General features: G+C 57.8%; 1 protein-coding gene across 1 annotated transcript; it reads right to left on the bottom strand.

Annotated features, from left to right (window-relative positions):
- Positions 1-1,965: 1,965 nt before the first annotated feature.
- Positions 1,966-32,792, bottom strand: VWC2 (von Willebrand factor C domain containing 2). The gene is made up of 4 exons (XM_008150543.3): positions 32,664-32,792; positions 30,677-31,481; positions 15,600-15,729; positions 1,966-2,349 (listed from the first exon to the last, which is right to left on the bottom strand). Exons 2-4 carry the CDS (start codon positions 31,370-31,372, stop codon positions 2,198-2,200), a joined length of 978 nt encoding a protein of 325 aa, XP_008148765.2. The 5' UTR covers positions 31,373-31,481; positions 32,664-32,792; the 3' UTR covers positions 1,966-2,197.
- Between the last annotated feature and the right edge of the window lie 28,156 nt (positions 32,793-60,948).

Raw genomic sequence — 60,948 nt, 5'->3', positions numbered from 1 at the left:
TTTTATTATTTTTTTCTCCTTTTCATTCCACCAGTTAAATGTAAAAATATTCCCTATAAATTGTAGCATACTGCCTTATCAATATCTAATTGTTGGTTCTTCACCATTTTATAAGCTCATCCTTTAAGAATGCAGTCGACATAAAGATATTTTCAATTGAGTAATAGCTGAAAAATACTACCACTACTAGAAATTCATTTAAAAATATACCAAAAATTATTCTGCAGGCAGAAGAAAATAATCTGCAATAAAAAGTGAAAGAAGGAATCAATTAAATCACAAAGATGGGGATATAGCTAAATCAATAGTGGCTATTAGAAAAATAATAGTAAAGACTTGTCAGATTTAAAATACACAGAATTAAAATATATCTAAATAACAGATGTGTAAGAAAGAGGCCAAGGGAGTAAAACTGTACTATGACTTTCACACTGTCTGTAAAAATGATGGAAGCCTCCACATTAGACTTGATGGGGCACCGTGGGTACTGTAGTGATCTATAGGAGCTATTTCTGTGTCTAGAATTCTAAGTTAGCAGTTATTTTTCTTCTTTACGTTGAAAATAACCAACTGTCTCCAGAATTTCGTGGTTCCTTTGGATACCATACCATTACAATCGTTTGTTTGTGAATGGAATTGGTGCTTGTCTGCTGCTGCTGGTGGGGTTTTTATTGCCCTTGTTTCACTGTAGTGCTGCTACTCTGGAACTCTTCACTGCACATGGTTCATCACCTTCAGAGGACTACCAGCCATTACCTGTTCAGTGTTGCTTCTGCTCCATTCTCTTCCTACTCACCTTCTGTAGCTTTAAAAGCTCACCACATTCTTTACTCTCTTGTGCTTCCTTATGCATTTTCTGCATATGCTTCTTGTTGGTGCTCTGTCTTCAAGTTCACCATTTTCTCTTAAACTATGTCTAATATGTTGTTAAACTCATTCAACTGAATCTTTAATCTTAGTCATTATATTGTTCAGTTCCAAATTCTTACTTGGTTCTTTTCCATTTGATTGGCTTGCTAGGTTTCTAAGACACTGATGAGATTTGCATTTTTATCCTGTACCTCCTTGAGCACAGCATTGTTATCTTGCATGGAGTCTGATTATGCCACTCTTTGGAGACCCTGTGTCCCTGTTGTTCTTGGTTTCTGCCCTTTGTGTTCAGCTTGTCTCATAGGCCTGGGTGCCTCCTCAGCTTTGATAATATGCTTTATCTTTGAAATTTTGGGTAATCATAATTTAGGGCCAAAGCTGTGGTCATTCTGGGGAGAAGTGGAGTCCACTGAATGGAGTGCTGGGGTTCCTGTGTCCATTCAGACTTCAGGCATAGACTCAATCAAGAGTTCATTTGCCTTAACTCCACTCCAGTCAGTCAAGGGAACCCCTCTTTTACTGCTTGCTTCAGCTGGATGGAACAATGATGCAAGTTGTCCAGCTCACCCTGCTCCTTGGTCTAGGGGACAATTTAAATTCATGATTAGGAGACAAAGTGATGTCAGTGAATATGAAACATGTATGTTATGTGTCCATCCAGCAGGAGTGCTTCAGGTGAACAGAAACAGTGCCCATTAGTTACCTGACACCTACATTTCCCAAGCGACAGAGCATGGAGGTGACAACAGCAATAAGGTGCAGGACGGGAACATTATATTCTGTGAATCACACTGGGTCTCCTAAGGATAGACACTAGATATGCCTCTGCAATGAAACAGAATGTGGGCAGGACCCCAGGAGAAATCAGCCCCATTATTTCATGACCTGTTCATGGGTACAGCGTTCTGAGGTGTGAAGGAGGGTCAGCCCCCAACAATGTCACGTGATGGGGTCAGAACGGAAAAGGTGCACAGGGTGGACGGTGGACAGCACAGCGTTTTAATCTGTATCTACAGAAAACATCGGTGAGCTCTGACAGAGGGGGTAGAAATACATCGCATAGAGAATACTGAACTGTACTGTACTTGCTCTGAAAATAGCACGTTTATTGAGAGAGGGGCTTCATGCCCAAAGTTCTCGGTGATGTTTTGAAATACATCCATTTCCTTCTCTTGCAGTAATTGTTACCAAGAAAAGCAAAAGTACCAACAATTCCCCATTGTTCCTCATCAAAAGTCTCCTTTTGGGTGGCACTTCCCAGAGTCCTCTAGAATGTTCCATCAGGGAAGTGTTCCAGAAGGAGCCGGCGTTTCCGTGCGGCCGGGGCCTACCGCTGCCGGCACTCGTGGCGGGTGCACATGGCCTGCCGCTCGACCCGCCACGTGCCCTCCTCGTAGGTGCAGTGGCAGACGGTGCACTCGTCCGTCTTCACCTCTCGCCCCGCGGGGATGACGGCGGTTTCTGCAAAGCAGTTGGGACCTGAAACACAGAGACATGTTTGTAGCGTGCGCATGCAGACACACGCGGTGGGTTCAACTAGGCGGCCGGCTTCCCCGTCCCCGTCTCACTCGCTCTCCGTTACGAAGGACAGAGAAGTCCTGAGCCAATGGGAAGCCCCCACGCTCTTCCTGAAGCGTAACCAATGTGACTTAAAAACTGGCCACGTGACGGACAGCTCTGTTATGTTCACTAACAGGTTACTCTTCTGGGGCCTTACTTACCCACAGGCCAAGTCTGCAACCATCTGAGTTAATTAATTCTAAATAATCTTAGAAAAAACATAATTAACGTGACTTTCGGAGAACCAGCCTCATTCTTCAGGCACTTTTCGGAGTGCGAGTGTAACACAGCGAGCTGCTTGAAGCAACCCGTGTCTCGTGCAGCTTCCCCAGCACGTGGGGCGGCTTTTCAGTCGTCAGAGCTGACCAGTCCCCTGGAGGGCTCTTCCCACGTGGCTCCGGTCCGGCCCCAGAGCTCCGAACCACCGCTCTGACTCTGGCTTTGGAAACAAATTCCCGGTGACGCTGATGCCGGTGCTGCTGTGGGACCCCGGCTGAGACCCGCCGTCTGCGCACGCACGCTTCCGCTGCATCCTCCACGGCTGCCCGTGCGGACCGTGGGGATCCTCGACCCACATTCACAGGAGCCCTCAACCCACACAGGCGCCACGTCCACCCTTCAGGTGAGCCACGGGCAGGGAGACGCGACCATCAGAAGGATTCCCGAGGCGCTGAAACAACCAGTTTGATGCTGTGCCCACACTCCTGGCTCAGAGGCCGGCCGCCCTCTAGGACGGAATGCCTGTCGTTGCTGCGGCTGCCATGAGCCCCTGACCCTGCGCAGTGCGCCAGTTCTCACCTCCTTCCTCTGCTTGGAGCGTCTGAGAGCGCGCTCACCACCGAGTGTTTCATCCCGACGTCCGCAGGCATAAAGCACGGGAAGGAGCCTACCCACGGGCTGCGGGACCCTGAGCCCGCCGTGACAGCACTGCTTCCAGCCGCTCTGGCAGAACTCAGCCCAGAGAAGGGGAGGAGGAGGATGTGGGGGGGAGGCGGGTCGAGCAGTGCATGGGGGAGGGGCAGGGAAATGATGGAGGCACCATTGGAAATCGCTACCTATTTCAAAACAACAACCCCTGGCCGGCGTGGCTCAGTGGTTGAGCATTGACCTATGAACCAGGAGGTCACGGTTCGATTCCTGGTCAGAGCACATGCCCGGGTTGCGGGCTTGATCCCCAGTGTGGGGCGTGCAGGGAGGCAGCTGATCAATGATTCTCTCTCATCATTGATGTTTCTTTCTCTCTCTCCCTCTCCCTTCCTCTCTGAAATCAGTAAAAATATATTTTAAAAAAGGGAAGAAAACAACAACAAACGAAGGTTTAAATACGGCCACTGGTGCCAAAAAAGTGACAACTCACCAGGGAAAAAAGTGAGGCCTAGACAGGAGGCTCCGAACACCCAGTTTGTGGTCCGTGTCCCCCACCAACAGGTCAGCCAGGACGGTCACAGCGCAGATCGCCCTCCCTGACTGGGCTTTGACCTTGAAAGGGCCCCCAGGAGGCTGGTGAGCGAGCCGGGAAAGGCCCTGTGTTCCAGCAATTCTCTCATTTGATCGTCACGACCACATGGGGGTGCTGGTCCCACACCCTCCGCTCCAGTTCCTTTGGCGCCACCTCCACGTGTGCAGAGGCGCGCTCCGGGTGGAGAGCTGGGCCCCCGCAGCGCCCCGAGGAGTCAAGGTGGGGACACGAGTCCGAACCTCCGCCCGTCCCAGAACCAACCCGGCAGAGCCGCGGGGCCGCTGGGAGTGCGGACCCGGGTTCGAAGCGGGCGTGGCAGGCCTGGCAGACCCTGAGACGGGAGGGGGCAAAGCCGCTCCAACCTGCAACTAAGAGACTCACTTTCCAGCTAATTAGGCCCCATGTATTCGCACCGAGTAAAACCGCTCACAGGTGACGGCTGAAGGCAGGGTCGGGCTGTCAGAGAGCAGGAGGAGGAAGAGGGTCTTAAAATAGGATAAAGCGTCAAGGCTCGTGAAACAACCCCACAGCTCCTTCCCCGCTCCAGCCCGGCTGCCGGCGAGCTGGCAGGCTTTCCCAGGGGCGCGTTTCCTCGCAGCCCGCGAGCCCGGGCTCTAACCACCGGTTGGTGACCGCTGTTCTAGAACATGATGGCGATTCTAATAGTTTGCATTCAGTTTTCAAAGAAACATTTATCCATCCACGAGCCACGTAAGAAAAGAACTTCCGAGGTTGATGCTACCACCGACCACAGAGCCACGCCCTGTTCACCAGCCTGCCTGGGGGCGGGCCGCGTGCGGGAAGGAGGCAGGAGCCTGGCACAGGCAGCCGGGCGGCCCCGTGGTTTGGGGGGTCCACACCGTGAGAGAGAAATAGCCCAGCATCACTGCATTTAGTCACAGTTTTTGGAAAAGGCAGACATATTTCCAGCAAGTAATCCAAGAATGTCTCCGTGTAATTAAGTCCGATTACGCAAGGCGGTCGGAGACACCTTCACCCGCCCCGGAGCTGCACAGAGCGCTGGTGTTTACACCTCCCTCATGAGGATCGCGGCAGCAATTCCCCACCTGGAGGCCTCCCGTCTCCATGGAACATGTTTAATCAAAACATTTGAAAAGAACTGGGTCATTTTGGTTAAGGTTCTCAACTCACTTCAATAGTTGCCACATGTCATCCTCTGAAAAGCCAATTTCTCATGTCCCACAAAGCAAATGACTGGGACTTCAAAGGCTGAAAATTCCAGTAATTATTGGCTGTATTCTTTAGCAATAAATTGTGCACACATTCTCATGTATTTCAAATGTTGTTCAAGGGAAGAACAAAGGTAGTATGAACCTGTGACCTAAATTCTCTCTGAGAAGAATAAACCTCATATATAAAGAGTGGTGTGGGTTTTTTCTTAGAGTGCATATATACATATATCTTTTGCATATCAAAATCCGGGAAGATTTTGCCAGGCCCAAAAATATTTGTATAAATTCTGTGCACATGTAATCATAGTTTTTAAACAGGGTTTGAATAAAAGCTGTAGATAAAAGCATTACTTGAAGTGTAAAAATATTAATGAAAACCATCAACCCACACATTTATCTCTTAATTTATTCTTCTTCAATCTTTTGTTACCAGTTTGGTTTTATAGACGTGAATACAATTTTTGAGTTATCTGGATAAAATATCCTCCCCAGATTAAGCCTGGTGGCTTGGTGCCGCATTGGATTGGTCTGGGAACAGCATCCCAGACTTTGGTTAAACTCAGAATGAAAACAAACGCCCTAACAAAGCCCCTTTCTCTGCTTCTAGTCATTGTCATCTACAAGTCCCCGTTTAATGTTTTTATTGCTATTAGAGAGAGGGAAGAAGAGAGAGAGAGAGAAACGTCCATTGGGTGCCTCCTGCAGGGGCCCCGACCGGGGTGGAACCCACAGCTTTTTGGTTCATGGGCCGAGTTCCCCTTTCTTCCCCAGGGATGGGTAACCAAGGAGCCGTATTTTCCTCTGAAGCAGGAATGAACTGCAAATGACCTTGGATTTCTTACGTAAGGAATTTGGTCATCACGCCATTGTAAAAGCTTCAGCTTGGTGTTTCTTCGGATTTAAAGACTAATGGTCATTATAACAAATTAAGCGTGGAAAAGGGAATAAAAATATTCAGGCAGTTTGCATCTGTCCTTCGGTGACAATACAGCACTCCATCGCCTGGCTTCTTACATTCTCTGACTGGCTGTCCCTGGTGCAGGAACTCTGCTGACCTTCAGGCTCAGCGACATCGACAGCGACTCTTCCTGGCCCTGGTCCCCACGAGGGACCATCGCACCAGTCCCTGGGGCCCTCGCCAGGCTGAGTCACTGCAGCCTAACGGCCCAACATTACCCTGATTTATGCCTCTCTCTCCATTTCTAGAACCTAAGGGACTTCACTTTGTTTTTCTTTCAAACGAGGCTACATATTTCAAAAGCAAAGCAAACCATCTGTCCATATCCACACATATTCCCAGTCTTTGCATTTGCAATAGGAGGCGTTTCGTGGACCTCAGCTCCATCTGCCTGGTGACCAGAAACCCAGCGTATTTTCTGTTGATGCTTCCGACAGTACAGACATTGACACTTAGTAGGACTAGCGAAGCTGTGGGATACTCAGCCTGCTCCCTAACTATTGCTGGGCACACTGACATAATTGGGTCCCCCTCTCAGCTCTGGATCTGCTTCCGGCATGGGGTTCTTCCTGTGTGATGGACACTTTCTGCCCGGGTTCATTCTCCATATAATTGGGTGACTGTATTCCCACAGAGTCCCTCCTGGAAATGAATTAGCCACTGGGAAGAAAGAATAGAGGACACTGGAACCTCCCAATTAACGCACCAAGTCAACCTTGACGTCTTCCCCAAGGCCCACAAAACCCGTGAAGATTCATTCATCAAATCGGAATTTCAGTTCACGGAGCAGCCTGCTCACGGAATGACCCTGCTCACGGAATGACCCTGCTCACGGAATGACCCTGCTCACGGAATAACCCTGCTCACGGAATGACCCTGCTCACGGAATAACCCTGCTCACGGAATGACCCTGCTCACGGAATAACCCTGCTCACGGAATGACCCTGCTCACAGAATAACCCTGCTCAACCCTGCTCACGGAATGACCCTGCTCACGGAATGACCCTGCTCACGGAATGACCCTGCTCACGGAATAACCCTGCTCACGGAATTACCCTGCTCACGGAATGACCCTGCTCACGGAATGACCCTGCTCACGGAATGACCCTGCTCACGGAATGACCCTGCTCACGGAGCAGAGGGGACGTTTGGGAGAAGAACAAGCCCACCTCATCCCAAACCCTATCCACCAGTGAAGTCCCAGAGGACCACTGCTGATCCCAGCCAACCAACGACTTTACCCAAGATCCAGGCCACATCTGGCCTCTGGCCATGGTGACCCAGAGGTCACTCCTGTTGTAGTAAAACACAGAAATGTTTAAAAATGCTTACAGAATGTCTAAAACCAGTAGGAAGGTTTTACAAGGTTTGAGTTAACTTCCCTGGAAGTGTAAAGTGTAGTATTAAGGCCACGTTCCCCCTGCCCTGAGCGTGTGTGCCCGGAGATAAGGGTGTGAACTTCCGTTACTGACTCAGAGTGACCTGCACTCTCCCCAGAGAACCACATGAGCCCCCCCTGTTGAGATGAACACGTGTGCACTGGCGTGACTCACCGATAGCCGCCTGAACGGCTGCGGGTGCGGAGCAGGCTTTAAGGTTAAATCCCGGCCAGCTACCGGCGCTCGCCGGTCCAGGCAGCCATAAAGGCACGTCCTTTTGTGAATCCGGCGAGTGACGCCGCTCCACGCTCCCCTTCCTGCCAGACGACAGAACGGCTAGTACCTCCTGATCCAGACACGACCGAGCTCTCGGGTGAGGAACGCCGGCCCCCTGCATCCGGACCGGACCGGCCCAGCTGCCGGACCCCAGAGGACAGCACCACCGGGATCCCCTCAAGCCTGTACCCGCAGCATCGGGAACACGTGTGAGTCATACACTGCTGTGTGACCTGCAACGGCATCTGTGTCATGGGGTGCAATTCCTCGGCGGTTAATGAATCCCTTTACGAACCCTTAAAAGTGAAGTTAAAGCTTCTGGTCGTTCCGGTCCTGGGCCCGCCCTCGGTCCTGCTGGCGTAGAGCAGCCTCTTCGCTAGCAGCTACTTAATGTCCACACCTGCGCGGTTAGAGTTCGTCTCACGGGCCGCCTTAGGTAACACCCCGGTCCTCTCCCGGGATCTGCTTGGGTCACCTCCACATTCACCTCCACATTCACCTCCACATTCACCTCCCTGGCCCGGGCCCCACCTCTGACTTCCAGAGCCCAACCACCGACTGGACAACATGGGCCTCCATTGGCTTAGAGAGCGTAACACACCCAAACCTGAACGCCGGACTCGCCCCACCCCATCGCGCTGTGCCGCCCACATTCTTCTCCACAGACACCAAGCCCACTCCCGCAGCGCCCCGCGGAGCTCCTTGGACTTACCTGAGCTCCTTGCGTGCCCCAATGCCGTCCCTCAGCAAATCTCCCGCCCCCCCCACCCGCCAGCATTTCTGTGTCTCTACTCCTGACCCTGGCCACCGGGTGCCCTGGAGTCTGCACATTTCCAGCTCCAGACGTACGGGTCTGTAGTGGCGATTCTGGAAATGTCCTTCCGCGTGAAACTGGGAGAGAGGGATCTCCCTGGCTGGGCCACTCTCTGACCTGCCACCTTCAATCCCGCGGCTGCATGGAGCGCCCAGCGCTGGTCACGTGGCCGAGGGAAGCTTAACGGGCCCTGGGAGCTCATTGTCAAGAAGCTAATACGACTTGAGAAAGACTTGACAGCGTGAATTTTATCTGGAGGTCAAGGACCCCCCCCCCCACACACACACACACACGTGCACACACGCATGCACACACACGCCCTGCTGTGCTCTGGAAAACGCTGACTGCAAAGGCTCCCTCCCTCCTGGGAGGAGACACTCAGGTGCCCTTGCTTCCCCGTGAGCAGGCGCAGACCCTCAGATTCCCCTTTTCCCTCCAGGATTAGTTGAATTGTTGTCAGCACTGGCAACTCAGAAGAACCCATGTTGACTTCTCTCCGGGGCCCTGGACGTTGGGACCCCATCGGCCTAAGACGGCTCAACGCCTGTCCCCGGAACAGGCTGGGCCCAGGAGAAGTGTTCTGTGGTCTCCTATCCCATCACGCCCCCTCCACCCCACTTCCCACCCCAGCTCCCTCTGCCTGTGCGCCCTCCCGTCAGAGGGAGCCCCTGGCCTCGCGGCCGATGCCTGCAGGCCCCCTGGTCACGGTCTCCCGTTTGCCGCCATCCGCCCCGTGATCACCTTTCTGAGCAAGGCTTTCTTGCCGTCTGGGTGCTGTCATTTGTGCTGGACCATCTTGTGGACAGAAGAGGGTGTCAGGGTTTTCGCCGTCGCAGAAGCACGGCCACCCGTCTGCCCACCCACGTCCAGGAGCCGGAGGTCATGCCCTCGGCGTCCGTGTCAGTGGACCGCAGCCTCGTCATTAGGTTTCTGTTGACACTGAGCCAGATCTGCCCCCATATTCTACCACGAGGGCCACGCAGCACAAAGCCCCCCTTTTCCCACGAGAGAGCGAGGTGCTCCACGGCATTTCTCCCCGGCTCTCTGCTGCGGTGAAATGACGGCCACGGAACCACAACGTTCGCCACGTCCCCCTGAAACCCTGCGTCCGGACGGGTGGAGTGCTCCCCCGGAGGCCGGCCACTGGGAAATAAACATGTAAATCCCAACACTCCGGCCAGCAGCGTGGCTGGTGGTAACCAGAGGTCACAGTGAGGTTCGGGGCAGGGCACAGGCCCGCCTGGTGGGTTGTGGCTTACGGGCTGCATCCCCAGGAGGGGGCGTGCAGGAGGCAGCTGATCCAGGATTCTCTCATCCCTGAGGTTTCTCTCTCTCCCTCTCCCTTCCTCTCTGACATCAATGGAAATATTGAAAAAATAATAAAATATCAACATTCCGAAAGCAAAGGGTAACATTTCCACAAAAGAAAATCCGCGCCGAAATACATGGTGACAATTCCAAAGAGCAGTGAGAGTGAAAACACCCCTCACCCTGAAGACGAGCAGCTGTGGGAACAGGGCGGGCAATGCACACAGTCCCGCGGCTGTAAGGACCGCACGCAGCAGCGAGGTCTGAGCAGATTGACCAGAAAGAGCAGTGACCTACCTCCCCAGAGGTAGCTGGCCATCTGCAGGGGGCGGCCAGGGGCTCTGCCTGCGGTGAGCGTGTACATCTCAGGAGATGCTCACTCTGCCAGCGGGAGAGGAGCCAGACACGCGGGGAGCGAGCTCGGCGTGTTGCCGTGTGTTTAACGTGTGAGTCCTTAGAGAGCTGAGGACGCGAGGGCCCGGCTGGGCCCGATCCAGAGGAGACGAGCCTCCGTGAGCGAGGAGTGCATCCCGCTGGCAGCGTGGCGGCCAAGCTGGAGGCAGCCAGAATGCTCGCCAGTGTCAATGGCTGTGGATGTCGAAGCCTGGGCTGCAGAGGGCACAGCCGGGGAGCCGTCTGCACCCCGCCGCCCACCCTGGGGATGCTGGGAAACCTGCCAGCTGCCTGGGCCGTGGCTGAGAGCACCGTGCGTGCCCTCCGGGAGTCAGAGGGCAGACAGGAAGTGCCAGGGATGAGCCGGCCAGGAGCACGGCAGGAGAGGGACGGAAACCCAGAGACACAGAAGGCCGCAGTCAGGCTGCGAATGAGCGGCTCTGACAGCTCAGAAAGCTGGCCACTGGAACAACGCTCAGACCCAACGCTCTCCAGTCCCTCTGGGCTCAGCCCTTAAGCCCTGCCGGAGAGAAAACCCGACCAAACCCCGGAAACGCCTGAAGCCAGCGGGACCTTCACCCCCCTGAGCAGCAGCAGGGCACAGGCCCAGGAGGGACACGCCTCGCACCCAGCAGAACGGCCGTGATGGGGTGCAGGGCAGGCCACCCCCAAGTATGCCACGTTGACATGTTGATTATTTTGAATTAAAGTTACTGGAGAAACAGCTGGTGCTAGAAGGACCGTCTGACGCCCTTTCCACTCCTCCCCGCAGGGAAGTGAGAAACAGGTCTCCCGGGAGCGGGTGCCCCTGGAGCGGGGAGGCCTCCCTGTGGTCGGAAACAGGCGTCTGTGTCAACACACCTGCTGCTTCTTCGTCAATTCGCCAACCCACACAGAAACTCCCTTGTTCTGTTGCATCCTCACCGAAAATAGTTCCTTTGTCTAAAAGGGTAAATGAACCGCCTGCCTCGGTCACTTCTCAGGCCCCGTGCCCCTGGGACACCGCACCTAGGAAATCAGTGTTTGTTTTCCTCCTGGGACGCTGTCTCCTGTCAGTTAGTGCTTAGATGCGCCAGAAGGGCCTAGAAGGGCAGAGAGAAAGCGTCTCCTCCCCCACCGCTGACTGTATCACGACTGACACGCCCAGTGCTGGTGAGGAGAACGCGTCCCCGGGACTCGCACACATGGTTGGAGGGGGTGTGACACGGCACCGACTCTGAAAACTGCCCATTGGCTGTATACACAAACGTGTAACTCAAGACCCAGCCCTAAGAACGGGGAAGTGTATGCGCACGAGAAGGTGGACACAAACCCCTCGTGGCCCTTTATTCCTGATGGGCGCACTCGGCCAGCGGGGAGGGATTGGCAGACGGCGGTGTGTCTGCATCAGACACGACTCGGCCGGAAAAGGGAACGCGAATAGGACAGGCACACACCGTGGTGCCGCGCAGAACGGTCGTGTGGGACAGAGACGCATTTCACAGATGCTTCTCGGCGAGTTCTCACGTGTTCTCTCCCGTGTCATCTATTTCCTTTGACACAGGAGGAAGGTGGGGCCCAGATGTGGCTGCGATCCCCTTGGGGACACAGTAGGCACAGCAGTGGGTGGGACAGAGCCTGCCCCCCCCCCCCCCCCGGCCCCAGGCCAGCTCGGGGCCCAGGGCCCCTGCCTGGATTCGCGGTGTCGGTCCACATTGGGGATGGTCACAGGGCTTTCTCTCCGTGGGTGTCAAAGAATGAGCGTTACCTGCTTAGGTGTTGGCCTTGTCGATGAGCTGAGTGGCTGACTCAGCACGGGGTGGAGAGGAACAAGCACCCAGAATGGCTGTCTGAGCCGGTCCTGCCTTCGGGTCAGAGACTCGCCGTCACGAGGCTGAGGCGCTGCAGGTCGCCCGGTGCAGGGGGGAAGCTCCTTTCTGAGCCTGGACCCCGCCTCTGAGCACCTCTGAGCAGCGGCCCGAAGCTCAGAGAAGTCGGCCTGTGTGGCGCCCGCATCTGCACCTCTGCCCGCGTGCGCCCACCGCAGCTTAATACTGTTGTATGATGAACCGCGGCTCTTAATTTTGGAAAGATTCGACGTGAGGCCATATAGGAGCCAGCCTTTCCTGGAGAGAAGGATCTTCATATGACTCACACACACACAGACACACGCGTGCACATGCACACACAGAGACACACATGCACAGATCATAGACACACATGCATATAGACACACCATGCAGCTCTGTCCAGCTCGCCACATGTGGTTAAACTGTGATCTTACCCTACGCTTTGCAATACACGAGAGGGAAAACACGCGCTCTAATTCTTAGCCGTGTGTCTCACATATTTCCCATGAACTTGCTTCCAATCACCTGAGTTCCCAGCATTCGTCTTAAAAATGTTACATCCGTTTTCATTTCCTTCCAAAACCAGCTTTGATGTCAGCGACTCCGGCAGCTTCCGCGGGAGCGGCAGTTCCCCTCCGTCGGGAGGAGGGTGTTTAACGCTGCAGGTCCGTCGGGGTGAGGGCAAGGCCAGGCACCGCGGTGGTCACCGGCCCAGACCTCCCTCTTCCCGAGCCCCGTCCGCCTGAGCTACTGTCACAGAAGGTGCTGCTGTTGGCCTCCGGCGACCTGTGACTGTCAGACGTGTAACTGTGCTTTGATGGAAGCATCCTGCGTGGGAGCGGCGTGGACAGCGGCCGTGGATTAGTCACCAATCCCACTCAGTTACTGCAGAGCGCTCCATTCTCACAGGACCTGCTTTCACGTTTCAAGCAAAAATTTTACCAAGAATTCCAAACACCGTTTCCCTTTCAAGGTCAGAAGACAACTAGAGAGAGCTGGAAGCCACGGCCGAGCCGTGGAATATCGTGCGACAAAGGTAACGGTAGACATGTGATTAGACGCACGGAGGCTCATTTCTGGTTGTGGTCCTGAAATGTGGAGCTGTTGTTGTTTTGATATCATTGGATCAAACCTTTCAATATGAGTCCTTCTGTAACCTGTAATCCTTCTTTTTTAAAATATGTTTTAATGGATTTCAGAGAGAGGATGGGAGAGGGAGAGAGAGAAACATCGATGGGAGAGAAACATCCATCAGCTGCCTCCTGCACGCCCCCTACTGGGTGGGGATTGGGCCTGCACCCCGGGCATGTGCCCTGACAGAATCAAACAGGAGGCCTCTGGGTGCACGGGCGACGCCCAACCACTGAGCCACACCGGCCAGGGCTGTCATCCTTCCTGAATCTAGTTTTTAAAAAGCACAGTCATCCTCCTACGGGTCTGACGCGGCACCCCCACATCCGGTTCCACTTCGTCCCAGGCTCTCCTCCAAGGCCAAGGAGAGCCGTCCGGAGTTTGCTGTCAGGGCAGCAGCCACGTCCTGGCTCCCCGGCCCCAGCGCTGCACGGTCAGGACGCCCTGGCCGTGTCGGAGGAGACCGTATTCATACAGGCTGCGCGTTGGAACATTTCTGCTGACTCAACAAGTACAATTATGTCTTGATGACAAAAAATTGAATACAAAGGGAAATGCATGACTTTAAATCCTTGCAAATGGTAACGTATCCACAAACAAGAAAGAATTAATTCCAATAATTTCTAAACACAGCTCTCTGACTCGAGACCCTAAGGGGGATGTACCCAAAGAGCAAGAAGGAGCGTAAAGAAGCGCTGAACTGCCCTCACTCAGCGGATAGAGCGTCGGCCTGCGGACTGAAGGGTCCCAGGTTCGATTCCGGTCAAGGGCATGTACCTTGGTTGCGGGCGCATCCCCAGTGGGGGGTGTGCAGGAGGCAGCTGATCGATGTTTTCTCTCATCGATGTTTCTGACTCTCTATCTCTCTCCCTTCCTCTCTGTAAAAAATCAATAAAAAAAAAAAGAAGTGCTGAACTTCACTCAGCGGGTTCCATGCTGGCGGCGTAAACAGAAGGCACCTGTGTGCACGGGGGAAAGAACCACGAGCACGGAGATGGTGCCGGCTACGTACCGAGACGGGGAGGGACGGGGCGGGACGGGGCGAGGTCAGGTGGGTGATGCCGCTGCGTGCCTGCCCGGAGTCCGGGCGGAGAGAATGGCTCCCTGCTGCTTGCGCACCCCTTTCCTCGCCTCGGGATGGGGCTTTCTCGGCGTGGCCCCGGCCTGGGCTGGGCTCACAGCAGAAGCCACGCGTGGGCTCAGGAAGGGGAGAGCAGTTCCACGGCCTGAGACCCAGGCAAGCTGACCTGTGGGTCTTCAGCGCCTCAGAAGCCGGGGTCCCAGGCCAACTCGGAGCCTGTGACAGGGACTTGGAGAGCGGCGCTGGAGACGGCTGTTAGGAGTGTCCCCGGCAGTCAACCAATCAAGATGGCGCGGCCGAGAGGCTGCTCAGACCCCCTTCCCTGGGTACCCTCTTCCCCGGCACCCCCTTCCCAGGCACCCCTTCCCAGGCACCCCCTTCCCAGGCACCCCCTTCCCCGGTACTCCCTTCCCCGGGTACCCCTTTCACAGACTGAAGGCGTGGTCCCGTCTCTGGAGCCAGCTCCCCGCCCCCCCCCCGCCCCCCGCAGGGGCACCACCCCTGCGCCTCAGGGCTCAGGCCCGTCCTCCTGGGAACACAGGCCGGTCAGCAGCCTCGGGGCGATGCCCAGAGGCGCTCGGTGCTGAGAAGGGGTCCCCCTCTGCAGGCGGGGAGCCGCCCAGCGCTGCCCATCGCGGTCACGGGCGCCGGGCTTCTCCCCACAGCGGACGGGCTTGGGTCGCCAGGGCCCCCAGGAAGGGAGCGTCTCCGCTGCCTCTTTGTGACGGGAACACTCCCTGACGTTCACGGTCCACTCCCTCTCAGCGAGGAGCGAGGAGCGCGGAGCCGCGTGCTGGTTTGTCTCGGAAAGAACAGTTACATGGAAGTAAGTGCCTCTCCTCCACGTGCAAATCCAACTTCTCCCCAAAGGACTTCAGGTCACAGGTCCCCGAGACACGGGCTGACACCACCGCGTGGGGAGAGGCCCGCCTGCTCAGTGGCTGGGCGACGACCTAGGACCCAGGAGGTCACAGTTCCACTCGGTCAGGGCACAGGCCCGGGCTGCGGGCTCCATCCCCAGTGCGGGGCGTGCGGGAGGCAGCCCGTCCATGATTCTCTCTCATCGTGGATGTTTCTCTCTCTCTCCCTCTCCCTTCCTCTCTGACATCAATAAAAATATATTTAACAACAACAACAACAACAACAAAACAACACAGAGAACTCCTTCCCTCCTACTGAGCAGCTGCCGGCACCCGGGCCTGGCGGTCACAGAGCCGCGCACCGGGGTGTGGACCCGACCCTCACGCCCCCCACCTTCACGCCGGGAAATGAGCGGAGAACTCGTGGACGGAGGGGCCCTGGAGCCCACCCCGCGGAGTGCACCGCTGTGGACACGCGTGCCACCTACCGTTTTTGCAGATGGGGCAGCACTGGTCAGGCTCGTACACGGGGTCCACGCACTCGGTCTGGGGACACGCGGACACGGAGCACAGCACCTCCCCGCTGGCCTCGCAGCGGCAGCGCTCGCACGGGGACACCTGCAACGCAAGCCACAGTCAGGGCGTCCCGTCCTTCCCCCACACGCCTGTCTCTTCCCCGCACATGCCTGTCTCTTCCCCGCACACGCCTGTCTCTTCCCGCACACGCCTGTCTCTTCCCCGCACACGCCTGTCTCTTCCCCCCACACGCCTGTCTCTTCCCCCCACACGCCTGTCTCTTCCCCGCACACGCCTGTCTCTTCCCCCCACACGCCTGTCTCTTCCCGCACACGCCTGTCTCTTCCCCCACACGCCTGTCTCTTCCCCCCACACGCCTGTCTCTTCCCCGCACACGCCTGTCTCTTCCCGCACACGCCTGTCTCTTCCCCGCACACGCCTGTCTCTTCCCCCCACACGCCTGTCTCTTCCCCGCACACGCCTGTCTCTTCCCCCCACACGCCTGTCTCTCCCCCGCACACGCCTGTCTCTCCGCCCCCCCCCCCTGGCACACACCTGCTCTCTCCCCCAGACGCTGGGATGGCACCCCCTGTCCTAGGCATGTGAAGCTATTCTCCAGCCACCTGGTTTTCAGGGGGGCACAGGCCCAGGATTCGGGAGGGCCCCTGGGGAGCAGACACAGGGTGGGCCCAGGGTCTCCCCTCAGCTCCCGGTGGAGAGCCACCCCGGCTTTGGAGGAGAGACTGCGGTTTGGCAAATATTACAGGAGCGCTGCGGCCTGTTGAGTTCCTGCCGCCTCTCAGCATGCGGGCCAGCCCCTCCCCCAGGCCCGCCCAGTGCCACCAGCCAGCCCCCGCACCCCGCGTTCGCCTGAGGAAGACAGGGGGGGGGGGGGCGGGAGGGAGGGAAACTGAGTCAGAGCTGTCGGGCAGGACCCCCTGTAGCTCTCAGGGCCACCCAAACGCCTGCGGCAGGTGCCAGCCGCTCACTGCCAGGAGGCACAGCCCTTCCTGAGAGGCGGCTCCTGGCTCCGAGGGCGGGGCCCTGCCCCGTCACCCCGCGGGACCCTGCCCTTCCAGACACCGGGCTGCGACTCTCGGGTGTGCTGGGTCCCTCCCACCAGCCCAACGGCTGTTCCTGGAAGGGCCGAGGGCCACACAGCGAGGGGGGGGGGGGGGGTTTCCTAGGAGCCACGGTCTGTCCCGGTGCACCCAGGACGGAGGAGAAAGGCACGTGGGGACCAGCCCCCAGGAGCAGAGCTGCGACAGGGCTGTGGGTGGGGACCGCCGTGGAGACACGGGACCACGGCCAGCTGTTTCGGGGGCGGGGGGGGGGGGGGAGAGGGCCCTGGCTGTCTGGGGTTCCGGGCCCAGGACACCGCCGGCACCCGTGGGGGAGAAACGCTCACAGCACGGGACTCTCCCGCTGTCCCTGCGACGCGGACAATGAGCCCGACCTCCCAGGGGCCTGGTTCTGCGGGAGCAGAGGTTGCAGCCGCCGGAAGGCGTGATCCGGAGGGAGCCCCCCGATGCTGGTCTCAGACGCCCATAGGCTTAAGGGGTGTAACATGGATCTTAAACTTACTCCCAAACAGCCCCTCAGGCTCGGCCACGGCGTCCTGTGGAGCATTCCTAACGGACAAAGGAGCTCGAGGGGTACAAACTGGAGACTCCTGACCCCTCTAAGCGGCACCCCGGGACCTCAGAGCGAACCGCTGAGAACAGACGCCCCCGCCCACGGGCTCTGACCCTCATGATCGCCGGTGGCTGCCGCTGAGGTTTGGTTACACGTCCAACCCCACGGGAGGCGTCCGTGACCCAGCTGAGAAAGGAGTTTCCAGAGGCACAAGCCCGGCCCCCACGGCCGCCGGCGTCATGTCACCGCTTGGCCACCAGAGGGCGAACGTGCCCTTTGCAGCGCGGAGCCTGTCTCCCCGAAGGTGCAGGCGGCACCCAGCAGGTGCGGGGAAGTCCCAGGCTCCCCTCCAGTCAAACCGGGTTTCTCATGGCCTGGGGGCCGGGGAGGCACGCAGGGGCTGGGTCAGCTCTGCTCCCTCATGGAGCGAAAGGCCACCGCAGGCTGGGCCCTGCCAGGAGTCCACCCGGCAAGTTGGGGCGGCAGCCGAACTCGGGTCTGCGCAGCCCTCCGGCCACTCGGTACCATCTCACAGCCTGCCGGGCCCCACCGCCCGCTTCCCCAGCCCCTCCCGCGCCCGCGAGCCTGGAGGGTGTATGCAGGTCACGCTTCCTTTTCAGCAGCCGCCTCAGAAGACATCTCCCCGCGGCTCAGGCTCCTGACCTCAAACTGTCTCATCACACCAGCCCGAGGCATCTCCAAGCTCCATCTCCAAACCAGAGCGGTCCGCAGGGACAGGAGACACCACCCCACCCCCAGCCTGCCTCCCCACCCCGCAGCCTGCCTCCCCACCCCGCAGCCTGCCTCCCCACCCCACGCATTGCCTGCCTCCTCACCCTGCAGCCTGTGTCTTTGGCTCCCAGTGCTGTGCATCCCCCTCCCTCACCCGGGCCAGCATGGGTGCCAGGACCCTGCGCCCCTCCATCCCCTCCTCCACGGAGAGAGCGACTCCCAAGCAGCCGCCTCCCGGGCCGCACCAGCTGCAGCGCAGCCAACAGAGCGGCTGTGCTGGGGAAGAGACTGGTTCTCTGCGCTCATCCTGTGGAGAAGGGATTTGCACACAAAGGGACTCGTTAAGAACTGTCCCAGGAGCTGTGGCTCCCAGGCCCAGGAAGACAAGGCCCAGCACCCAGAGGCACCCGCAGCAGCCAGGCCCACGGCCCTCTCCCCCTGACAACTCCCATCCTCTTGGGGCTCATCTCAGGCAGGGCTCCCGTAGGAGGGTGCGGAGGGGAGAGGAGCGAGGAGGGGTGAGGCAAGCGTGCTGGTGGCCGACAGCTGTGAAGGGCGTGAGGTGGGCTCCCCTGGGCGGGGCTCCAGGCCTGGTCAGCTCCTGGGGACGCAGGCGCCGGGGGAGCAGTCAGACCACAGGCAGCCACGCGCGGCCTGCTGCTGCCGGGCCCCTGGTTGGCCAGCTCCCAGGGCCTGGCCTTTGCCGGTGGGACCTCAGGGAGATCATCAGAGACAATGAGAGGCAGGTGAGGTCAGGAGGGTGGGCCTCCGCTCATAGGAAGAGGAAGCGGCTGCAGATCTCTCTGCTCTCTCCACCGCGGGGGACCCAGAGAAAAGCGAGGGGGTCTCTCAGAACCCCACCGTGCCGGCACCTGGATCCCCACAGCGGTGAAGGTGAGCGTCCGTGGTTCGGGCCTCTCCTGGCGTCTGTGGGGGCAGCTCGGGCCGTATTTCGGCAGTAGAATCATGTGTGTGCCCCGCCCCCACCCTGGCCTGAGGCACACGGGGCGGGACAGAGGGGAGGAGTTTGGGGGCCGCCCTGGGCCACAGGCAGTACTCGGGGCTCAGCTCCACCCTGGACACTGGCCCCAAACAGCGAGGGGCGTCTCCTCCTCCCCCCCACCCCCTGGGAAACCGGCCGTGCTGAGATTTTGGTGGAGTTACTTTAATCTCATTCACAGATCCCTAAATAATTCCTCAGCAGAGGGGCGTGAGGTGAACAGGGCATGCTTATCTGGGGAAGACTGGGGGACGGGAGACAAGCTCCTCATGTTAAAAAAATGGGAAGATCTAAGCCCACTTGTTCAGAATTAGAATAAATGGTCGTTAGAGATCAGCGATACTTGGCAGACAGAAAAGAGGCTTGATTTTCACCGGAATGGTAAATAATCCACATTAAGCGTCTTCCAAAGAGTGGGCTTTTAAACGATTGGTGTAAGGCCCCTCCCTCACCCGGGCCAGCATGGGTGCCAGGACCCTGCGCCCCTCCATCCCCTCCTCCACGGAGAGAGCGACTCCCAAGCAGAGAACCAGAGTCTCTTCCTCAGCCCAGAGGAAGTGGCCTGGGAGGCATGGATCTCTCGGGGGGATCACAAAGTCAAGTTCTTTCAACAATGAGATGGGACATGAACTCGGTGCAGTAATGGGAGGGGTGGGGACTGCGGCAAACCAGCAAAAAACAAGGCATTGAACCTGATATGCACACCTCTTCCTAAAACACACACACAGAGACACACACACTCACACACACACACACACACTCACACACACACACACACTCACACACACACACACACACTCACACACACACGCACACACACACACTCACACTCACTCACACACACACGCACACACACACACTCACACACACGCACACACGCACACACACACATGCACTCACACACGCACACACATGCACACACACACACACACTCACACATGCACACACACACACACACGCACACACATGCGCGCACCAGGAGAAACAGCCACTCCTCCTCTGGGCAGTCTCCATCTGAGATGGCAGCCCCAGCCGAGCCCTTCAGCGGCCATGGGGAAGATAACCAAATGAGTCCATTTCCTTTGCCCAAGGCTGGCCGGGCTCTGGGGCCGGGGCTGAGATGGCCAGGCGATGAAGCGGCTTCCTGGGCGCCGTCTGAGGCCGGAGCCACGGGTGTCTCCCTCAGGGCGCATCGGCTGCCAATTGCCCGGCAGATGCTGGGCCAGGGCCCGTGCCAGTGGGTGCGGGCATCGCTGGCTCACTCCGTCACCCCGCACTGCTAGTTGGCGCTGAGCCCCTTCCCAAGAGGAGCCGTTTCCTTGGCTTCCTGGGGGCATGGGGAGCGGGGATGGGGGGGCCTCTGCTCCAGCGAGAGGTGGGGGTGACCTGTGCTGAGAGGTTCGCATCAGAGCACAGCTCACCCCTGGGCCCTGGGGCCTCAGCAGCCCCCTCCGCGCAGGCCCGGGGAGGCAGTGCCTGTCAGAACCGCTTCCTTCCAGCCGCCCGCCTGACATGCCTGCGCGTGGGACAGCCTGGCTGCCTCCCGGGGGCCAGCGCCGGTGCTCAGGGCCGCCTGTCCGCTGCCAGGCCCCGGGTCCCCAGGACACAGCTGTCCCCAGGGCCACGGCCCGGCCCGGCCCCTCCACGGACATGAAGGAATGTGAGCTGAGACTTGCTGGACACTAACCGTGCGTGTGTTTGGTCCAAGCCCCTCGGACAAAAATACTGAGTGCCGAGTGCCTTGGCCAAAGGAGGGCGAGGTGAGAGTAAAACACCCACGCGCGGCGCTGTCACGCTGGCGAAGGAGCCGCACGCCCGCCTCCGAGGGGAGGAAGGTGCCCGCAGGCTCCCTGCTGAGCTGCCCCGGGCGCGAGGGCCGAGGAGCCGCGAGAGGAGCCCTCCTGGCGGGCAGCTCTGCATCTTCTTACAGGACGGGGGAGCCATCGCTCCTGGCCGACCAGAACGGGGGGCACCGGTGACCCGCGGCCCCGGAAACAGGGGGGCCTTTGAGAACGTCCCCCGGTTTCTGATTTTTGCCTAAAGCTGAGCTGCCCCCGTGATCACTTTTTCCCAAAACATTTAGAAGTTGTATTTAATGGGATTGCCTGTGCATTTAAAGGTAAATTTCTCACCCAGCCGGCATGGCTCAGTGGTTGAATGTCGACCTATGAACCAGGAGGTCAGGGTTCGATTCCCGGTCAGGACACAGGCCTGGGTTACAGGCTCCATCCCCAGTGTGGGGCGTGCAGGAGGCAGCCGATCCATGATTCTCTCTCATCATGGATGTTTCTCTCTCTCTCTCCCTCTCCCTTCCTCTCTGAAATCAATAAAAAAAATATTTTTAAAAATGCTTTAAAGATAATTTTCTCAACTCAACATTCAGTGCAAGAGCCCTAGCCGGTTTGGCTCAGTGGATAGAGCGTCGGCCTGCGGACTGAAAGGTCCCAGGTTCGATTCCGGTCAAGGGCATGTACCTTGGTTGCGGGCACATCCCCAGTAGCGGGTGTGCAGGAGGCAGCTGATCGATGTTTCTCTCTCATCGATGTTTCTAACTCTCTATCCCTCTCCCTTCCTCGCTGTGAAAATTCAATAAAATATATTTTTTAAAAAATTTAGTGCAAGACACACCAACCCTTGCAAAGCTCAGAAACACTGGGTCCACCTCCAGGTAGGCGTCACCACCATGGAGACCCCCCAGATTTAGTCGAGTCGGTGTCCGCACCAGCCCTCCTCACGTGGATGCGGGGCTGCTCTGCTCCCTGCAGGGTTTCACCAGCACATCCGGCTTCTACCCACCAGATGCCAGGAACCCCCCTCCCAGCCCCCGGAGACCAACAGACGGGGCTGCAGACTGCCCCCCGCCCGCTGCCGGCCGCCGTGGCCCCGTGGCGAAGCAGCTCTGCGGCCCATCGAACCACAGCGTCCGTCCGTCCCGTTCCTCCCTGGCTGGGACTCTGCTCCCGGGGCCCGATCCTCCCAATCTCAGCCTTCAGGCTGCACTTCCGAGCTCTGTCAGTGAGGACTTGGGGGGTATGCTCCCGACTTTTGAGAAAATGGCGTTGTTCAGACGAGTTCCTGAAAGACAGGTTTGCTGGGTGTTTACCTCGGAGTGGCACTGATGTTCGCTTTGTTCTTTAAGGATGTTCGTCCACTGTTTGGGATTTCTCCTGTTGACAAGATGCCAGCTGACCGCCTGCTCACTGTGATTTTGCAGGTAAAGTCTTTTCTCTCTGGTTGTTCTCAGAATCTTTCCTGCAGCCGCACGGTGATGCGGGAGGTGTGGGTGAAATTTATGACCTTCCTTTAGATTCACTGGGATTCCTGAATCGGAAAATAGTGGTCTTCCACCCGAGCTGGTGTGGCTCAGTGGATAGAGCGCCGGCCCGCGGACTGAAGGGTCCCAGGTTCGATGCCAGTCGAGGGCATGTACCTCGGTTGCAGGCTCGATCCCCGGCCCTGGTCACGGCACGTGCAGGAGGCAACCAATCGCTATGTTTCTTGTTTAATCGGTGTTTCTCTGTCTCTCCCCCTTCCTTCCACTCTCTCTAAAAATCAATTTTAAAAAATATCCTCGGGTGAGGATTAACAAAACAAACAAACAAAAAATAGAAAGAAAATAGTGGTCTTTCAACCTGAACGTCTGGGAAGGGCTGTCTCCGTTTCTCCCAGGCTCTCAGCGTTCTCCCGTGTCCAGAATTCCGAGCTGATGTGCATTCGGCCTTTCGCTCCGTCCTCCTGTGCTCCGTGTGTCTGTGTTTCATTCTGGTCACTTCTTCCGGCTCTGCTGGCTCACTACTTTACTTACAACCTTTTCCTAACTCACTGTCTGACCCTCCAGCGAACATTAATCCGTCGTTATGTCATTCATTTATACAAGTTCTGCTTCTTTTCAAAGTGGACTCAGGATCTGGATGCACGCGTGTCGTCCACCGTGCGTTTCGTCCCGGCGCGGGTTTCTCTGGGCATTAAATGCGCCGGTTCCCGCCCCGCCGCTGGGTCTCACGGACTGCTCCTCCCGGCGGATTCCTCCTGGAGCCCGGTCTTCTTGTCATTTTATCGTGGCATCGCGTCCCGGAAGGCCGTGTGCGGTTCTTTCCGGCCCGGGCGGAGAGTGCACTGCTGCGGAGGGCGTTGGCCTCAGACACCAGCCTGGGACCCTTTAAACAAAAGATTCCGCCTGGTTTTTTGGGACCACGGAGAAGCGGGCATCTGGCTCTGCAGGTGGCTCAGCCCGCCCAGGGCGCTCCTGCCCCGCCCCCGCGCCGGCCCCGCCCCCTGCAGCTGCCCCGCCCCCGAGCCGGCCCCGCCCCCCGCCCCGGCCCCGGCCCCGCCCCCGCGCCGGCCCCGCCCCTTTCCGTAGGCTCAGGTGAGCCCTGCAGATCTGCTCTGATCCTGGGGATGGGGCCCTGGCCTGTCACCTGCGCCCCGCTGTGGGGACCCAGGCGGCCCAGGCGCCAGTGGAGGCCCACAGGCAGCTCCTGCTACGAGGCAGACTTGCTCCCTGGATCCTGGCTCCACCTCCGGGGTGAATTCCTCTCACCGTGGCCGTTGGAGCTGTGCTTTTCAGGAGAATTGTACAGGATTTCCGGGACTGCGTGAGTGAGTTTTGCACACGGTGGCTTTGCCGGCTCTCCGTCTTCCATGTCCCAGGCCAGCAGTGGTCACATCCTGTCTACAGCAGCGTCATTTCAGCCGTGAGAGGACTGTGCAGAGGGAGCTGACAGCCAGTGCGCCCTCCCCGGCCTGTCCACGGGCTGGGCCTCCGACAGGAGCCACGGGCCAGGGCAGACGCCTGACATCATCCTGCCTGCAGCTTGGAGAGGCACGCAGTGTCCTGGCTGCACCCCAGTGCCCGACAGAAATAGAATGCCCAGCGCGGTCCGCTGGCAGCTGGTCAGCTTGGAGCAGAGGAGCAGCGAGAAGGGTTCCAGCAGCCCGGTCAGCCCCGGCCAGAAGGGCGGCCACGGGCCGCGTCGGCCTTCCTCCAGCCGCAGCCTCTGTTGGAGACAGACTCCTGCCCGCTCCCCAGAAGCTGCCAGGATGCCTGTCACTGACAAGGAACCACAGCAACGACAGAGCCTGCACGCGTGGCTTCACCTGTTCCCGCAGAGCCCCTCGTGGTGCCCCCTGCACACCCCCGACACCCAGGTCACTGCCCGGTTACGGGGGACCCCGGGGCTGGTCACTGCATCTCCCGTCTCCGGACCAGTGCCTGGCAAATAAATATTCAAAAACTATTTTGAATAAATAAATGCAAGAGTGATGATTTTTAATTGGAATTGGTGACATTTGGAGATATTCTCTGAGAGGTAAATATTACAGGAAAACACAGCCCCCTGCAGCCACTCCCTGTGACGCAGCCTCCGCGGGCAGGCAGTCTAGAGCCCAGACGCGCCGGGGGGCAGTCGCCTCCCGTAAGCACGGGAACCCGACGGCAGGCGTGTCCCCCCTGCGTGGTCAGAGCTGGAGATCGAATTGCTCTCGTGTCTCTCGGCTCCGCCTCATCCTGGGAGGGTGAGCAGACACTCTCGTTTAACCATGGAAAACACGGAGCTCTGACAACTGCCCAGGGCCCAGGGCTGACCCAGCGCCAGGCTCCGCCCGCCCTGTCCTTCCGTGGCTCGTGCCCTGTTCTCGAAGCTCCAGATTCTGACAGCTGGGCCCCGGCGCCCGAGCCTCCCCGGAGCCAGCTGGCTGTAGGGCTCCGAAGGAGGCATCGGCTCCCTAACGTGGAACTTCTCTACTTGTGCGGAGAGGGACGGTTCAAAGCCACGTGGCTGAAGGGCCACAGGAAGCCACGCCCAGGGGAGATGTGGTCCGCAAACGCCCTTCGAAAGGGGCGGCGTGGCGCAGCTCGGGCAGACGGCTGCCAGCGGGCACCATCCCACCTGCAGCGCTGGGCAGTCTGGGTGTGAACGGGAACCCCTCGTCACACAAACGTCTACGTGCCAGGAGCCAAGAGAGCACAGTCCTGAGCTGGAGGTGCCCCTCGGGCCACCAGTCTGCCCCCAACCCCTCCCCCCGTGGGCCTGCTCCTCGCCAAGGTCTTGGCCGCCTCTGGCGACCTAGTGTTCCGTCCACTGCCCACTGAGCCCTTCCCCTCGCCGCAGGCCGCTCCCGAAACCCAGTGCTCTGTCCTCATTCCAAGTCAAGATTTCACTCTTTGAGGGGCACAGATATTTATTGCATCCTGGGTGGCTTGAGTCAAATATGACACACACCCCCATAAATAAACACTTCACCAAACAAAACCCATCCAGCATCTGCTAGACACAACTGCAGTCACATGCCTCCCGCCTGCCTGTGCCTTCCCTCTCCATGGACCAGAAATCCCCTTGGCCACACCCAGAATGCACCTGGTCACGTGTGGTCGTGTGGTCGTGTGGTCATGGAGCTAAGGCGGGGGCGTTGGAAGGGCAGGATTTCAGGGCCCAGCAGGCGGGACTCGCCGCCGGCTCCACCACTGACTAGCTGGTTGACATGGATCCAGTTACTTCATGGACCCGAGCCTTCGTTTTCTCTCCTTTAAAATAAAGAAAATACCAACTCACCAGTCTGTCGTGTAAGTCACCCCCAAAACGTGTCAGGCATACAGGTGCTGAACAAATACCGGCTCCGTCCTCCCGTCGTGACAGATCGAACTTCCGCGGTGTGTATCCCACCGCACGGCCAATCCGATGTCGCGTGGTGCAGACCACGGGCAGTCTCTCGGGATGTGTTTCCGTTTCCCCACCGAGTGAGGGACACAGGCGTATGGACGCCCCCGTGTTCGTTTACTTGTTCTTGTGGAAGCGGCTTCAGACAGGAGGCAGAAGCGGAGAGTCCGGAGTTTACAAAATCTTACTCGGAACCCAAGCAAGCTCAGAGGCGGCAGAGGCACAGACACCAGACCGGCGTAACGAGAAGAGCGTGCCCTTCACGCAGCGTGATTCACGTGATGTGGCAGAGGTCAATGACCACAGCATGGTCTGTGTTAATAACATCGGCCATAGAGGATCCGCTCCGTTCATTTGAAAATACGAAGAATGGCATCTTCCTCTTAGCAGGCACTTGGTCACAATCGCAAGAGCCATCTATTTAGACGGAGCTTTGGATTCCAAATTGCACGTAAGGTATCTTTGCACGGATAAACCTCGAGATGCGATGTGGCAGCAGGGTTAGTGGCCGTCCGACGCTGACGCCAGAGCGGAGGGGTGTGACTCAGTGGTCCCCGGGCATGTCCCCGGCGGCCACTCTCGCCGTTATCTCCCCGTCGCCAGCCCTCAGGCCGTGAAAGAGCCTTTCGAGCAGCACTTATTAATAATTCATTTGCTCCTTTTCTCCAAGGACGCGTACACTCGCCGGTCAGAGCTCCTGATCGGCTAGGATAGATACCCAGTGTGGACACACGGCCCGGGTACGTCCCGCCCACCGCAAAGCCACGGGAGCCGCCTCCTGCGCGGCCTTATCTCCGGAGCCAAGTCCCACCAGGTCCCGTAGGACACCGAGCCCGGCTCGCAGACCCGTTCCTATTGTCACCTCCCGCAGCGGCCGGGATGCCCAGGAGGGGAACGATCCTTTGGTTGCTCGAAATGGAATTGTGTCTTATCAATGAATTTCCAGTTTGATGCGCTGCGGCCGGCTTGTAGTCATCGGGGTGAATTACAAACCGCTCGTAGAGCCTGTCAGAGTTGCCCGTGAGTTACAAGGACGCAAACACCGTGACCCGGTCACACATACCTGAAGTGCTGCTCGGGATGGTTTGGACAGAATCGGGGGGCTCTGCACACGGCTCCACGCAGGCGGTTTACTCCCCCCACCTCCCCACCCCCCGTGCCTCCTTCTGAACACTTCCAGCCAGGCTCACGGTTCACCCGCCCCGAGCGCGTTCCTCTCATCCACTCGGCCCGTGCCTAGGCGGTCAGCGGGGTCCCTGACACCGCCTACAGGCCGAGTGGGCCCACCCGCCCACCCTCCCCAATCCAGAGGCTGCAGTTCTACCACCCCGGAGCAGGCTGTGTGGAGGCACAGGCCTTTAAGGGAAGGGAGTTAAAATGAGGTCATAGGGATTGGCCCCAGCCCCGCATGGCCGGTGTCCTTATAAGCAGGAGATGAGGACCCGGCGTGCGCAGGGGGATGACCGCCGAGCACACGGAGGGAAGGCCGCCTGCTCGCCCAGGACAGGCCTCGGAGGGACCAGCCCGCCCGCAGCTGAGCTCAGCCTCCCGCTGCAGGGCTGTGCACCGGGCCTTTCCCGAGTCCCAGCCTCTGGCTGGTGCTGTGTTAGGGCAGCCCTCGCCGAGGAACACGCCCTGGGAGGCGCGTGGGAATACCACTCACCCCTAAACAACGCGGCCCAACAGGCAGCCCCCGTTCAGAGCTGGGCGCCTGCAGGGGGGGGGTGAAGCACGGACCTGGTCTCCTGTGAGGCAGCAGGGAGCCCCCCGGCAGCGGGGCTCTGACTTGGACAAACAAGGGAAGCCGCGAGCACATCCTGGACGGATGAGGATGCCCTCGCTGCCAGCAGTGGCTGAGCGGGACTTGGTGGGAGCAGGAGGGAGGTCAGCCAGGCTGTGAGGGGCGGAGTCCCAATGGGTGAGGGACATGGAGGGGTGGGGAGGGCGGGTCTGAAGTACAGGGAACCCTGGGCAGAGCGGGAAGCAAGCGGACATGTGCCCCCAGAGGGAGAAGCCCTGAAGGCAGGGCCATCGCACTTCCGGGCACAGGGCAGGACCGGGCTCTGTCGCTCCTCCCTGCAGACACAGCCCAGCCCCCACCACAGTCTCCTCCGGGGGGAGCAGCCTCCCTTTCGCCTCCTCCCGTCTACGCGAAGGAACCGGTGCTCACAGCCTGACCAGATGGTACCCCAACCGGCGGTTCGGGCGGGACGTGCGCTCCTCTCCATTTCCCGTACACCCTGGGCCGTGCCGCCCGCAGGCCACGGGTTCGGGCTCTGCGCCCAGGGTCCCAGCGCAGGCGAGTGAGCAGTGGTTGTGCCTGGCACTTGGCGCCGTGACCAGTCTCCTTTGTTGCAGCCCAGGGACCCCGTGGGCTCCTGGCTCACCCTGACTCTTCCACAGTCGTCCTTCCGACACCCCTCTCTCGGCGTGAAGGGAAACCAAAACACAGACACCAGCTGACGGACACCGAGCCCCTCGGAGCTAGGGAAACGCGTGGAGTTGTCCGATGCCAACAGAACGGCACAGGCAGGTCTACCCCGCAACGCAGTCAGCACGCGGTGTGCGTCTGCAGGGCCAGGCACAGAGCTAAGGACACGGCGAGCAGCTTCCCAGCATTCCTGCTGGGACAGCCTCGCGGCTGAGAGTCACTGGACGGAGGTTAGAATGAAGAGTCAGTCCTGGTCGGTGTGGCTCAGTGGGTGAGCATTGACCTATGAACTAGGAAGTCACGGTTTGATTCCCAGTCCGGGCACATGCCTGAGTTGAGGGCTTGATCCCCACTGGGGGGGGGGGGGGGTGTGCAGGAGGCAGCCAATCAATGATTCTCATCATTGATGTTGCGCTCTCTCTCTCTCTCTCTCTCTCTCCTCCTTCCTCTCTGAAATAATAATAAAAAAAGAATGAAGAGGAGAGATGCAGTTCATTCTCTAAAAATACGTTCACTCGCCCCTTCATTTCCCCCAAGATGGTGCTCTTTCCAGACTCCCCTTTGCTGCTCCATCTCCCACCTGCGGAGTTTGACACACATTCTACTCAGTGACCCGTTTGGAACAGGAGTCAAACAGGAGCCCCTCCCCGACCCAGAGGCAGGCCGGCGGCATCCCCCGTGGCAGTGAGTTACCGCGCAGGAGTGTGACATCTCCTGCTCCCTGGGGTTTCGGTGGACAGCCATCCGCTCTGGGATGCGCTGGGCATTTCAGATCAAACTGCTAATAATCCCTCCGCCGACCTCATGGGACACTTTTAAGAGATGACTGTGGAACTCCATACAGTGCAATCAGTAATCAGTGTTAATAATGCAAAACTAACCACGTGGCTTTGATCTTGTAACGCTTTGATTTTCTTATGAACTGAGATCCCAAGAGAATTGTTTTGTAGGGTCCCTCCCTGTCTGCAGCCCTGTCCCAGGCCAACGGGGAAGGCCCTGCTCTGGGCCTCGCCCGCGCCCATGGCCACCTCTGCCTCTGCGCTTAACGCTGCACCCCACCAGCCCGGTGTCTGCGGGCGCCCCGGACTCGGGGAGCACCGTGAGGGCAGGGATCCCGCATGCTCATGGGTGTGGCCCGGGCCGGTCCACGGGAGTTTCTCACCAAAGTTTTCTGTTTCTCCAAGGGCTGAGCCAAGGACTGTGAGGACGGAGAGGTTGGGCATCGGCTCCCAGGAGGTGTAGGGGTAGCCTGGCCCCTTATCTCGCAGGTAAGAATAAAGGGGGGGGGGGCGCGGGCTGGTTGCTGCAAAGCCAGAATGGAACCCCGTGGTTCCCGACTGAATCCCAGCGTTCTTTCTACACTTCCTGCTTTACTATAGACCTATACCTCCCGCTTCCTGTTTGCACCGCTTTCGGGGTTCAATCCTAAAACTCCTCACAAGCGGGCCCACCCTGGGTGCACCCCGAATCTGCATTTCTCGGTGGCTGTGGCCTGGGGGACCAGCAGGATCCTCCCCGCCTGCCCTTCCCGCTCAGCTCTGGGGGCTCTAGGTCCCAGGATGCCTTCCGCCGCCCAGGAAATCCCTGGCCTTCCAAGTGCATGGGCCAAGGCCAGGCAGGCCCTGGCTCGCGCCTCGCTGGGGTTGGAAAGGCTGAACTGCCGGCAGGTGTCTCCCGGGCCCTGGCGGGGAGTCAGGGCTTCCCGAGTTCACTCGGAGCCAGGCATGCATGTCGGGCAGCATCTCCCTCCTGACCAGCGCCCCAGCGCGCTGGACCTTTGGGTCCCGGGACCGACCGCGGGGGTAAAGGCGTGCGCAGTGGAGTAGACCCGCTGCGCTGGACACGGGAGCCTGCTTCCGAAGCGCAGGGTTGCCGTCAGCAGGTCACTGAACAATTCCGAGTCTCAGCCTCCTCTTCCCCACACACGGGGGACGGTAGCCGGTAATCTGCGTGGCTGCATGGCCTGCGGTTCAGCTCAGTGGACGTGGGTTTGAGCGCCAGCCTGGAGCCTGGGGCGCACAGGCACCCCGAGGGGCGGGTGCTCAGACTCTCACGTTCTCGCCTAAAAGAGAAGGTTTTTACCCCGAACTGGCTTCTGGGTGTTTGCTGACCACTGTGTCCCGGCATCAAGGAGCAGGCGCTTTCTTTGAATTTTTAGAATATTGTCAGGATGGCCCAACCCGTAATCTAGGGGAGTGGCTTGTTTGTGGGAGTCCCCGCCCTGACTGGGCTATCAGCTTAAGAACATACCCCGATGGCCCGCACTGGCATGCAGGTCACCGTGTTTGAAAGCTGGTGGGGCGGGTCAAAGGCCAGGCGTTTAAAGGGGCAGCGGGAGCGCCAAGTTCACATGGAGGTTCAGGGAGGGGAGGCCGGGCCTCGCCTTCAGAGCCGGCCCAGGACGCCCCGTCCCAGGGAAGGTGCCGGGTTAATGCCCAGTGCCGGCCGCTTTGGAGGAGGTGGGTTTGGGGCGCGGCCAGCGATGCCCACCTCTGGGGAGCGGAGGGCGCCTCTTCTCCCCAGCGGGGCGCCCCGCGCTCCGGGCCGGCTCCCCCCTCGGGGCGGGGCCAAGCCGCCCGCCGGCTCGCCTCTTACCGCGAACTCCTCCAGGGTCTGGTAGGTGCGGCCCCGGAACTCGCAGTAGTTCTTCCGCTCCTTGCACTGCGGGCAGCACTGGCTCGTGTCCACGTGGACGCAGCGCGGGTGCAGCCGCGGGCACTCGGGCTGCGCGCACAGCGGGCCCTCCTCGGTGCACAGGCAGGGGCAGGCCGACGGGCCGGGCGCGAACTGCTCCCCGATGGCGTACACGAAGCCGCTCTCGTCCACGCAGCCCTTGCCGCGGTAGTCCGGGTACGCGTACTCGTCGGGCGGCTCCGTCGCGGGCGCGGGGTCGGGGCCGGCTGCGTCCGGGGCGGCGGCGGAGGGGGGCTCCTCCGGCGGGGTGTCCCCGCGGGGCCGAGCCTGCAGGTCCCCGGCCTTGGCCCCCGCGCCCTGGGCGGCCCAGGCCTGCTTCTGCCGGCCCCACGCCTCCCGGCCGCCGAGCGCGCGGCCGCCCCTGCTCTTCCAGTCGCGGCCGCCGCCGCCCTCGTCCCTCGCCGGGCGCCCCAGCTCGCTCACCCGCCCCGGGCCGTCACGCGGGGCGTGCTCGCGCTTCTCCGGGCCCGGCCGCTCGGGCGCCTGGGCCAGCTTCTCCGGCGGGATGGCCGGGCTGCACAGGGCCACCATCAGGCAGCAGGTGACCAGGAGGGAGCTGGACAGCGCGCCGCCGGCCATCGCCGCGGAGCGGGGCATCCCCTACCGCGTCCCGGCGGGCGGGCGGGCGGGGAGCGTGGCCGAGGGGCGAGGCGCATCCACAGCCCGGGGGCGCGCCGCCAGCCGGGAGCCGCCGTCCCTGTGGTCCCTGCGGAGAGAACAGCTCGCTGAGCCCGCGCCCCGGCCCCGCTGCCCCGCGCCGCCCGCCCGGCGCCCGCAGCTCCCGCAGCGCCAGGGGCGCGAGCAGACCGCGCGGGCGGGGGCGCATGCCCCGCGCGGAGCCCGGCCGCGCTTCGGGGACCTCACGGCTCGCGGAGACGTACAGGGAAGCGAAGTTCCAGGCAAACCCGCCGCGGCGTTTCTCGCGGAGTCGTGATGAGCAGGGAGGCGGCCTCGGGCGGCGGGAAGCCGCGAGCCGGGCCCACGGCACCCCCCTCCCCCAAGTCCTGGATGGACCCACACAATCCGGGCGCCCGGGCGCCCCTGCCCAGGTCCTGGCCACATTCTCACGGGTTCCCAGTGGAGAATTCCCCGGCGGAATTGGGGACGCAGACCGCGCTGGAAGCTAAGCAGGACCCTCCTCCCCCCACCCCTCTCCCCCCGGGACCTGAGGGGGCATTTCCAACAACTTTTAAAATGCGCCCTGGGGGGGGGGGTGTGCGGGGGCAGATCCCCCTTCCCGCCCTCCTCCCAGGCCCCGTGCCCAGGAGGCTGTCCAACACGCCCCCAGCCCGGCAGGGTGGGGGATTCCGAAGCTTCCCCCCCACACACACTGGCCACAGCACCCAGCAGGCTGCTCAGCGACTCGGGGTGCAGGGAGAGAACCCCGCGTGGGCAGCGGCGCTCTGTCTTGTAACCGCTTTGCACCCAGGAGGGGGTCATGGCGGAGGAGCCCTGGTGCCAGGGGTCGCGCTAAAGCGCGCGGTAGGAGAGCTGGGGGTGGAGGGCGCAGGCGGGGCGAGTCCCTCTCACCACCCCTGTCCCTAAAGCCTTTCTAGATCCCAAAGTTTCTGCCGCCCAAAGGGCCCGAGAGAACCCTAGACGCCGCAGGGTGCACCCCAGCCACCCTCCCCTTCCAATCCCACCCCCATTGGGCGCGCCCCGGGGATCCCACCCCTCGCCGGCTCTCCGGGGCTCCGGTCAAGGGTGCCATCTGCTCACTCCGCCGGCCCGGCGCACCTCAGCTGGCGCAAGTCGCCTGTATTTACAAACTCGGGGAGGAGGGCGTTCCTCCCGAGCTGCAGGGAGGCCTTAGGTGCCCAGGGAGTGGACAGCCGGCATGCGCCCCCATCCCCATCCCCGTCCCCGGGCGGGCGCCCAGTCTACCTACATGATCGCGGGGCGCCGGCCAGTTGGGCTCCGGACTCGCGGAGGGCGCAGCCCCGAGGCGCCGGCACCCACCCTCCGGGCGGCGGGGAACCTGCGCAGGGCGCACGGAGGAGCCGGCAGCCCCACCTGCGCGCCCCGCCCGGCGCGTGCACTCGGCTAGGGCGTCTCCGGGGGCTGGTCCATGGGGCCGCCCGCGGCCGGCAATGGCTGGCCTGACCAGCATCAGAGCCCGGGCCGCCCTCCGCGGCTCATCCCCGGTCGCCCGGCCCTGGCGGGACCTAGCTCCGCCCCTCGGCCGGCGCGGGGAGCTCTCCACCCCGCCGCTGGGATGCCGGCCGCCGCGGCGCGTCAGAGGCGGTGGAGATGCCGGGAGCAGCGCAGTGGCGGGCCAGTGGCTCCGAGCCGGCCTCCCGGAGACCGCGCGCCCGCCCCGCCCGCCGCCGCTGCCTCCCTCCCGCCCCGCGCGCTCCCGCTCCCTCCGCCGCTGGGTCCGCGCTGCCGGGGTTTGGGGACCTCCCGCCACTCGCTCCCCTTCCTGGAGGAGCACCGACCTGTCACTCACTCCGCTGCCGGCCAGCTGCAGGGCCATTCTCCTTCCTTCCCTGGCGCTCACTCACTTTCCACTGGACCTTCCATCGGATTTTCTCTTCCATTCCTTCCTTTCATTCCTTCCTTCCCGGTTGGCCCCCTGGGCTCGCCATCTGTGGACAGTCGGTTTGCCTCCTTAGAGAACGCTGAGCGCCTGCCTTCCCTGTGGCATCCGGAGGCCGAGTTCGCTTAATGGGCAGCTGGGAGTCCCCCCTTTACGTTCAGGAACTGTGCGAGGAGGAAACTCATCCAACCCACCCAGGTGCCTCCCAGGTCTCTGCGCACCCCCACTCCCCCAGCCTCCCCGTCTCCTGCTACAACAGAAATGGGGGTGATGAGCTTTGCTGGAATGGGGCCCTCGGGCAGAGGCCTGTGTGGCTCAGATGTGTTTGGATCCTTGGATCTTGGTCAAGAAATGTGCTACCTTTTGGGGTAAAGGGGGGGGGGACAGGCAGCTGTTCGCATTCACCCCTAAAATGGAACTTTGGGGGGATATCTGTGTCCAGGGCACTTGTTCCCACTCCTGTGTCTTGGTGTCACTGAGAATGCTCAGATGCATAAATGGGGACTCTCTCCCCGCAATTCCTGCCCCCCCCCCCGCCCCCATAATGGAGAAACCAGACTTAGGTGCTAGAAGGACAGGGAGGCCCCTGGAGGCTTGGTGGGGAGCCTGCTTCTCCTGACACCGAATGAAAGGGGGGGGGGGCGGGCAGAGCACGGGCCAGATGTGGGTGGAGGGCTTCCGAGAGCATCCCTCTGCCTGTGCCCTCCTCACTCCCCTCTGCCTCCCCAAGGCTAGAGACAGGCCTGGTTGCTGCTCCTCCCCCCTCCCCCCCAGCCTTCCTGCTCAGCCGACCCCACGTGACCCACTCCATGGAGCGCAGGCCCCAGTGGCCACGCAGGCCTGGACCAGCAGGCACTGCAGTCCGGAGGCCAGGCTCTGGGACTTAACAGTGTTCAGGCGCTTAGACCGGTCAACCTGCAGCAGGGGCTGGATGTATGTTCACCCGGAGCGGGCACACGCATACACGCCTGAAGGAGGAGGGTCCGTTGATGGGAGCGGTCCTAGACCTGGAAGAAGGAGGAGGGGCAGCTTCTCTGGAGGGAAGGAAGACCAGATGCCTCGGGTGGGAGGCGCGCGGAGGGAAACAGGTTTGCTGCTGGAGGGTGAGGGAGGTCCTCCCCGGGAATGAGGGTGGCAGAGGCGGTGTTTGTGACCTTGGGCAAGGCCGCGTTTAACTCGCGCTCTGAACCTGAGCCCATGGAGGGAAGAGCTGTAAAACCTGCGTCTTTGGGGTTGGAGGGAGTAGAAGCCGCGTCCTCCTCACATCGAGGCTCAGCAGGGTGTGTGTTCGTGCAGAAGGCTGACCACGGACTCACGAGCAGGCCCGCTGCTCAGGGATCCGGTTCTGCCTGTGTCAGGCCCCAGGGGCGGGACAGCTCCATTCCCGCCCAAGTGCCCCCAACAAACTGCCCGGGGAGCCTTCAACAGCCCCCCGCCCCCTCCATGTACACTCCTGAGCATGTGTAGGGTAGCATTGCATACGGAATTCTCTCTCTCCCCGTCCCTGCCCAGCCCTCACTGTAAGTCACTCTGCACGCACAGCATCTAGCTCCTGCGCCGTCCCTGGCATGCAGCTAGGCCATGACGAAGGTTTATCAGATGAATTAAAGGAGAATCACGAACAACAGGACACCAAGGGTTTTTCCGATCTTGCCTTTGTCTCCATCCCCTGTCCCTCCCCCACCTGGCTCAGTCTCCCAGAATAATCCTGCAAAAACCTGCGGCTCTCCCTCCCTCTGCCCTTTGCCCCATCTCCCAGGCACTTCCTCTTCTCCCCCTCCCCCAAGACTATGCAAATTAGGTTTTGTCTCCAGCTAAAGAGAGAAACTCCATTCTTTCATCACCGGGCAGAAGGCAGCCTGGAGCTGCTGGTTGCTCTGGTCCATGAATAATTCTTGTTCTATTGCTCTGCTATGGCTTCTGCATCTGAGCCACTCCCTCTTCTGCAAGAAAGAAGTCCTCTGAGGGTTGAGGGATTGCACCCCCGGTCCCCATCACTGGTCAGAGAGCAGGTGACTCAGGTGCCCACCAGACCGTGGCTGTGGGCCAAGGCTTCCCCATCACACTCGTGGAGGTGGTCTTAGGTCCCCAGTAATCAGCCTCTATTTTATTCTTCACAGCAAGTTATCGCTGTGGTCCATTTTGGGGTGGTTCTCATTCTTCCTTCCAGGAAATTAACTTGCCAGCCAACATTTGCCCCACGTAGAGATTTAAGGAGTGAGCCTGGAGGCGCTGCGGCCACGCCTGGGACCACTCAGCACCCCACCGCCCCCTTGGCTCCAGGTCGAAACCCAGTCACTAATGCGTATTCGTGGAGTATGTTTTTTCAAAGATACCAAGGCCGCCTTCTAGGCTGCATTCCGCTCATATTCCTTCCCTGTGCCCCAAAGATACTGTTTCTATTCACTCATCAGAAGTTTACTTCTTTATATTCACCCAGTCGGCCCTCCCTACCCACAGGGTGTGCATCGGCATGGAGTCCACCAACCCGGAGGGAAAATATTGGGGGAACCATTGGCATTGCTGCCTCGACTAGTTAGGCCTGGGTGTTTGCATCGCTGCTGGACTGCAGACCCTTTCTTGCCACTGTTTCCTAAGCAATGTGATGGGACAGCTACTTACACAGCGTCCACGGTGCATTAGGGATTGTAAGGAGTCGGGACATATTTAAAGTTCATGGGAGGATGCGTGTAGGTTAATGCACATACGACACCCTTTTATATGAGGGACTTGAGTATCCAGGGATTTTGGTGACTGCGGGGAGGTGGGTCCTGGAACCAATCCCCCACGGATGCGGAGGGAGCCCGGCCTAATTGTAAGGGAGACTGCACGCAGGTAAAGGGCACCGCTCGCTCTGGCTGTGCTTAAATGTTTGCCACCCAATCTCCTCCTCTTCCTTCTGACTGCACATGCTCACTGGACCTTCCCCCAGGGAACCGGTCCCGCCGAGCTCTGCACCTGCTCTCAGGCAGAGCTGGCCGGGCAGGGGCAGGTCCTGCCGGCCTGGCCGTCGCGTGGCCACAGTGGATGGTTCAGGGACTCCCCCGCGGTCTCATTTACACCGTGAGAGCCAGACCCCCGGCTTCTGCTCGAACCATCTGAGAGCAACCATGTTTTTCTTGGGACGTGGGTCTCATGAAATATTAAGGCGGGGCCTGCCAGGGCCTCCCGAGTGGGAGCTCTACCTGCAGTGGCGACAGCACAGCAGAAACTGGAAGCAAGACAAGACAAGCCAGCCGGAGACACCAGGCGACCTCCTCAGCGTGAATGGGGCGAAGGGGTCTGCCGTCGCCAAGCAGAGCCGGCTCTCTGGCCGGGTTGGTGGGAACCGGCGTTCTCTATCACTTGCAAATCCAAAAGCCCAGGCAAGGAGCCGGGCTCACGGATGGAGCTCAGCCACAGCAGCGTCCGGCAGTGGCCCCAAGTCCACGGCAGCCCCGCGGTCCCACCAGGATGCTAGGCTGAGTGGCTTCTGTCCCAAAGTCACTGCTCGCAAAGGTCCGCGCCCCCCCCCCCCCCGGATTGAAGCCGCTGCTCTCTCTACACAAGGATTCCCCTCACGCTCCCGCCAGTCTGCTCTGCGCTCAGAGGCACAACTGTCTGGGAATCGTGCACCGAGCCGCTGCCAGCTCGGCGTCCAGTCAAGACGCTGGGCCTCTTCCAGCCCCAGCGCCATCCGAAACGCTCAGCACTCCCAGCCCCGCCTGGATGGTCCCTTTCAAAGGAGGAAGCGCCTCCCAGGCCCGCGGCGTTCACTCCTGCCTTTGCCTGGGGAAGGTACTTAGACCCAAGCAAACATACCCTCCCCCGCCCCCCCGGAATGCTCAGGCTTCTCGACTCCTGGCATCTATGAAAGACACTTACAGGTCAGACACCAGATAATCCCCAAACCAAGGGACTGAGCTGAGCCGGCCGGTTCAGGGGCCGGGCATGGGCGGCCGCGTCTACAGGGCTGTGCGCTCCGCATCCTGTCCCGTGGCCCCTGGGTTCTCGGCATTGCTCTCTGCCCAGAGCCTGGGATGCGTGCCCAGCGTGGCTCCGATACGGCCTGCTGCTCTCACCCCAGCCACAGCACTGGCTGCCGACACGCACGGCTGCTGCTTGCTGAGAGGAAAGCAGAGACTCCGGAGCCCATGTCTCCGTGTTAAAGTCTCTTGAAAAACTGCAATTTTGTCATGAATTCCAACTTATCAAAGGTTTCATTCATTAGTGCGTGTGTGTGTATGTGTGTGTGTGTGTGTGGCTTTCTAAGACATCTGTACTTACTCAGGCTGAGAATAGTTTTTCCACGTTTCTTCTTGAGTGTGATAGGGTTAGCTTTTGTGCTTAGCTCTAGGAGCTAGTTCAAGGTCATTTGATGGTTTACCCAAAGTTAGAAGTCAAGGTTTATTTCATTCCAGATGGATACCTAACTTTCTCAGCATCATTGTTGAAATGACTTTCCTTCCAGATTTTTCCCCCTTTTTTTATTCTTTTTTTAAAAAAAAATATATATTTTTTTTTATTTTTAAAGAGAGGAAGGGAGAGGGAGATAGAAACATTGATGAGAGAGAAACATCTTGATTGGCTGCCTCCTGCAGACCCCCTACTGGGGATCTAGCGTGAAACCCTGGCATGTGCCCTGACCAGGAATCGAACCAGCAACCTCTCGATTCCTGGGTCAGTGCTCAACCACTGAGCCACACCAGTCGAGCCCTTTCAGAATTTTTCAATGTTCTATCACCGATTGAGTGTATCTGTTGGGATCCCTGTTCTGTTCCATGGTGTATACATACATCCTCATGGCAGTGAGTCCTCGCCCTCCAGCACAAGTCACGGTTGAGGGAGTTACTGGGCGGACAGACTGTCTTTGCTTTTGCATGCCCTGCAGACTCGGAGTGACACGCCAGCCGTAGGTTTCTCAGTGGCTGCATAGGTTCCCCTTACCCAGCACACTGTGTCCCTCGGCTGCCTCCTGCCTCCACCACGCCCGCCGCCCATCAGCGATGACAGAGCGTGCCCACGCCCTCCACCACCAGGGCGGGCTTGTCCTTCTGGAGTTCAGCTCTCTCAGATGGCTTTGCAGCCACAGCTCCTCAATGAAGTTTTAAAAAATTTGCTTTTGACATTTTGTTGGTACGATGGAAGGGGATTTTTTTCACATCCTTATAAATGTTAAGTGGACATGGAACCAGCCTAGGTGATTTTTAAAATTGTTAGAAAAATGAAGTTTAAAGACTTAAATCAATGAAACAAGTCTAACAACCTCAAAGCTTATGCCCTAGAATATTTAGCTTAGGTCCTGGTCAGGGCACATGCCCAGGTTGCAGGCAGATGCCTGATGGGGGGGCCTGCAGGAAGCAGCCAGTCGATGAAGTTTCTCTCTCATTTATGTTTCCATCGCTCCCTCTCCCTTCCTCGCTCTCTAAAAGATTCAATAAAAACATTAAGGCTTTTCTTACCCTGGACTCTTTGCACTTGAGACTGGTAGGTAAATGCATAAAATACTGCAGGAGACATACTTATACTAAAAATATTACATGTTGTTTGTCAGAAATTCAAATTTAACTGAGAATCCCACATTTTTGTTTGCAAAACCCGACAGGCCTATCTCCACTGCATAATATCGCATAATACCGACTACTTACGTTAAGACGTTCTACAAGAACACGTTATAATGACCGTTTTCCCTTTTTACGAAATCAAAAGGTCAAAAGTGAGGTGTTAACATTCTGCTCTTCTATGTAAGCAGGGCTTTGCAGAGGAAGATTTTGGACACATAGTGAAATCATTTTAAATCCTGGGTTCTGAGAAAAGGACCCAAGCGAATGTTTTATGCAACTGAAATTTCTTTTATTGTATTGCAATTTCCTTGAGGGAAGAGACACACTCTTTTTACTGATATTAAAAATATATATTAAGGGCACTTCATAAGTGTTCATCTAACGGGACACTTGGAAAATTATGACATTGCATAAGAAAATAATCAGCAATAATTTGATCACCCAAGGGAAGCTTGCATTTTCATGCATTCCTTTCCCTCCTTGTGTAGCTATAAGACGTGTGTGCGCGCAAGTGCGTGCGTGTGCGTGTGTGTGCGTGTGTGTGTGTGTGTGTTTGGGGGTAGTATTTGCAGGTTATGTCTTAAACTCCAGCAGCCAGCCTTAGCCACGGTGTGGAGGTACCTGCAGCGACGGCTCCTGGTGACCGCCTGCGGGGGGGCTGTGAAAGGCTGGCGATGTACACGCTACAGTCACACGTGCTCTTCGTCTGACAACTGCTCTCTCGCCTCCTCACGTCTCTGAAAGGCGCTGCGGTTCCGGTCTCCCAGGGAGACGCTCCCCGCGGCCCCGCGGGTTCCCAGCTGGTCCAGTAGCGGCAGCAATCACGTGCCTGGTGGCAGCTTTGGGTCAGCGAACAGTTGGCTTTTCCATCCTCCCCCCCCCCCTCCCCCCCCCCCCGCGACTCGCCCATGCACGTGGCCTTGCCCCCCATTTGCAGGCTCGGTTCCGTCTCTGCCCGCATTGGGTCACTCGGGGGGCAGCGATGCGGTGGGAGACAGTGGGTGACAGTGGCTCCAGCACCGGGCACCAGGCAGTGGGGAGGGTGACCTCTGAGCCGCGTTTGCAGTTTTTACAAAGCGGAGTCAGGAACGCGCACTTCCACCAGGTGGGGCGAGGCTGTGTGCGTCAGTGCTCGCAGCTTCCCACGCAGGAAAAGCATCCGCAAGGGTTTCCCTTTCTTTTCTTTTCATTTATTTTTATTGATTTCAGAAAGGAAGGGAGGGGCACAGAGAGACACACCAATGGTGAGAGAGAATCACTCATCAGTTGCCTCCCCCATCCCCACACTGGGGATGGAGCCCACAACCTGGGCACGAGCCCCGACTGGGAATCCAACCCTGACCTCCTGGTTCATAAGTCTGCCCGCAGTGCACTCTGGGAGCTCCCAAGCTCCAGGCCATCTCTCCTGCAGTGCATTCTGGGAGCTCCCAGGCTCCAAACCCTCTCCCCTGCAGTGCATTCTGGGAGCTCTCAGGCTCCAGGCCATCTCCCTTGCAGTGCATTCTGGGAGCTCCCTTGCAGTGCATTCTGGGGGCTCCCCTGCAGTGCATTCTGGGAGCTCTCAGGCTTCAGGCCATCTCTCCTGCAGTGCACTCTGGGAGCTCGCAGGCTCCAGGCCATCTCCTCTGCAGTGCATTCTGGGAGCTCTCAGGTTCCAGGCTGTCTCCCTAGCAGTGCATTCTGGGGGCTCCCTTGCAGTGGGCTCAGTATGGCTGTTCTTGACTTATCCGGAACTTTTCTAGCCGATTTGGACCTGAGATGCGTCACTTTGTAGCACCCAATTATGCGCCACCTTTCACAGCACGGCCTCCCGCTCGCCCCGTGGAGATCACCCGTCTCCCCGGTCCTGGCCCCTGTGCCGCATCCCCCTGCGCCGCCGCCGTGTGCGCGGCTGTGGGATGAATGTTCATGTGAGGAGCTCGTCTCCGCCCCCATTCATGGACCCCGTGCGAGCAGAGCCTAACCTGCTCCATGCCGCTTCCTCCGGATCCTGGAAGGCTGCGTGCTCACAGGAGACCGCCTGCAGACGGGTTTTAGTAAATGGATTCACTTATTAGGACATAAACTACTCACCCACCAGCCTCCCAAGATCTTTTGCCATTTCATGCCCTTAAAAGCCCATTATTATTGATAAAGCTTCTCCCCTAGCCTCCAGCTAAAGAATGTTAAATAAATTACGGCACACTGAGGACAGAAGTCATTTAAAATGATAATGCTGTTTTATTTATTACAAGGAAAGCCTTGCATTCTGAGAGAAAATGTAGATCAGTAAAGGCGTGGGGCTATGTATCTGTGTGTGTGTGTGTGTGTGTGTGTGTGTGTGTGTGTCTATAAGCCTGGGAGAACATCACCCAACACGTGAATGATGGTTCTTTCTAGAAAAAGGGAAGCCGTGTGACATTTCTCATGTTTGTTTACTTGTGCTTCCTGTCCTTCCGCCAGGACTAGATTCCTTGCGGCTGTTTGTTTTTAAGAGAAAAAAGGACGTGCCGCAGCTAAAGCGAACACCGGGTGGGCATGCCGTCACGGGGCCTCCCGTCCCCGGTGGAAGGGGCGGCGGCCAGAGGCGCTGGGAGGAGGGCACCTGGGTTTGCAAAGCTCCCGCCTCAAGCAGGTTCCGGCCGAGGACTTGTCTCTGCTGGACAGGCTCTCAGAGGGCCGGGGTCCCGCAGGCCCGCCGTGCGGACAGCACCCGCCCGCCCAGCCCCTGCAGCCGGAGAGCTGGCCTCTGAGAGCTCGGAGCGCTTTCCAATGGGACCACCGGCCTGGGGCGCGGAGCTGCTGAAAGGTCGCTTCTCCCCCCCCCCACCCCCAGCCTGTGGCCCTCTCTGCCCGCCCTGATGTCCCCGGGGAGCAGGGGCAGGTGCGGAGGGGGACCGCCTTAGCCTCGGCCATTCGCTCTGCAGCTCACAAACCAGAGAGCTCGGCCACAGCGGGCCCTGCGCCTGGGTAACCAGGGGCGCGCCCGTGGGCAGCCACGGAGCAGAGCTTGGCTTCAGGTAGAGGCCGCCGCGCTCTGCTTCCCCAAACGGAAGGGGAGGCGTGGGGTCCTCATTAGCGGACGCTGGGTCTGTGCTCGGCGCCTTGACCTTCCTGGGGAAGAAGGCGGCCGAAGACCCTAGCGCCTTCCCGGAGGAACACGCCTCGCGGCTGGCTGTGCGTTACATGTGAGGATAGATGCTCACCTCCTCTCGTCTTTTCAGTTTCTGTAATTATTAGTTTTTAAAATATATCTATATATATATATTGATTTCAGAGAAAAAGGGAGAGGGAGAGCGATAAAGACATCCATGATGAGAGAGAATCACTGATCAGCTGCCTCCTGCACGCCCCACACTGGGGATCCGGCCTGCAATCCGGTCATGTGCCCTGACGGGGAATCCAACCGTGACCTCCTGGTTCATAGGTCGTTGCTCAACCACTGAGGCACACGGGCCTGGGCTAATTATTCTTATTTAGCCTAGAGATGTGGATCATTAATGTAGCAATACCACTCTTTGTCCTTTTGTTTTGCACTCAAAAATACGTATCGAGTGCCTTCCACGTGCAGGTATAACGGTGGGCGGTACATGGGATACTGACTTTTCCAATGTTGAGCCAACTTGCATTCTAGGGCTAAGACACTTGGCCATGACTGAGGGTGGCTTTGGCGTATTGCTGGATTCTGCGTGTGAGCATGCGTGAAGGTGGCATGCATCTGTGTTCACAAGCGATGCTCTGTGGCTTCCTTCCTTTGGCTGCTTTGTCTGGGGTAAGGCCGCTTTGCTGGCCTGGATGCGTTGCTGTGGTTTCGGTGTTTGTGCCATGGTGGGTTGTTGGGATGGGACGGAGGAAGCAGCCGCTCCTAGCTCTCTGCGCCGGAAGGTTAGTCACTGTCACAGTAACTTGATTGACAGGCACAGGGCAATGCAGATGAGTCATGTTTTTCCTTGACCTGCGAGTTGTTTGATACGATTTAAAGTTTTTTCAAATGTATGGAGTTCATCTCTCTTTATCTGTTGACATATCCCTATAGTAAAATATGGAGTGATCCAAGTATTTATGAGGGTTTTAATGAGGTTTTACAGCTAACTTCCGGTGAAAAGGCCGCAGTCGGAATCATTCATGCAGAAGCATTTCAATTTTATACAAAAATTTGGCAAAAATACCGGGTGTGACACATGGAAAGAGGATTCCGTGGTTCTCCGAGTGGCGCTATGTAGTTGAGTTACACTTTCCTATTTTTCCTAATTTTGAAGAATGGCTCCTGTGTGTTCATGGTCAGGACTGGAGAGTAAAATTTCATTTAAAAGCGCACGGGCTCTCGGGGCTCCGGGAAAGCGTGGGCACCGCAGTGCTCTGCTCGTCGCCGTCGCTATCCCCAGGGCTCCCGCGAGCAGCCGGGGCGGGCCTGGTGCCTGGGTCCCGTCCGCGCTCCTGCCTGCGGGCCGCCGGCCTGGCCCTTCACCGCTGCTGGCTCCCGCGCCCCACGGCACCCCTGCGCCGGCTCCCGTGCCCTCAGGAGTGGACGAACCGCTCCAGGTTCTCTTGACACCCGTACAGACTGACGCCTTCGGGAGCCCCGTCTATCCTGAGACAACCCCGTTGTGTGGCCCTGGCTGGGGCGCCCAGCCGCTGTCCCGGCCTCACCTTTGGCCAGGCGCCCAGCCAGGGAAGACAAGCTGGTGGCGTATTTGGCACTGCCTGCTCATTGACTGTGGGAAAGAAAATGGACTTTCCCATTCACAAGAAATGCTGATAGGCAGTAACTACTCTTCAGTTAAACACAAAAGTAAAACCAGCGGAGCCACAACCCCAAAGGCACACTCATGTGACCTGGGAGGGTCACCCACTTCCACGATTCAAGCGTGTAAGCGCTTTCAATGCGTTATTCCTTTTCATCCAGGAGCGTCTGAGGGCGCTCATGAGGATGAGGGTGAGGGTGCACTGTGGATTTCCTGGCTGCTAGCGACGGAGCTCACCGTGTCTGCTGACCCGGGTCCGTGTCTTAGGTGCACGGAGGGGCTCGGGCCGCAGCCCCTGAGGCCTCATCTGGGCACCTTCCTGCTGAACTGCCCCTCCCCCCTCCTGCTGAACTGCCCCTCCCCCTCCTTCCCAGGCTCTGGGTTTTGGTGTGGGGAGCTCCGTCCTTCACCACTGGGGAGCCGGCTTCTTCACTGGAGGCCCGAGGCTTGTCCTGTGTTCACAGCAGCTCCTGACCCATCTCTGCAGACCCTCCGGGCCCGTTATGGTCACGAGCCCCTCGTGTTCAGCTGGTCCTACGTCAGACTTCCAAGTGCCCCTTCCATTTGAATATTGGGGTTGTCGACCCATCGATGAGTAGCTGATGAGGTGGCCACTGCCCTCGGGTCTGACTTGGGAAGGTTGCGCCCCCCCCCCTCCCCGCCCTCTACCCGCCCCCCCCACCCCCCCGGGAAGAGCTGCTGTTGCTCTGGCCTCCGTTTTCTCGTTTTTCCTCGTGTGGCTACATTTGCAAGGGTTTCTCCTCTTAGGAGAAGCTAAGCACACAGTGGAATCAGAACGTTGCTTACGTCCTTAATATTTGATAAGAGACTGCAATCTCATTATTATTCACACGTAAAGAAACAGAGCCTAGCACATGTTGTGAGCTTTGTCAATGCTATCAGAAAAATTCAGGGGGGCGTGGACCATGTTCAGAGGAACCCAGTGTCACCCCAGCAGGCCGCCTGTCCCCAGGCCTCCCCGAGTCAGACCAGCGCTGAGCCCCAGGCCTCCCAGGTGGCTGCTCCTTCCCCAGCGCCATGCGGGGTTGTGGGGAACGGGCTGTAAGCTGACCCGGTCCTTGCACCTGTAGGGCTAGCAAGGCTGGCACCCACCCGCACAGATTTCCCAGGCCTGTTTGGATGGCAACTAATCAGTATAACGAGAGCAGCCCCTGCCTACAGAGCTTTCCCAGGGTTTGTTTATATGACTGCTATCAGTAGGATAAGAGCTACTTTCATGGCTTACCAAGAAATATGTATTCCAGTTAGTGAGATTTATTGTAACAAGAAACCTGTCCTTCAACTTATCCCTCCAGTAGTGATTTTAGAGAAACAAAGAATGTTTTCCTTGTGAGTGATTCCCTGCTTAGTGTCTTATGCATAAAAAGCACTGTATTACTAATAAAAGTTGCCAGAGCTTCTCGAGAGCTGTGGACCTCCCGAATCCCGCTGTCCTGTCTTTCTTTCTCTTCTCAAATCCCACCTCCCTATCTCAGCCCGGTTCAATCGTCAGGCTGGACCTGACACGGGGTGACCCTGCTTTCCAGGCACAGACTTTAAGCCCCAGCCCCCGCCGCCCCCGCCGCCCCCCTCGAGAAGGAGGGCAGGAGCCTTGCTGGTTCTGTTCGGGTCGGCGGGCTCCCTCGCTGCGCTGAGCCATCCATCACCTTCCTGGGATTTGTTATTTTTGCCAGAAGCGACGCTGCGCCGCATCCATCACTGGACGCCAGCCTCCAGGAAGCCGGGCCGGGCACCATGTGCGGAGCCAGGCTAGAGCGCGGGATGGAGGGTCGCGCCGCCGCGGTCACCGGGCACCGGGTCCCCGGCGTTTGCTGCTCCCACAGCGGCGTGACGGAAATTCCTCCTCCTCCAGCACCGAAGCTCCGTCCTGTTTGGGTCACAGGGGTCTCTCCCGCATTCCGGCTTCTCCTGCTACATGTGCAGGCACCGCCCGCCTCCACGGCTCCCCAAGGTCCCTCTCATGTGCCATCCAAGCGCCTCCTGGGCCGTCACGTCTGTGCCACGTGCCGCCCGTCCAGGGCCCTCCTCGGACACCCAGGCCGGGCGTGGGGGGTGGCTGCTCGGCCTCAGAGGGAGAAGACGGAGATCGTGGCCCTTGGCAAAGACCTGGGAATTCCCTTCCCCAAGAGACCGGCCTCGGGTCCCCTTTGGCCTCTGACTTTGCTGGTTTCAGCTTTGGGAACGGAATGCTGCCTGGGTGGTTGATGTAAGGAAGGTGCTGTGGCCCCAGGCAGGGAGGCGGCCCCCATGTCCTCCCCAGTCCTTCACAACCCTATTGCCTGTGCCCATGGGTTATGCGGATATGCATGTAAGTTCTTTGGTTAATCTCTTCTCCCCACCCCCTGTCCCTTTGAAATATGTCGGTCTGTTGCGTGCGTCAATGTCTCTGTTCTGTTTTGCTGGTCAGTTTATGTTGGTCATTGGATTCCACCTCGGAGTGAGATCACGTGATACTTGTCTTTCTGGCCGGCTTGTTTCCCACTACGAACTGGAACTGGTTGATATCGATTCCCCAGACCACAGGCTGCTGAGTGTGTCGCCGAAATGTTTTTAAATGGCGGTGGTGTCTACCAATAACCAGGCTGACCCCTGAGGCTCGCCTGGGCTGCGCCTGCGTGAGAAGGTGACAGACAGACCTTGTTCTTTCCTGACCGTTCCTCAGCCCACACCTGTGACCTCGCGGGGAACTCCCTTTGGCCAGTTGGCGATGTTAAAATTAATTTTTAAAAAAATATGTTTTATTGATTTTTTACAGAGAGGAAGGGAGAGGGATAGAGAGCCAGAAACATCGATGAGAGAGAAACATCGATCAGCTGCCTCCTGCACAACCCCCACTGGGGATGCGCTCGCAACCAAGGTACATGCCCTTGACCGGAATCGAACCCGGGACCCTTCAGTCCGCAGACCGACGCTCTATCCACTGAGCCAAACCGGTTTCGGCCGGTGTTAAAATTAAATACAAGATCGAGATTGGACCTGAGAATCTCCTGAGCCGACAAAACCCTGGAAGCCACGTCAGAAAACTACGTCTAGCCTGTTTCATCAACGGAAGCAAAGCCCAGCGGGGTTGTTTCTTGTCAACGCCTCTGACGGCCACGGAGAATCGGAAGTCATTGTCCTCAGAAGGGCGTGAGAGAAGCCCTCTGTTCACCACCCCGCCGCCTGGACCCGCGTGATCACGGTCGTCGGGAAGGTTAGCAGCCTCCCCCCCCCCCTGCTTTCGCTCTATGGACCATCCTGTAACTCCCCGGAGCCCCCTCCTCGTCGGAGGGCTCCCTGTCTGCGAACTGTGTTTCCGGTGTGTGCCCGGGGGCTGCTGCTTCAGTTTCCTCCCTGGACTTTGAGTGGAAGGAAAGGATCCTGGCCCCGGCTTTCCGGAAGTTCTGCGCCAGGTACTGGCCTCCGCCAACCCGGTGCTGCCCTGATCACCCCCCGAGGAGGGGCCCGACCACTCGGGGTCACGGGCAGCCCTTCCCAGTGGACAGCCCCCAAGTAGCACCAGGCGGTTCACTCCGAAGAGAAGGAGAGACGGCGGGAGGCGTAGACTCACTGATTCATGGGAAAGGACGGAGGGTGCGGCCACTTAGCCACGGGTTTGGAATGGAGTGAAGGGCTTTTTCCAACACGAACAACCGCTTCTCCAGACACCAATCGGGGGTCCGACCATTTAATTCAATTCCGATACCACCTGCCTGGAGCCGGCCTCGGACTCCACGGCGCTCGGCGTTCACTCCGGGGGACGGCCCCACTTCACACGGCAGCTGGATCCTCGCCGTGAGAGCGGGAGGTACCTGTCTGGACACTAGGGAATTCTCCAAGCGCCCCTTAGACGTCCCGGTTCCATGGTAACAGTCACCATGTGACTAGAAGGAAATACGTGGGGCCGTTTAGGGTTTTACTAGGTACACAATGCCAGTCAGTTAAGGAGCTAATGGAGGCAAGATTGTCAAGAAATAGATGTGGACGAGGGAAACAGGGATATTAACTGCGGCCTCTTGACCAGTTACCGAAAAGAAGGCTGAGCGGCTGTAGACGTTCTCGCGGATACGACGATTTCCTTCCCCCTCTTGCATCTGAGCAGTGTCGGCCGCACTTAGGGTGTTAGCAGACCAAGACTCAAACCCTAAATTCATTTAGAAAGTCATAGAGGCAGAAGAAGGGAGAAGAAATGGGCTCAGGAAACAAGTTACAGCAAAAGAAGGGTCCTGGGAGGAGAGAGAGAGAGAGAGAGAGAGAGAGAGAGAGAGAGAGAGAGAGAGAGAGAGAGCCACATCCAGAGGGCTTTATCTGAGGTCTCAGGGGAGGATCTCAAGAGAATATTCCTCAGCTTTCCCTGTGTGTCTTCTCAGGGTCATGGTCTCTTCTGATTGGTCGGCGCCAGGGCAGGGGTCATTGGTCATGGAAATTCCTCCCGGTGTCAGTCCGCCATGGCCGTCACTCAGCCTAGTCTGGCTGCCTCACTGAAGCCCAGATGTCCTCCCCAGGGGGTGATGCTGAAGGGCGTGGTGTGCACACCACGCACCCATGACCCTCTGCACCTGGCCAGGCACCCGGGACCCTCGGCGCCTGGCCCACGTCCTGACTGCTGCCGCAAGGGGCAGTGCCTTGCAGCCGAGGGAGGGAGGCAGTGCGGTGAGATCACAGAGGAGATGGGGCTGGCAGAGTGCGAAGCTGGGAGAACTGGCTCTTCCTTGCTGAGGCCCTGGAGTCGGGCGCTGTGGTGCCTGAGGGACCGGAAGGAGTGTGTGCCCCAGGCTCTCCTTTCTCTGCGCTGTTGGTCGAAGGCCTGGCGTCCTCTCCTCGCGTCACTGTTGCTGCTGGGTCATCTTGGAAACATCGCCAGTTTCTTCGTTCTGTAACCCGGCTGCCCAGACGTTCTGAACGAGTGTTTCTGCCGATGCCAACGCCGTTTTATTAAAGAAATAACTCACCCTTTTGTCACCGAGCCATGAATCGCCGGAACAAGTCCAGCCCGGCTGCCCTCGCCAGAAGCAGCACATTCGGACCCCAGAGCACCCATCTCCCTCCCCGTGGTCCTTTGGCTCTCTCGGAGGAGGTTTCTATCCATGAGATTACGGGATTACAAACGCTCAGTGAAGGGAACACATCCAGGTCTTTGCATCTAATTTATCGTGAAAATAATTGCCAACATTTGCATAAGATAAAAATACATTTTAGGTAGCGTGTTAACCACACGGATCTCTGCTTATCCCCATTTTAAAAGCCACCATGAAACAGGTCTGTTGGTGTGCTCATTTCACTTGGAGAGTTTACATAATTTGTTCAAGGTTCCAGAGACAGTGAACATTGGAGCCCAGACTCACAGGAGGCAGTCTGCCCTTGGAGATTAGCCCCCTGGCTTCCTAGCTCAATGGGAAACAATTCTGGCTCCATTAGCATATTTATTTATATTGAATGTAGCTAAAATGCTATTATAACGTTAATGGTTTGGCCAACTCTTCTTTTTTGTTTTTTTGTTTCGTTTTGTTTTGCTGTAGTTTTTTTATGTTGAAGGGTAATTTTTTTCGTTTTTCTTTTATAATTATTGTTGAAAGTATTACATATCAACTCTTCTTTTTAACCCCTGACCCACCAGATGTGGGTTTCAGGCCCTCTCCTCTGGGTCCCTGTCAGCCTGGGAAACACCGCACTGTCGCACCCGTTCTGGGGCTCTTGAGAGAAATGGTGTGTATTTCTCATACTGGAACCCAACCCATGTCCTTATGCCCGACGTGCAGCAAGACCATTCACTGAAGCACCGAGGGTGCAACAAGGGAAGGGTTTATTCTGAAAGGCAGCCAAACAATGAGGGAAAAAAGCCAATACCTGAATCCCCAATCCGGGGTACAGGGCCGGTTATAAGGGGTTAGGGGGAACAGGCATGTGGGGTCCCTTACAGGACAAGTTTTCATTGGGGCGCCTTCGACCTTGACCATTGATGGTGAAGGAGTATCCGCCCCAGATCTTCCCGGACAGCAGACCCTTTGACTCTGGTTTTCCTGTTCAAGTTCCTGTTGTGTCACTGTCCTTAGGGTCCCTGTGTCTGTGTGTCAGGGCGAGACTTTGGTTCTGGGAGCAGCTGGAGGGCGAAGTTCTCTCCTCTGCATGTGCTGCAGCTGCAATGTGGGTCTGTTGTCTCCGGGCAGTAACTCAGTGTCTTATTAAACAGGCCATTTGGAGCTTGTTCTGTGGTCCCAGTATCAATGTTTAGAATAAGGAACGGTGCCTAATGCACGGACCGAAAAAAAAGGTCTTTCTTTTTCTTTGCTGTGGCCTTCCACAACTTATGAGAAGCCTCTGGTGACTGAACCCCAAGATTGCAAGCTCCCCTCATTCAAACAGCCCCTCTGTTCAAACTACAAGACAAGATAAGCTACTCTCAAGGCTACATTCTTGCAACCACCTCCTCCCTGCTGTTTTCACAACTCAGGGATAATTTGCATCAACGAGTCTCTAGTTAGTAGAAAGTTCCCTTCCCCCCCTATTCTTCAAACAAGCCTCTTTTGAACTCTTCATGACTTTTGCTCTAAGAATGTTGTACAGGCTTGGGGAAAATACTGATAAGACACCTCCCTAGGACTCTGCGGGACTGTCTCCCAAATATATGTTTAAATATATGTTTATTGATTTCCGAGAGGAAGGGAAGGGAGAGATAGAAACATCAATGATGAGAGAGAATCACTGATCGGCTGCCTTCTGCATGCCCCCCAAACCCTAACCCTAACCCTAACCCTAACCCTAACCCTAACCCCAAACCTTCCTCCCTTCCTTATCACTTAGAAACAGCCAGGACTTGAGAGGTGAAGGATCCATGTGTTTTCTTGCCCTTGTATTGATTAGCAATGCACCCACCCTTTTCCTTCGTGGAAAGTAGAAGAAACTTCCTCGGTGCATCTCTTCCTTCAGTTGTGAATTCTTTCACATCCCATGTCACGGGCCAAACCCTAACATCTAACACCTAAAATCACCTAACAATTATCCACTGAAAAGGTGGGTGAAAGACTATGGATATTCCTGGACTGGAGTGAGGACATCTGAGGGGAGGGGCAGGCCTACTGCACCCCCTCCTCCTCTGAAGCCGGACTTCCGTCCATCTTACCCTCGCTCTGCTCTTACTTACCGCGGCAGTCCCCTTCTTAACTCTCCCTTCTCCGAAGAGCTGCCTATTTTCGGTTTTTATGAACATGGCTAAAGGGAGACTCTTTTCTTGCTTTAGATTCCTCCTCCTTTTTTCCTATACTTGACAACTCTTTCAGAAATGGGAACTCCACAGGGAGGATTTAGGGGACATGGGAGCATTTCCAGCCAATAGCCGTGCCGTACTTCTCCAGGAATTTTAAATTCTGTCTCCAGGGAAGCCCTGGGATTTGGAGAGTTGAATTGAGACTCTGGATTTTCGATAAATCTTTTTGTTCCCACCCCTGCTAAAGGGCAACGCTTTTATTTTTTCACATTTCTTCCGACTCCAGCCAAGCGACATTTTCTTGACTTCAGGAGAGTCGGCAGCCAGGGGAAGGTCCCGTGTCATTTAGGAGCGTAATATTTCATTTCTGTCTTCGGAGGTGTGTTACAGCTCTTGCTCTTCTCATTCCCTTCCTGCCAACCCACGGGGAGCAGCGGGCTCCGCACACTGCTGCCTTATTTGTTTTCCTCCCCGACTCGTAGGATAATGTGATTAGTCGCTAATGAAAAAGGCCGAACGAAATCAAATTCACATCGTGATCGCGCACACTCATTTCTCACATACCAGGTTCATAGGCCAGAACTGTGAGGGGAAGCCGATACAGCTTCCCGTGAAATAACATAGAAAAGCGTGGGCAGGTCTGGTGAAATCCCCGCTCCGACATTCTCTGGATGTGGAACCTTGGAAAGTTCTCTTTCTCTCCGAATTGCATCTCCCTTTTCTATAAAACGCTGCGGGCTCTGTGGAGTTGTGCCATTACTTTAACAGCCTGTGCAAAGCACCTCTAATGGTGTCTGCTGAATAACAGGTGGTCAGCGCATGTTCATGTGCTTCCCAGTGTTTTAGATTAGAGTGTGGATACCCAAAGGCAAGCACTTCATCTTTTCCCAAAATCTTAACCAGCCGAGGGCTCTGTCTCTGCTTGACACCTCCAGTGGCCACTCACTACCCTTCGTGAGTCTATTCTAAGCCCTCAAAGTAGGAAGGTCTTTCTTAGAATGGGATGGAGAGAGAGCGTCATGGGCAGGGGTGGTGTGCGATTTTGGGTTTTGTTTGACTGTAGCCTTTTTCCCGCCAGCCGCCATACCCACTCGCCCCTGCCACCGCCCCAGGTAAAGAAGGCCCTTGTGGCCCTGGCTGGTGTTGCTCAGTGGATAGCGCGTCGGCCTGCGGATTGAAGGGTCCCGGGTTCGATTCCAGTCAGGGCACATGCCCGGGTTGCAGGCTCAATCCTCACTGGGGGGCGTGCAGGAGGCAGCCGATCAGTGATTCTCTCTCATCATTGATGATTCTCTCTCTCTCCCTCTCCCTTCCTCTTGGAAATCAATAAACATATATTAAGACATAAAGAAAGAAGGCCCGTGTGGGCGAGCTCCCTATGCTCTGCCTCCTGGCTCTCACCACTGGGTGGTCTCCCCTTGCGTGTGGGCGGGTCTGTGGCTTGCTTTTCTCCAATAGAATATGGCAAAGGTAATGCTGCTTTCGTGTTCCATTTGGTAAGATTGCAAGTGAGTCTTTCTAGAAGATTCTATGCTGTTCTGAGAACACAGCGCCCAAACCGATAGGCTGTCTACAAGCCTTCAGCAGAGCAGAGCATCTCCGGGGCCTCCTCCGACCCTGGGATGCTTCCATAGGCAGAGGCCCCGGTTCAGAAGCTCGGCCAGAGGTCCCCCCGTCGCCTGCCCCGGGCTCTGGCTTGCACCTCCGTTCCCTCGTCATGGCCACCCCTGTCTCAGCATTGGCACTGCCGTGTATTGGTGCTCCTGAGACTGGCACTGACTGCCTCACCCGACGACGATGGCTGCCTCCTGACTGTGGATCAGCTCGTCTTGGGCGGACTCTCTGGAGATGAGGCCTCCTGCTTGTCTTCCTCACGCCGCTCCGGGCCTGTCTCCTGGGCAGCCCCGTGGGCTCAGCCTGGCGTTGCCCCTCCTCAGCCCTTTCTGGGCCCCTGTCTCGCAGGGGCGGCCGTAAGAAATGTGGTGGTTGTTCAAGTAGGTGTGAGAAAAACAAACGGAACCTGGTGCCCGCCCCTTTCCCCAAACTGCCGAATGGAGTTTCATCCTCGTTCATTTCCATTAACTTGGCTCTGCACCGCCTAGTAAGGTCATTTGGGATGCGCCATCCAACAAATTTACTGATTACCCCGGCTTCTGGCCACTTCAAAAAATGATGCATGCACTGCCCCAATAGTGTCCCGTCCATGGTACAATTTTCTGACAACTTTGGACAGAAGATAAAGTCTTATTCCCAATGTAGTTTAAAAAAACAACCAGGTAGTCTCTTCACATTGGGTAAAAGCAAGTACAACTAGATTTGTTTTAACATTTAATGGGAGATCTTGGGAGAAATGAAAGACTCTTATGCTTTTCAACCAAAGCAGTTCTCTACTTCTTTGAAAGGAGTAAGGAGTTTATTTGATCCAAGACCGAGGGCCAGCCCAGGAAATAAATCTCAAAGGATCGAGAAAGTGCTCTGAAGATGAGCAGTTTTGCGATTCATTTTCTACACGAGAATAAAAGGCGTAAGGAAGGTTACATGGAATCCGTAGGTGGTAGAGTAAGGAGGTGGGGAGAGTGCAGGGGAGACGTCTCTGGAGTCGGATAACGAGTAAAACGGAGAGATTTGTACTTTTTTTACACCGGCGGGTGCGGGAGCGCTAACAGTGAACACAGGTCACAGAGGTGCTTGGGGAAAAGAGCATCGCGGGATGGCGGTGCTGTCTCCCCCTCACGCAGAAGTGCTTGTCTCTGGACGGGGAGTTTCCACCGTCATTGGCCTCAGCTCGTCACCCCTCCCTTGTCACCCTTTGCTCTTCGCTTTGGCATTCACACCACGAAGGCGGCACCCTCTTCCTCGCCCCTCAGCGTTGAGCTGTGCCTTGTGCCTAGTAACACAGCTGGAAACAGCTGGCTGGACACAGGCAGGGCTTTCCATGTGCTTGCTACTGTCCGAGAAGAACATGCTCCGTGGCCTGCTAATCCTTCGTGGGAGGGGGAAGAGGTGTGGAGGCGAGTCACCCCACGGATCCATTAATATCTGAGCAAGAAGTCAGTGCTGAGAATGAGACTCTGGGGTTGTTTGTTACGCAGCAAGAGCTGACAGTCACACGTCCCTGACAGCGCCTCCCAGAGGCTGTGCCCTCCTGATCCTTTGGCTTCACTCCCCACCACTGGTCCCTGGTCGTCTCCCCTGAGTGGCCTCCAGAGGGTGGCAGGTTCTTGAGCAGGCGTGTGGGTGCTGGTGTGTTCCTATTGGCCGGGATGCCTGCAGGGCCTTTCGTCAGCCTTTTGTCCGCCTAACCCTCCGAGAGAAGATGCTCACCGCAGGGATTCGGAGCCAGACCGCCTTCTCCGTGGACACGGATCTGGCCGCTGACGCGTGGGTGCACACCCTTGCTCTCTGCGTCCTCACCTGGGAAATGTGCGCAGCCCTATCTCCGAGGGCTTCCTGACCATCACATAAATCACATGCCACATAAGTCACATGCTACATAAATCACATGCCACATAGTTCAACCTGCTCGGGAGGATTTGCTGATGTTAAGTATTCTTTTCATGTAAGATTTACATAAAAGTCACTTTATCTTGAGAATTTGCGATTCCCGCCTCCTGACTTCTGGCTCCGTGTTCCTGGAATGAAACTCACTGTGCTGCCCTGTGACGGGGAGACCTTAAGCCTCTGAGGGGACACTGTGTCTCAGCGCCGGTTGGGACGGAGCAGGGCCTGCGTCTGCCTAGTCCTGAGCTGACCTCTCCCCCTGCGCAGTGGCCTCTTGCCGCCCCACCTAAAACCCGGCTTCCCAGGGCCAAGCCCACGATCAGCGTCCACGTCGGCCCGGCCTCCCTCCCTCTGGCTGCGCCTCTGTTCTCGTCTTACAACCAGGAACGTGTCCTTCCTGCAGTTTCAATCCAGAGGGCTGGGATGGACATGATTACTCATATGGAGGAGGAGACAGACTCAGCTCGTGTCCTCTGGGAGCCAGTAAACCTAGGAGCTATTCATTTAGCCTGAAGACGAGGAGTTTAAAAAGCGTTCCCGTTTTAATGATGCGTTCCGTGTAACGCGATTGTGTGACGTTTGGGGACTCGCAGGAGAGCCCTCTCGTGGCTAATTTAACACCTGTTACACACGGCGAGGCCGTTCTCCCGCTCAGCCGGCGGTGCGTTAATGATATTGCTTCCTAACGAAGAGGAAATAAGATGAATGCATCCCCGCATTAAAGAAAACCAAATTACACGCCGGCTCCGGGAGTCCTGCTCTGCTCACCCGTCTTCAGGGACACGGACAGAGGGGATGGGCCCGCATTCACTGTGTGGCCCTCGGACGGCTCCTGCAGCCGCCCTTCTCGGTAGAAGCTGTGAGGAAATGGCACCCGGTCTCCACGGCTTGTTGAGCGCTTCGAAGCGAATAATTAAGGAGAAAGGATTGAACGTCTAAAGAAGAAAACGTCATGTACACAGGAGACGAGCGTTGCCGCTTCGAAGTCCAAGAAACGGGCCTCCTGCTCCCTGCGGGCCTTAGAGCGCATTCTCCCGGCGGCCCGGGCGGCTCGGCCTCGGGATGGGAACGACAGACCGCGCTCACGGTGGTCCGGCTCAGGGGCAGCCCCCGGGCTCAGTGCCGGTCGGGATTGAACGTGACAACGCGCGCCTCTGTCACGGGAGGGACAGGTGTCGCTGGGGTTGCTGCCTCATCCGCATCCACCGTCCCCCTGACCGTGTCACTGAGCAGCCGCCTGCCCTCGACGCCTCAGCTGGGTCAGCCGGGGAGGAGCGATTGTTGGACTAACTTTGTGGAGCTGAGTAGGAAGATACTTCAGGGGTTTGGATTATCAGTTGACTCAGTAGCATCCCTTTGTGGGGCGGGAGCGCAGGCTCACTGAGATACAGAATTTACATGCCACCAAGTGCACTTGCTTCGAGTGTAGAATGCTCCCGTGCCACTCAGCAATCATCCCGCAGTCACAGCACTCTTATAAATCCCCTAATGCTTGGACCTATTACCCATCACTCCCCACTTCTGCCCACTGTCTCCCAGTCCCCTGGCCCACAGCCTGAGGCCGCCACGAATCTGCTCTCTGCCTCTTAGACTTGCCTATTATAAAACTTTCCATTTATAATGGAACTGGAGGCCCGGTGCACGAAATTCGTGCACAGGGGGGCGGGGGGGGGTCCCCTCAGCCCAGCCTACATCCTCTCCAATCCAGGACACCTTGAAGAATGTCCGACTGCTGATTTAAGCCCAATCCCGGGGATCCGGCCTAAACCAGCAGTCGAACATCCCCTCTCACAATCCTGGACCACTGGCTCCTAACCACTCATCTGCCTGCCTGCCTGGTCGCCCCTAACTGCTCCCCCTGCCAGCCAGGTCACCCCCAACTGCCCCCTCCCTGCCAGCCTGGTCACCCCTCACTGCCCCCCCACCAGCCTGGTCGCCCCTCAATGCCTCTGCATGCTGGCCTGATCGCCCCTAACTGCCCCCCTGCCAGCCCCCCGACCCCCCGTCCTGTCCCATCCACACTCCGTGTGGTGGTGGTGGAGCCACACGCTGCCCACATCCTCCTTCCGCTTCTTCCCGGTCAACTCCTCCCTGTTCCCCAGGACGGGCAGGAACGCCTCCGGCTGAGCATCACCCACTAGTACCTGTGGCTCCTGCAGCCGCACCCCCTGCCAATCAGCCAAGGAGCGTGTGACCCCACGCAGTTCAGGCCCCTGACCCCAGGAGCTCCCGAGGACTGGGCATGGCCTTGGGGACGGTGGCACCTTTGTTTTCCCAGGGCCAGCTGTTTATTTATTTATTTTCAGATGTTTTCATTGATTTGAGAGAGAGAGGAAGGGAGAGGAGAGAAACACAAACATCGAAGAGAGAGAAACATCCATCAGCTGCCTCCTGCACGCCCCCTACTGGGGATCGAGTCTGCAACCCCGGCATGTGCCCTTGACCGGGAATTGACCTGTGACCTCTTGGTTCATGGGTCAACACTCAACCACTGAGCCACGCTAGCCGGGCCCCAGGGCCAACTGTTTAGGTTGCCGCTTGCCTTCCCCAAGGGCTGATGGTCCCCGCCTCTGCCAGCCCCTCCCCTCCCTGGCTCCACCTGAGACCCTGGAGGCAACACGGCCAATTCCCCCCCACGAGTCTTCTCGCTCTTCCTCTCTCGCTTCACATAGACGTGTGCACTTGCGGACACAACCCCCATGTAGCATGTACTTCTCTAATCGGGCTCGTGGTGGCCTCGCTTCTGGAGGCGTGGTCACCAATCACAGTAATTAATACTCACCTGCGCTTGCCAACACCTGCCTGCAGAGCAATTTAAATGCATTAACTCGGCCGGTTAATTGGAAAATAAGTATACACCGTCGCCCCTGCCGCAGCGTGCGGGGCAGGAAGGGGGCGCTGGGCAGTGGGTCTGCCGCTCAGTGAACGCACCGCGGGCAGAGCCGAGCCAGAGCCAGGTGCCCACTGGCTGTCAGCCCGGCTGGGGCCGCTGGCTCAGTCCCCGGCACACGCAGTGCGGGGTAATTAGCTATGCAAATCAGGTAATTACGGACATAAATGCCCACCCTGTCTGCTGGCCGGGGACAGCCAGGTCTTGAAGGACTAATGAACCATCTCCACCGGCTGGCGCCACCTCAGCAGGAGGAGAGACAAGGTCCAGCGTGTCTGCCCCCCGCTGGGCTTTGCAGTGACTCCCTTTTTTAAAACTGATCGCAGAGGGGAAGGGAGAGAAACATCCATGAGGGGAGAGGATCATGGATCGGCTGCCTCCTGCTCGCCCCACACTGGGGATGCAGCCCACAGCCCGGGCATGTGCCCCGACCGGGAATCGAACCCAGGACCCTTCAGTCCACAACCCGACGCTCTATCCCCTGAGCCACACCCGCCAGGGCAGGGCACACCTCTCTCATTCACTGTTGTCTACTCTCTGGTCGTTCACGTAGGGCAGTGGTCGGCAAACTGCGGCTCGCGAGCCACATGCGGCTCTCTGGCCCCCTGAGTGTTCTAACGCCACTTCTTCAAAATAGACTCGCCCAGGCCGAAAACCGACCTCTGCGCATGGGCCATGAAGTTTCAATCGCACTGTACGTGCGCGCCCGCACGTGGTATTTTGTGGAAGAGCCACACTCAAGGGGCCAAAGAGAGCCGCATGTGGCTCGCGAGCCGCAGTTTGCCGACCACTGACGTAGGGAATACGCTGTCTCTTGGAGAAAAACACGTTCGTCACTCACCGAGCAGGTCGCTGAAGCAGAGCGTTTGTCAGGCTCTCCGATGGCCTTTGGGAGTCACGGTGACCCCGGCCCCGCCTTCTTCCCGGAGGCCTGTGTCCCACGTGATTGCATGTGTGTGGAACGCGTTCGTTTTCCCAGAAAGCGCCGGGCGTGTGGTGATGTCACTTACAAACGGAGGCGGGAGAGGGTAGGAGACCCGCCGGGGACAAAGGGCGGAGTGAGGGTGAGACTCGGCTCCGTGTTATCTGAAATCTCGGGCACTTTTATTTTTCAAATATATTTTTATTGACTTCAGAGAAGAAGGGAGAGAGAGAGAGAGAGAGAGAGAGAATCATGGATCGGCTGCCTCCTGCACGCCCCCCACTGGGGATCCAGCTGCAACCCGGGCCTGTGCCCTGCCTGGAACAGAACCCTGACCTCTTGGTTCATAGGTCAGCGCTCAACCACTGAGCCACACGGCCGGGCTGACATCTCAGGTATTGCAGAGAGCGCGCGTCATGATCACAGAAATGGTAACTTCTCACCCAGTGACAACAGAAGCACCCGGGGTTCCCTCCCAGGAGCAAGCACAGCCACCTTCAGCCTGTTGTAGGGCCACTCCCTCTTGGCCAGCCTTTCCGACCAGGACGGGCCTGACCTGGGGGTACGTTGGGTCCTGAGCAGACTCAGACTCACGGCTAACTTCTTGGGCGTGTGGGCGTGTCCCTGCGTCTACCCGGCCGTGACCAATGAGCACGTCTTCACCTCGCTCCGTGGAATGAGGGGGAGGAAGGGGGTGGAGGGAGCAGCGAAGGGGGGCTGTGTGGGAGGGATGTGCTGACCCGCAGGGAGGAGGGGGGCTTGGGAGCCTCCAGCGTCTCCCAGCATCTGCCTTGGGAGCGGATGCCACGTCTGCGGTCCTGGGAAGGGATGTGTGAGTGTGTGTGTGGGGGGGGGACAGCGTGGAGATGGGGGCTTCTCTGCATTCCCCACAGCGCGCTGCTGCTTGTCTCCATGAGACGGGCGTGAACCTGATGGGCGTCCTGGGGATAACGCGAGGAACGAGGAACATCCGGCCCAGGCGCCATCGCATTTAGACAAAACAACGGCCACCAGAAATAAAGGCCGGAGGCTGGCGTTCTCTCCCAGGAACCTCAGAGCACCGCCTCGCCGGCCGGCGGAGAGCAGACGCCTCCTCGCTCTTTCCCTGCAGGCTGACGCTCTGTTATTAAGAAGACAGATAGGACGCAGCCCGCCCGTCCTGCAGCCTGGGCGATGCTCACAGCGGCCGATCCGTTTAAAGGGAGAGCTGCACGCGGTGAGCCCATCGACAAGGAGGCCCGGGCACCGGGGAGAGAGAGAGAACCGGGGTGCAGGGCGAGCTCTGGGCTGGAGCGGAGCATCGAGCACCGGGAACTCAGCCGGAAGGTGCTGTGGCTCCAGGATTTCATGAGGAAAACACAGGGCTGTGAGGTGCCCTGTCCTCGGTGCCTGTGTAGGCAGCGTCCGATTGGCTGACGAGAATGAGATTTCTGAAGGATGGAGATACGTTTGCATTTATTTGTGAAGTTCTAGAACTCCCTGTGACGTGCACACCTGTGGCACGCTGGCTGGTTTCTCTGCAGGACGGTCTGGCGGTGCAGAATGCACAGAGCTCGGGAGATCGTCCGAGCAGTGCCACCACGCGCCAAGCCGCAGGCGGGGCCGGTACTGCGGGTGCCGCCGTGGATGGATGAGGCAGGGGCACTGGTGTGCGTTGGCTTTTAATTAAACACAACAGATATTACTCACACGACACGGCGTCGCTGAGAAGCTGTACGTATTCGTTATGACGCGTCGGCCTCTCCGTGGGAGCTGTTGACGGTAGATTCAAACACGATGCTTATTCTTGTTCCCGCATCACCATGGCTCTGTGACCCCCGGCCCAGCACGCCGCCGTTCTCCCGTCCTCCTCCGTCCCAGCGCCCACCCGCGCACTGCTTCTGCGGGTTTCCCATAAGCCGGCGTGCTGCACACGGGCATTCACATCAAAGCACATCACTTTTACACGGACATTCACATCAAAGCACATCACTTTACACGGACATTCACATCAAAGCACATCACTTTTACACGGACATTCATATCAAAGCACATCACTTTTACACGGACATTCACATCAAAGCACATCACTTTACACGGACATTCATATCAAAGCACATCACTTTTACACGGACATTCACATCAAAGCACATCACTTTTACACGGACATTCACATCAAAGCACATCACTTTACACGGACACTCACATCAAAGCACATCACTTTACACGGACACTCACATCAAAGCACATCACTTTTACACGGGCATTCACATCAAAGCACATCACTTTTACACGGACATTCACATCAAAGCACATCACTTTTACACGGACATTCACATCAAAGCACATCACTTTTACACGGACATTCACATCAAAGCACATCACTTTTACACGGACATTCACATCAAAGCACATCACTTTACACGGACATTCATATCAAAGCACATCACTTTTACACGGACATTCACATCAAAGCACATCACTTTTACACGGACATTCACATCAAAGCACATCACTTTTACACGGACATTCACATCAAAGCACATCACTTTTACACGGACATTCACATCAAAGCACATCACTTTTACACGGACATTCACATCAAAGCACATCACTTTACACGGACATTCACATCAAAGCACATCACTTTTACACGGACATTCACATCAAAGCACATCACTTTTACACGGACATTCATATCAAAGCACATCACTTTTACACGGACATTCACATCAAAGCACATCACTTTACACGGACATTCATATCAAAGCACATCACTTTTACACGGACATTCACATCAAAGCACATCACTTTTACACGGACATTCACATCAAAGCACATCACTTTTACACGGACATTCACATCAAAGCA

The sequence above is a fragment of the Eptesicus fuscus genome, chromosome 14 (genome assembly GCF_027574615.1).
Source record: "Eptesicus fuscus isolate TK198812 chromosome 14, DD_ASM_mEF_20220401, whole genome shotgun sequence".
NCBI lineage: Eukaryota > Metazoa > Chordata > Mammalia > Chiroptera > Vespertilionidae > Eptesicus > Eptesicus fuscus.
This window is presented reverse-complemented; position numbering and strand designations above follow the sequence as displayed.

Coding starts and splice junctions, on each gene's coding strand:
- VWC2 (XM_008150543.3), bottom strand. CDS start 31,372: ATGCCCCGCTCCGCGGCGATGGCCGGCGGCGCGCTGTCCAGCTCCCTC. Junction 15,730..30,676: donor AGACCCTGGAGGAGTTCGCG/GTAAGAGGCGAG, acceptor CTTGCGTTGCAG/GTGTCCCCGTGCGAGCGCTG. Junction 2,350..15,599: donor CTGCCCCATCTGCAAAAACG/GTAGGTGGCACG, acceptor TCTGTGTTTCAG/GTCCCAACTGCTTTGCAGAA.